The sequence below is a fragment of the Euleptes europaea genome, chromosome 6 (genome assembly GCF_029931775.1).
Source record: "Euleptes europaea isolate rEulEur1 chromosome 6, rEulEur1.hap1, whole genome shotgun sequence".
Taxonomy (NCBI): domain Eukaryota; kingdom Metazoa; phylum Chordata; class Lepidosauria; order Squamata; family Sphaerodactylidae; genus Euleptes; species Euleptes europaea.
Genome location: NC_079317.1, coordinates 89,422,026 through 89,480,420, shown reverse-complemented (window position 1 = coordinate 89,480,420; position 58,395 = coordinate 89,422,026). Strand labels below are relative to the sequence as shown.

Below are 58,395 nucleotides of genomic sequence, written 5' to 3'. Positions count from 1 at the left end.
GGGGAAACACTGGAGTCCAGGGCAAAAGGGTGGCCATATTAGTTTGTTAGAGTGAAGCCAAAGAAAGAGCCTACTGGCTACTGAAAGACTAAAAGATGGATAGTGGCATAAATTCTGTAGACAGTAGCCATTCTCGTCAAAGCAGCATTCCTTAGTAATTCCCACTGCTTTTCAAAAAAAAAGTTTTGATAATTTTCAATTGCAGAGACTTGGTCTCTGTGTCAGTTTACACACACACACACACGCACACACGTAACAGTATGAGATTTTTATATTTGGTGGCTCTGGGCTGAGTTTTGTATGTAGTGATAAGCCTGGTGCTTAAGCATGTTCCCAGCTCTAACCCTCAGCCCAGATTTTTGGGATGGTGAAAGAGTGAGTTCAACGGAAGCATTCACACTTCACCCTTTTACTAGGATTCCATACAAACAACATACATTATAAAGTTAGTTGTATGAACTAGTTTCCTTGCCGTTCATCCCCTAAGCCTGTTCACTCTGAGGATGATCCCATAAAGTTGAATGGATTTACTCCTTTTATATGCGTTTACTATTGAAGTCGAACCTCTGTATATTTGTGGTGGGGAAGGCATTTTTCCTGTGGCCGGACTGACTTGTTGGGGGAGTTTGAGTTGGCTTTCCTGGAAGCTTGTGGTTTAACATATCTGGATCATATGAAGCCATCTGTTCTGCAGCTTCCTGTTTTGTACATTGTTTACTCCTGCTGTTTGCTTGTGAGACACTGTAATTAATGACAGAGATTACCATGGTGAAACTATTTGGGGTGCAAGGTAGTTTGAGCAGATGACCTTTTAACCATGCTGCTGGAAAAGTTGACCCAAATGTCCCATTGCATCCCCCTGGAGAGAATTTGTTGACTCATTAATTGCATTAAGACGGCCGTGATTTAACTAAGCAGGAGAACTACACAGTTGGTCATCACAGAGTTGGCTTATAAAGGGGGTTTGAGGATTCATTAATGTGATCAGAAAAGCATGTGAGATCGCATTCATGTCTACATGTTATTTTTGCAATGGACAATATTCTTTTCTTATTTGAGTACCTTAACCAGTGTGGTGGTCTAGCAAACTTGTGGCCATAATTTGTATATTTCTAGCAAAGAGAACACCCAAATGGATACCTGCCATCATCAGGTATTCATGTAGGAACTAACACTTAACGCAAGATGCCTTTCCATAGTTTTGAATGCTTGATATTAGTTATTAACTTACTATAAGGTGAAATTGTCCACATACAATGCAAATTGATTCCGATACAGCCTACATGAACAGAGCTTTGATCCTGTTTTATCCGCAATAGAAAAATTATACTTGTATAATTAACTCATAGTGTAGAACTGGATAATATAATAACTCTACATTATTATTTGCCTCAGTCAACTTTATTCTGTGAAAATAGGTTGATCACCTTTTTTAGTATGTGGACACAAGCAAACAAGTCATGTAGCTAAAACTCATCAGGCAATAAAGCAAGTGCACAGTACATCTCCATTCAATTTCATGGGGCTTATGAGGGAACAGCTGTAGGCCTGACTTTCCAGCTGTGCTCTTGGCAGCTCAGCAGCTGCCCTCTTTTTAAAAAAATATTTTTATTAAAGATTTAAACATTACAAACACATAAACATCCATACAGTCTAGATCTTCTTCCAAGGAAATCGGTAAATAATTATAAGTAAACCAGTAAACAATCAGAGAACATTTGTTTAAGTCATACAGTGGATTTATCTTAATGGTGAACTACTCTAAATTACATATATCATATAAGCATCTTGCTCTTTAACTATACCAATCTTCTAGTTAACCAAAATTCTAAATTCTAAAATTATAAACAGTTTCTAGTATTATAGAATCATAGAGTTGGAAGGGACCACCAAAGTCATCTAGTCCAACCCCCTGCACAATACAGGAAATTTACACTACCCTCCCCCCACACCCCCAGTGACCCCCACTATGTGCCCAGAAGATGACCAAGATGTGTTCCCTCTCATCATCTGCTTAAGGTTATAGACTACACTTGGTTATACTTGTCAGCCCTACTTTGATTCTACTGTAAATTATTTCTCCACATTTTACAACCTACTTTCCCCATTTATTTCTTGTTCAACTTTCTTCATCTGTCCTCTACACACACTATACTTGGAGTACAAATATCTTATTTTGCACTTTCAGATGTGCATAGTTACAGTAGAACTCCCATTTCTTTTGAAGTTCATCCATCGATCTTCCTTTCAGCAAGTTGGTTAGTTTGGCCATCACAGCATATTCAGATCAGCTGCTTCCCTACTTTCTACCATCGGAAGAATCCTGTGGAAAACTTTTCCTATAGCACAACACCCCGGGGCAGCATGCTGAGGCTGTGTCGGACTGTTCCCCTATTCAAAAGAAACTCCCTGTACATACAAAACCAGCATACGGGAGGGAAAGGTTGAGCTCAGGCTTCGACTTTTTTTGCTGCTTGTATAAAAGCGTCCTCCTCCTAGATTCTATTAACCCTCATGATTTGGAGGGAAGGGAGTATAATCTCTCCTCCTAATAGGTACAGTACTTTAAAAAAAATTAACCTGCATCCAGGCTAATTACCAGATCATATGCAGAGAAGAAGTTCTTCTAACATGTTCCTTAAGAAAAGCTTTCTCTGCTGAGATGTTGGAGTGCTTGCCTGAGTCAAGGTTTTATTACTATTTCTGACCTGAAGTCCCACTAGCAGCTGCAACACTTCTTTACTCTTATAAGGTAAAGTCTTACTCTGGCGATTCGTCCCCGGAGATCTGAGCTGGGGGAAGGATTCCTCAGCAGCTTTTCCTGCTTTGGCCTTCCCGCTTAAACTAACATAAGGAAAATATGCCATAGGAGCTAAAAGAAGACTCCCATCCTGTGGGAGAGATAGCAAATGCCCCCCGAGCAAAGAAAGGAATGTCGCTTCGTTTCTCATGTTCATATTACAGAAAGTAGGGAAGGAAGTTTGTCTTGAATGTATAATCCCCATGTATTGATGCAAGGTACGTTTTGGGAAATCATGGCTGTATCTCTGGAACCAAGGACAGATTAATACAGTCTGAAGAAGAAGAAGAGTTGGTTTTTATATGCCGCCTTGCTCTACCTTTTAAGGAGAATCACTGGCTTACAATCTCTTTCCCTTCCTCTCCCCACAACAGACACCTTGTGAGGTAGGTGGGGCTGAGAGAGTTCAGAGTGAACTGTGACTAGCCCAAGGTAACCCAGCTGGCTTTATGTATAGGAGTGGGGAAACCAACCCAGTTCATCAGATTAGAGTCTGCCGCTCTTATGGAGGAGTGGAGAATCAAATTCAGTTCTCAAGATTAGAGTCCACCACTCTTAATCACTATATCACTACTGAATGATACCAAAACCAGCATCCTCAGGTCAAGCTTGGACTATTCCATCTGAAACTTGGGGAAAATTGAATGTGTGTGTGTGTGAAGTGCCGTCAAGTCACAGCCGACTTATGGCAACCCCTTCTGGGGTTTTCATGGCAAGAGACTAACAGAGGTGGTTTGCCAGTGCCTTCCTCTGCACAGCAACCCTGGTATTCCTTGGTGGTCTCCCATCCAAATACTAACCAGGGCTGACTCTGCTTAGCTTCTGAGATCTGACGAGATCAGGATACTTTTTGTTAAGTCACTAGGTTTTATTTACCTATTCATATGCCAGTGGGCGCTAACAATTTTGAGTAAGGGTGAGAGAATTCAGAATGTCATGATGTTATAACACTGATAAGTAAAGGTAGGCATTACAACAACAACAAAAAAGAATTGAGCACAGCTCTGTAACTTGGATGTAGTGTTTAGAGTTTCAAGCCAGTACTGGGAAAATCTGGGGTCAATCCTCACTCTACCATGGAACTGATTGGCTGACCTTGGGCCAGTCACACTCTCAGGGTTGCCACATGGATAAAATGGAAACGAGAGCTATGTGTGCTTTCCTGAGCACCATAGAGCAAGGATTGGATACAAATGCAACAAATATATAATTTAAATGTTCTGCCTTGAGATCCATGTTCAGAAGTCATGACTTCATATCTCTGCTAGAAGCACACACTGTACTCTTATAATCTACTTCTTTTATCAGAGAGACTGCTATCAGAGTTTGCCTTTGAACATTTCTAGCTTGGTAAGTGGGTTGTGACCAACACTGTGTGATTAAGAGTTGCGTCTTTTAATAATGTCAACTATTCTGCTTTCAGATGTATTTTGTTACAGTTTGCTTTGCTTTGGTCATGAAGAAGGAGGTGTGGCAGTGGCCAGGATAAGGGAGATTGTGAAACGTTTGTCCAACCCCCTCCTCCTCAAAAAAACAAGAGAGGGGAGCAGTAAAATGCATAATGGGATATTCAGAGATGTTGCAGCACTTACAACCACCTTGATGCACAAAAGCCTGCATTTACAGGTTGTTGCCCTCCTGTTGGAACATGAAAATGTTGGTTGCACATCCAATTTATGAATCTTTCCAATGCTGTATCTCTTTTGGGCATTAGAGTGGATGTACAACAACTGGAAGAATGAAAGGGTGGGCAAATATCTGCTACTCTGACTTGCCTATGAAGAAAGCCAGAGCAACACTAAGTAGGACACTTTGTGCAGTGAAGTCTGGACTGCATAGTATGTGGTACTAATCAGAGGGTGGACATGTTCTTATTTATTGGTATCTCATTGTACAGCAGTACCTCACAGTGCCCGGTGTAGTCATGTTTGCTACCCTTCATTGCTATGAAGGGTTGCAAAGTTTTATTATTGCTATTTTTTAGCTGAACTACTTGAAGGAAAGAGATTTTTCACTCATATTTTGGTGAACTGTCTGAAAGTAAGAGCACCTGTCTCATAGTATTGCTTATTTTTCTCAGGACAATCTAGAATATTGTCATTGTGCCCTAAATAGAAAGTCAACCATTAGAAGAGGGACAGTTTAAAGGGATGACGTATACATAATGACAGACATTTGTCAAAGCTTGTACTTCAATAAATAGTATACACCTTGTTCAGCCATCCAGCTAATCCGGCATCAAAATAAGGGTGTTAGATAGGGTTGGCTCCTATGATTTGGAACTTTCCCAACTCTCCCTCCCGCAGTAGTCCCAATGCCTCCCAAACACAGCCCCAGGGGTTTAGGGGACTGGAAGAGTATCGAGAGCAATGTCAGACTCAGATTCATTTATTAATACAGCAAATGCCCTTAAAAACATTCATATCAGTTACGGAATTAATATTGGAGAGTATACAGTAATTAAAACTATAGGATATACATTTCATAAACAGTTTATACCATTTAAACAGACCTCGAATTAATAAAACATTCTCTATTTTAAGTTAAGTTACCAAGCCCTAGCTTTGTCTGATGGATCTTATATATTGCAGCACAGAATTTAGCTACTTGCTTCACCCTCTGGTCTGATCCTTCACATAGAAGACTCTTCAGTCTCCCTTCCTCGGAGCTATCCTTTATTAGATTAAGGAGAGGGGAAATTAGCTTGTATCGGACTTCCTGATAGAACGAGCAGCTGAAAAAAACATGCGCCATGATTCAACTTCACCCAACTTGAGAGCAATGTTGAGATTTGTATTGAGAGTGGGGGGCGAACTAAAAGCGTGCTGCTGCCAGTGGAAACGGCCTAGTACTGGTGGAAATAGACCATAGGATTCAAACCCTGGAGCCAAGCCTGAAGAACCATTTTAATTATCGCTTGATGTGGCTATTGATTCCTGACCCTTGACTAGAGAATTCCCAAAACCGGTTGAACCGAAACCTAATGCTACAAAGCCTTATTGCTCATGAGCAAAGGTAAATCATCCCCCCAAAAAACCCAAACTGGATGTAAATAGAAGTGTTTCTGAGAGTGTCTGACTTCTACAGCTGATGAGACTGATAAAAATATGCCAGGTCTGAAAGCTGCAGTTTTCTTTCTGATCCTGGTTTTGCGTCCCAGTTTGTGTGGAAACAAACAAACTCCGATTTGCCCAGGTGTATCAGGGCAAAGTGCAGTTTGAACACTTGTCAAACCAAGGAATCTTCAATTACATTCTACATTGAGAAGGAGGAGGGAGGGTGTGCAGGAATGTGACAGCAAGCAAACAAAACAGTGAATGATGTCTGAGTATAGCCTATATGTGTGGGTGACATTATTCAAATATAGGACTTTTAGGAATTTGAAACTTATACACAAGTATCCACACAAACCTTTATACCTTAACGTTTGTCGCTGGCTTACGTTGTTTTCACACATGACACCAAGTTTATTAATGTGAGAAGGAAAGTAGGTGAGAATCCTTATAAATTTACGTTTCAGCAAATGTAGATTTTACTGAATTCACATTACGAATAAGGGGAAAAAAACAAAAGCGTTTTTAGTGTTGTATGAATCAAACAGCCTAAAATTGTACACCAGGGCTTCCATGCTTTATTTAAACCTTTCATTAGATGTGGGTTTTGCTGTATGGTCCTCTTTGCCCTTAAGAGTTTGTCGCCTTCGTCTGAGTGCTGAAGATGTAGAAATGGATGTAACCACATAGCCCACTAGGGGCCGGTGTATATTTAAAGCACGAACCACACAGAGCCATATTTGATATAGGCTGAAGGACCCAGCTGTCTTCACGAGAGTGCCAAAACACTTTGGTCGGTTCACACCTGCTACAGGATACGGGACTCCATGGTCCAGAAACTTACTCCCGGTAGCTAGAAGAAAAGGTAAAGTTTATAATTATTCATCTTTCCTTGTTAAATATAACAAGTTTGGGATGTAATATGCTTAGAGTTTTTAAAAAAATGTGTTTTCTTTACGGGTTTTATAAATTTGCAGTATGCCATTTATTCAATATGATATGTGGATAACTGTCGAAATGTCCCGCATTTTGAATAAATAAGAATTCTATTGAGTTATGTAAGGACTGTCCACCAGGACTTCGCAGGACTTCTTCAACAGGACCCAGGACTGATGATCCAGAAACTTATTTTATGTAAGAGACACCCTTGGTAACCAGAAGAAAGGGTACAGTTTACAATAATTCATTATTGCTTGTGATATTTAAGTTTGGGACATAATATGAACAGGGTTTTTAAAAAATATGCTTTCTTCAGGGTGTTTATAATGTTTGGCATAACGCTGATTCTAATAGATGGGTAACAGTGAAAATGGCCAGATAATCAGTATTTTGAATAAATTAACATTCTACTGAGTTATGTTAGGGCTCTCACAAGGCAGAGTTAACTGGGAAATTCCATGCAAAGTTCATTATCTGATAGTGCCGTATCAGTTGCCCATCACATAGTAATAATTCCACCTGCAATAGCGACTCCAGGACCATGGTGTTTTCAAAGCAAGAGAGAAGCAGAGGTGTTTTGCCTTTGCCTTACTCATCCTTGGAGGTCTCCCATCCAAGAACTAACCTTGGCTGACTCTGCTTAGTTTCCAAGCTTTGATGAGATTGGGCTATTCAGGCTGCTATCAAATATTGCTATACTATACTAACATGACCATCAGTGGAAGAATATACTAACATGACCATCAGTGGAAGGAGGCATTGTGTGTTGCAAGGATGCTGTCTAGTTATCTCTTTACACAGAGACACATTGTCCCTTACACATGAAGGATCTCTGTCTATGAAGGCAAGGCTGTCCAATGTTATGCTGTCCTTGTTTAGTGCTCTGCCATCAACTCCTGTAGAGAAAAACTAATAATTTATATGGGAGAAAGTTAGGTAGGTTGAAAGGCATCATTAGGGTAGGGGATAAGCCTGCACCCTGTTCCCGTTGATACCATTAATTCAGAATCAAGCTTGCTCCTGCCAGTTTTGTTCCATCTCTTCATATGCTGCATAGATATATCCTGGGTTCTGGCTCTTGGTCACTCTAGGACGAGTCAAAATGTTGAGAACTGCTTTAAATGTATTCAAATTTAATAGTATAAAAAGTAGAAAGACGGGAATAGAAATTACAGTTCCTCTGACCGTTTAAAATAATTGAGGTTTTTACTTCCACAGATCATAAAGTTACCGCAGAAAGCCACAGGGTGTCATTATGGCGACTGAGGTCATGCAGATGGAAACGAAACGCCAGGAGCATCACTCCTTTGAGATGTCCAGCTCAGTGGAACGCACATCTCACACCACCAAAATCGTAGGAGGCAAGTATCTTGACAGTTGCGAGCTCGGCAGCCAAGGCAGCCACCACCACCCCGTCCAGATCTGGGCTGGCGAGCCCGCTGCGAGCTGCCATTTTCAGCAATAACTTGTGTTTTTAATAAAATGTTCTTTCATTGTCAGTGCACAGATGTAGTGAACTGACCAGAAATGTAGCTCTTCCTAGGAATAATCAAATGTTCAAAGCAATACCGTTATTGATCTCTGGGTGGGGACTGGAGGTCTCCTGGCATTACATCAGATCTCCAACTGGTTTAGTGACCAAGCAGCAGCCCAATGCTGCAGGTCACACACACAGGATAGATTCATGCATCAACCTTTCTCACATTAGAACTGGGACAATCACAAGATTGCATTGGTACATCAGAAATGGTGTAAGGGGGGATATGATAGAGGTTTATAAAATTATTCATGGTATGGAGAGAGTGGAGAGGGAGAAGCTTTTCTCCCTCTCTCATAATACCAGAACGCGGGGTCATCTGCTGAAGCTGGAGGGTGAGAGATTCAAAACGGATCAAAATAAGTATTTCTTCACACAACGCATAGTTATTGTGGAACTCCCTGCCCCAGGATGGGGTGATGGCTTCCAACTTGGCTTCCAACTTTAAGAGGGGAGTGAACATGTTTAAGAGGGGAGTTCCACATAGTATTGATAAAGTTCCACATAGTATTCTTGTTGACAAACTGGGAAAATGTGGTTTAGATCCTATTACTGTTAGGTGGATCTGTAACTGTTTGACAGATTGCACCCAAAGAGTGCTTGTTAATGGTTCATCCATTTGGAGAGAAGTGACTACTGGAGTGCGTCAGGGATCTGTCCTGGGCCCTGTGTTGTTCAACATCTTTATAAATGATTTGGATGAAGGAATAGAGGGGATGCTTATTAAATTTGCAGATGATACTAAATTGGGAGGGGTAGCAAATTCAGTAGAAGACAGAGCCAGGATACAGGATGATCTTGACAGGCTGGAGAATTGGGCTAAAACTAATAAAATGCACTTCAACAAAGATAAATGTAAAGTTCTGCATTTAGGTAGGAAAAATCAAATGCATAATTATAGGATGGGGAGACTTGTCTGAGCAGTAGTGTGTGTGAAAAGGATTTTGGGGTCTTAGTAGAGACCCCAAACACTGAATATGAGTCAGCAGTGTGATGCGGTAGCTAAAAAGGCAAATGCGATCTTGGGCTGTATCAACAGAAGTATAGTGTCCAAATCACGTGAAGTGATGGTATTGCTTTACTCTGCTCTGGTTAGACATCACCTAGAGTATTGTGTTCAGTTTTGGGCACTGCAATTTCAGAAAGATGTAGACAAGCAGGAACATGTCCAGAGGAGGGCAACAAAGATGGTGAGGGGTCTGGAGACCAAGTCCTGTGAGGAAAGGCTGAAGGAGCTGGGTATGTTTAGCCTGAAGAGGAGAAAACTGAGAAGTGATATGATAACTATCGTCAAGTACCGTACTTGAAGGGCTGTCATATAGAAGATGGTGCTGAGTTGTTTTCTGTTGCCCCAGAAGGTCAGACCAGAACCAACGGGTTGAAATTAAATCAAAAGAGTTTCCATCTAGACATTAGGAAGAATTTTCTAACAGTTAGAGGGGTTCCTCAGTGGAACAGGCTTCCTCGGGAGGTGGTAAGCTCTCCTTCCCTGGAGGTTTTTAAGCAGAGGCTAGATAGCCATCTGTCAGCAATGCTGATTCTATTATCTTAAGCAGATGATGAGAGGGAGGGCATCTTGGGCATCTTTTGGGCATGGAGTAGGGGTCACTGGGGGTGTGGGGGGTAGTTGTGAATTTCCTGCATTGTGCATGGGGTTGGACTAGATGACTCTGGTGGTCCTTTCCAACTCTATGATTCATGGAGGATAGGGCTATTCATGGCTACTAATCAAAATGGATACTAGTCGTGATGCATACCTATTCTCTCCAGGATCAGAGGAGCATGCCTATTATATGAGGTGCTGTGGAACATAGGCAGGATGGTGCTGCTGCAGTCGTCTTGTTTGTGGGCTTCCTACAGGCACCTGGTTGGCCACTGTGTGAACAGACTGCTGGACTTGATGGGCCTTGGTCTGATCCAGCATGGCTTTTCTTATGTTCTTATGGTTAATTCCAATCTCATCAGTTCCATGAGGACTAGAGATGGGCTGAGTCACTTGAACGTGTGCATTTGATGGCCCTCTTCAACCCCCTCCCCCAATGGTTTCCTATCTCCTTCTGCATCCAGGCAAAGACCTGGTTCTTGCCATTAAAGTCATCCATGAATGTCTCCTTTTTAAAATCTCTCTGCCTGTATATTAAATATGATCTCCACTCCTCTAGATCTACAGCCTTCAATACATGAACGGCTCTGTTTTCCTTAAGTGTCTTTATCCCTTGTTGTTCTTATGCCTGAAACTCATTACAGAACATGTACACGGTACCTCTCCTTCCTTCAAACCCTAGCCACAATCTTCAGCTCTCACTTTCATTGTAAATAAAACCTGAATACCTGTAGCTGCATTTGTTCACTTTCTCCCCTTGTTCCCATTGCCTGTCCCTCTCCACCCATTCCCCATCCATCATGAATTCCATTTAGATTGTAGCCTCCTCAGAACACAGAACTCTCTGTAGAATACCAAATATCATCAGTACCAAGAGTTTGTTCCACAGCAAGAAGCCAAGGAAGGCATGGATCCAGAGACTATTATGACAGTACTCAAAGGGGGAAATGACACTTGGGAATAGAATTCTCCAAATAATGTAGTGATAAAAGGTAAAGGTAGTCCCCTGTGCAAGCACCGGGTCATTCCTGACGTCACATCCCAACGTTTACTAGGCAGACTTTTTTTGTTTACGGGGTGGTTTGCCAGTGCCGTCCCTAGTCATCTTCCCTTTACCCCCAGCAAGCTGGGTACTCGTTTTACCGACCTCTGAAGGATGGAAGGCTGAGCCAACCTTGAGCCAGCTAACTGAAACCAACTTCTGTTGGGATCAAACTCAGGTCATGAGCAGAGCTTGGACTGCAGTACTGCAGCTTACCACTCTGCGCCACGGGGCTCCTAATGTAGTGAAGTGGTAGTAGTAGTAGTAAAAAATTATTGTGGCGTTTCGCCAATAGAAAGTTAAAACAAACGATACAAAGATATTTCAGAAGGTAACTTAAAAACTATATAGGTTATACCATAGTAGTTTAAAAAGAAACATACATTTAAACTGTTTTGTGGTAAAATAGAATACGATATCCATTTGCGCACTATTTGAGGTTAAATTTAATAATTTCTTTGGGAGTTCACTTAACAAGACTTTGACGAATTTTATAAATTGTAGCACAGAATTTGGCAACCTCACTAGTTAGGTGTGGATTCTTATCCGAAAGAAGCTTTCTGATCCGAAAGAGTATCCTGAAATTTGTCAGAGTATCCTGAAATTTTATCTGCCAGAGGTCGAATTAGTTTGAAACGGGCTACCTTATAAAATGAGCATCGGAAAAACACATGTTCCAGTGTTTCGACTTCGCCACAGTTACATGGGCAAAATCTCTCTAACCTTGGAGTCTTATTAAATCTCCCCTGTAGAACTGCCGAGGGTAAGGCCAAACACCTGGCTAAGGTGAATGCCCTCCTATGGCTATGAACTTCTAAAGAAGAAAGATAGGCAGCTGGGGCAGGAATGTATCTAGTCATAGAGGCAGACATGAATACAGGTGATTTTGACAGATCATACTGCCGTTCAGTATCTTTGACTCTTTGAATTATGATTTTCTTTGCTTGGTCTCTACCCATCTCTAGTAGGGCCTGTGGGGAGAGACCAAGACTCTCCAACTTGCTTCCCACAGTCTTTTGCCACTTACATTCAAAGTTGTCAATTAAGATCAGAGGAAGAAGGCCATGGGGATTAGATATCGTCCTTAGCCATAGAAGGAAAGATGATATGCATACTCTAGCTAGTAAAGTGCTTAACAATACCATATGTACTTTTGAAATTTTTTTTAAAATCTGAACAACAAATTTTATGTGACTAATACATGCTTTTTGGTTACAGAGGAGATGGTTTCTAAGGAATCTTCTTCTGTTGTGGAATCCTTCAGCATGGTCACCCTCTCCTTTGAGATCCCTCCAGGAGAGAGCATCCCAGAATTTTTGGAGAAACCTCGTCCACTAACAGCTCCTGAAGGTAAGAGTCATCCTGATAATCGCTTTATCACCAAGAAAGGATAAATTTTGTCTCAACACCAAAAGTTGAAAAAAAATGATACGTGAATGCGATAAAGCAGCTGTGAGAATGGTTGGCTAAGCAAATGAAATTACTAACTTGGCACACAATAGGTAGTATGTCATTAAATAAAATATTTTTTAAATTCATTTGATAATTCTCCACATTTACTGGCAGGAGACAAAGCTGTATTTCGAGCCAAAGTGCAAGGCAATCCGAAACCTAATGTAACATGGAAAAGAGAAAGTGGGATACCAATCAAAGAAGGATCAAAGATGTTTTTTGACAGCATCAATAAGGAATATGTCCTAAAGGTAATTTGTATCAGTAGCCCTTTAAAATATTTTTAACTTTCTTATCTCCTTCTTAGTGTAATATTGAAGTATTTCTTCAGCAGTGATCTTCAGCAATGCAGCTTGCAATGGTATTATCTAAGTGGTGGCTCAACAAAGGGCCAAATCACTGGTGAGATGAGGTAAACATATGACACATGAAGCTGCCTTAAACTGAATCAGCCCATTGGTCCTTCATGGTCAATATTGTGTATTCAGACTGGCAGCGGTTCTCCAGGATTTCCTGTAGACGTCTTTCACATCACCTACTACCAGGTCTATTTAACTGGAGATGTCAGGGATCGGACCTGGGACCTTCTGCTTGCTGAGTGGATGCTCTATTACTGAGCTACAGGTAAAATGTATGCGGTCTTACTTATAAGACTGAAACTTTAGCTCTAGAGCCACTGTCCATTGATGAATCTCAGCATGTGATGGTACTATGACAGATTATACCGAGTTTATATGTCATAACAAGCAGCAGTTAAAGTGCCATCTGGTGTGAACACAGCTTGTTTGCTGTGTTCACACCTCCCTGCATGTTTTAAACTCAAGATACAAAACTTTCCAATGTGATCAAGCACTAATTCACCATGACGTCCAACTCAAGATGTTTGCATTTGAACATCATAATGAACTGCAACTTGCAATTAAACTGGAAATTTTTGCATTGAGCTCTACACATAGGGAAGAGGGAGTGGGAGTACTTTAGGGAGCATAAGAGTATAACAAATAAGCTGTGTTAGTGCCTGCTTGTAGTTTAATTGCAGCTTGTCATGGCATTAGAGTTCTGCCATCATAAATATCTTATGGCAATGTCAACAGTGCTCAAGACTCTTTGTGTGTGTATTTTGATAAACCTTTAGTGAATGCTTGGGTGGACCTGGGATGTTGCTTGCAAAGTATGTAGTAACTGCTTGGACTTAGCCAGGTGACGTGGGTCTGTTTTTGTCACTAAGAAATTCCTTTCAGGGCCAAAGCAGTTGTTATGATGGGAGATCTACGAATGGATTCCCTGCTTTTAAAAAATTAAATGGCAGCTATGGTACTGATCAAGACTTCACTGGGCAGGGAGGAGGTGAATTCTCTCCAATGCGTTGTTGATGCAATCTGCATCCCCTCCTCAAATGTTTATTTGCCCCACATGGGAGAATATATAGGTGCCTTATCCCTTGACTGTGTCTTTTTTTTGTTCGTGGGGCAAATAATCATCCTGCGGCAATTCTGATTGGGGGGGAAAATGGTGCAGAAGGAAGACTTAACCCCTCTTTCTGCTGTGCCACAGCTCTGATCCAAATTATGCAGCTGCCGCTAGAACTTTAAAAACACCAAGTGGCTCATTGATTCATCACAACAGCTGATTTGACTTTCAGGCAACATAAATTTAATACAAATTGTTTAGAAGGAAAGTTATGTTGGTTGCATGAAGCCTGTAAGAATTTTTTGCTGACCCTTTTGTCTGGGTATTGTTCTTCCTGTACAGTTGGAAAACATCGCCTCAGAGGATGCAGACAATTACAAGTGTGTTGTTTCCAATCCCCATGCTGACATCATCTACACTGTGTCCTTGAATGTAGCTGAAGGTAAGTACCAAACAAGATTTTGGAGAAGTAATCACCTTGCAAAAACAAAAAAGCTCCCTGGGCTGAAGAATAGGGAAGCCCTACAATAACAACGTAATAATGAATTAATTTTTTCTGGCACAACATTGCAACAGAAACAAAAAAGGGGAGTAGATGATCCCGAATAAAAATGTGAAAAAAAGAGAAGACTAATCATGCAATCCACAAGGGGGGGGGGGACGAAACCACACAGGAGCCAGCGTGACCCCTATGCCAGCGTCCAGGCCACTTGCACTGTGCAGACTGGCGCAGCTGGGTGTCACAGCCAGCCCCGGGGAGTAATGAGGCAGCGCAGCACTCGGACAATGGCACAACCTCCCCACTGGAGTTTTCCCAATGAATCGCCCTGTACAGCATCCAGGGGGTGTTGCTAGGGGTGGAACTGCCTTTAGGCAGCTTCTTCTGCCCTTTTTGGCCAGGAACGTCCCCTCTGCCAGTATTCCAGTTTACGCCACTGAAAATGGTGGTGTAGCCCCATGGAATGGAGTAGTTTCATAGGGCTTGGAGGGAAAGGGCAGGTTTTTTATTTCAATACAGGGCTGGAAGCCATTTAGGAGGCAGCACGGCAGCTCTGTCCTCGGGCGTTGCCTAACCCACACACACACACACAAGAATGGGCTGCCCGAAAGAAAAATAAAGTAATAAAAAGTTGTCATAGAACGTATGCAATTGATAACACAAGCAAAAGGCTGCCAGGGGTTCAGACTATGGTTTGCTCTGATTATTTTGAGAGTAATCTGATATATTCATTCATTCATTTAAAACATTAATTAGCTGCGTTTCTACCTTGCAGCAGCCAAGGTGGTTTACAACATAAATAAAACAACGGTTATAACACACATAAAAGACATTAATTTAAAATCTCAATTAGGACTGCCAGTAAATAAAAATGAAATTAGTTTTATTTAGGACTTCACTTGACTATCTTCAGCTGCCTCCTGAAGACTGAAGGTGAGGCGACCAGGCATGCCTACCATAATTCCATAATTGTGCGGCTGCCACTGAAACGGCCCTCTCTCATGTTCCCACCAGACAAGCTTATTTGATTGGTGGAACACTCAGGAGGGCCTCTTCTTACAGTCTTAATTCCAGGGCAGGAATGTATGGAAGAAGATGTTATTTCAGACACCCCAGTCCCAAGCCATTTAGGACTTAAAGGACAAAACCAGCACTTTGAATTGGACTCAGGAGCAGATCAGTAGCCAGTGTAATTGATGTAGAATTGGGCTCACATGCTACCACTAGTTGTCCCTGACCCGCAACCTAGCCTCAGTATTCGGCACTAGCTGCAGCTTCCAAACAGATTCAGATTGTTCCGTATCACCCTGGTGAGGCCTGACTCAGACAAAGGCAAGAAGCCCTGGGCGGCTAGTTAGTTTTCTTATCTCAGAACATTAAGCCTGGCAAGAGGTACACCTAAAAACATTTTTTGTTTGTATCTTGTCTCCATTGTATCTTTTGGTTAAAACATAATTATTTACACTTTTAACACAGACTAATTTAAAAGAATATGATACCATCCATTGATTGATTTTACATAGATCATTAAAGGAGAGCAATTATTTGAGCCCATTAGAAAGGCTTACCAAAAGATAAGTTCAGTTTCTCGTATCTATATTGGTCCTTGTTTTTTTCTTGTTCTTCACACTCCCTTTTACTTTTTACTGCCTTTCGAATTTAGGTGATCTATATTAATTATCTATTACATTTTTTTGTTTTTTTAAGGTCAAGAAAAAATGGACTTCAAAAAAATGTTGAAGAAAAGGTGAGATGCTTCTTTCCGTCACTGCTGTTTTCTTCAAGAAGGTTGCACTTCGGACCTTCCCACTAGCATGTTCCAGTGTAATTGTTAATAGGATGTTGGATTGATACAGAATAAGCAGGAAGCTGTTATTGTTCTTACAGGAGACTCAACAATGCATGGTTAAGACTACAAGTGTTAATCACAGCCATTAACGAGGAATGATAACAGTACAGGAATCAATTTTACCTATTTATTTATTTAAAACGTTTTTCCTATCTCCCAGCCTTCCAAGATGGATTACAGAGTAGAACACTGAAGGCCATACAGCAGCTCTTTATACTTTTCTCCTACAGTTTCTCAGTCTCTGTGAGAAAAGGTGTAGCCCATAAGTACCTATGCATGGCTACCAAAACTGTTGTTGAGATATTTCATCAAATAAATGAGAAAGTACACATGCAGACCCCCAACACTGCAAATAACAACCCCTGGAGCCATTTGGGGTCAGGAATATTGTGCATTGGGAAGGATGAAGCCCCTCTTTCCCTATGCCCTGGTCCCAGTCTGAATCTGTGTCCTGCATACTTGGGAAATGAGCTCCCTCACACCTGATATCTGTCTCAGTCAAAAGCAGGTTAGGGGAACCCAAACACTATGCATTACAAATTGTAACATGTAGTTTGACCCTGAGACAATGGAGTTATAAGCAGACTGTTCCCTACAGAACTCCGTAGGTCAGTTGGGGGACAGAGAGAGGCAAGGACTAAGAGATCCAAGACAAATTCAGCACTGGCCATCTCTCAAACCAAGTGGGCAGGAGCTGGACAGCTCTGCCTGTCTGTAAACCTTGATAGTTGACAGTTTATAAAGTTTATTGTTTGTGGCCAAAGGCCATCACAATCTATCATACAAAACATTAAAATAATATTAAAATAACATTAAAACAACTTTAAAACAGTCTGACCCCCAAGAAGCTAGTAATTAAATATGTTAAACACCCTGATTAAAAACAGCTTTAGCTCGGATTTTCTTGGCTGCTAAAGCAAAGAGTGACACTTTGTAGGAAACATCAGGATTGGTGTCTGATAGGAGAAAGAGCCGCTTCTCTGGATATGAAAAAGATTTAGGCCCTTTAGAAACTCTCCGAGAAATTTAGATCTGAGCTCTGTGTAAAGAGGGCAGAATAAGGTATAATGAACTGGGTCCTCTGGAACGGCTCCACATAGGCGAGAGGCCCATTGTGTTCAGGAGTAAAATCCAGCTAACAAAGCCGTTGGCATAGTTTGAAACCGGAGGGAGGTAAAAGCTATTCTGAGGTTATGGAAGCGGATACTCACCAGGTATTAAGCTCTGATGTGATCCCTTTTAAACTGTTTAAACCATGGTGAGAATTTGGACTGGGAGATTGAGGGCCTGTCTGATGCAGCATCACACTTTAAACACCCAGTCCTGAATGTTGGTTTCTGCTATGGGGATATAAGCCATGAGAAAGCACACTAGTTAGTCAAATCTTGATCCCAAGGAACTGCCAGGAAAATTGGATCCCTGTCTACATGGAGCCCAAAGCCCAGCTAACTGGAACTGGGACACATGCTAATCCACTCAGCTCAGAGCATTCTTAGAGAAAAAGAAGAGAAAGGTGACAAAACACAGAATCATACAGTTTGAAGGGACCACCAGGGTCATCTAGTCCAACCCCCTGCCCAATGCAAGAATTTCACAACTACCTCTCCCACACACACCCAATGATGCTTACTCCATGCCCAGAAGATGGGCAAGATGCCCTCCCTCTCATGAACTGCCTAGGTTCATAGAATCAGCATTGCTGACAGATGGCCATCTAGTCTCTGCTTATAAACCTCCAGGGAAGGAGCACTTACCACCTCTCAAGGAAGCACTTACCACCTCTCAAGGAAGTCTGAGGAACCGCTCTAACTGTTAGAAATTTCTTCCTAATGTCTAGATGGAAATTCTTTTGATTTAATTTCAACCCGTTGGTTCTGGTCCGACCTTCTAGGGCAACAGAAAACAACTCAGCACCCTCCTCTATATGACAGCCCTTCAAGTACTTGAAGATGGTTATCATGTCCCCTCTCAGTCTTCTCCTCTTCAGGCTAAACATACCCAGCTCCTTCAACCTTTCCTCATAGGACTTTGTTGCCCTCCTCTGTACACATTCCAGCTTGTCTACATCTTTCTGAAATTGTGGTGCCCAAAACTGAACACAATACTCTAGGTGAGGTCTAACCAGAGCAGAGTAAAGCAATACCATCACTTCATGTGATCTGGACACTATACTTCTGTTGATAGTGTCTAGAAAGTAAAGCACAATGGACTGGGAATAAGTCATCTTTAGGCATCCAAATGAGTTTAATTATTTATAGTTTCCTCCATTGAACGCAGGAAGTTTTAATTTTTGTGAGGATGCTGAACATTTTCTTAAGAACTCTCCTCAGCTTAGTGAATTCATGGAAACAATCTCACACATGCAGGGGGCCACCAGCGCCAAAGAAAAAAGTGAAGAGGGTAGTTGATGAGAAAGAAATGCTGGAGATCCTCTCCAAGGTGCCCAAGAAGGATTTTGAGAAGGTGTGCATGGAGTATGGGTTCACAGATTTCCGAGGGCTCCTTAAAAAACTAAAGGAGATGAAAAAGAAAGTAGAAGTTGAGGTAAGTGATGCCATCGAACTCTAAAATGCTGGGTCAACATATATCTGTTCATGAGTACATCATAATATATTCCAATATCTCGACTGCATTGCAGTAATTTTCTTCAAATTTCCTGCCTTACATAGTGACAATGGGTTGGATCCAACCAGCTTTTTTGGTGAGTAAAAAGGAAGTAGGTGTCCCCTTTGATCACCAAAAAGATGGGAATTATGTCAGATTAAGTGAAAAAGAAGAGGAGGAAGAGTTGGTTTTTATATGTCGACTTTTTCTACCACTTAAGGGAGACTCAAACCGACTTACAATCACCTTCCCTTCCCCTCCTCACAACAGATACCCTGTGAGGTAGGTGGGGCTGAGAATAGAACTGTTACTAGCCCAAGGTCACCCAGCTGGCTTCGTGTGTAGGAGCAGGGAAACAAATCCAGTTCACCAGATTAGCCTCCGCCGCTCATGTGGAGGAGTGGGGAATCAAATCCAGTTCTCCAGATCAGAGTCCACCGCTCCAAACCACCGCTCTTAACCACTACACTACGCTGGCTGGATTCAACACCAAGTTATCTAGTGTTGCAATGTTATTCACATAGCAAGCAGGAAATGATTGAATCGAATGTACATTGGAATAAATCTGCTACAAAATCTACAGGGACAATGTACTTGTAGCTGGAATGTAGAGCTTGGTTGAAGGGTGGAAATCAATAACAACATTCCAGATATTCCAGTTTAATATAATCTACAACCTGAAAACTTTGAAAAGTTAGGTATAAAGAGCTATGGGTGGGATCTACAGGGCTGGAAACCATGTGTTAGATCTAGATATGCCCTTGTTTCCACTAGCAGTGAAGCCACATTTTGCTGTTTTTTTCTCTCTCTCATGAATAATGAACAAATCAAAAGCAGAGTTTTAAGAAACAACAAAATAAGGTTTGGATGTGGCAAATTATGTAGATTTTTAAAAAATATATATTTAATTGATATTACAGGCTGTACGAATTCTGAAACCTCTGGAGGATGTTTCTGTTAAAGTGGACACCACAGCAATATTTGATACTATCTTGGAACTCAAAGACCCCAATACTAAGCTGATATGGTTAAAGGTAATCTTTATTTCAATTTCAATTAAGTAAACTGATATCTGGGATTTTCAGAGAAAAGAACTAAAGGGTAGCTGCCATAGGTTTTTAACTGGTTGTCTTCATGGCTTCATAGTTGTTCAAGACAGTGGAACTCAATTTGATACTGAAAGAGGAATAATAAAGATAGTTCATGTAGTTGTACAATAATACATACAGAACACAAGAAGAAGAAGAAGAGTTGGTGTTTATATGCCCACTTTCTCTACCACTTAAGGCAGAATCAAACTGGCTTACAATCCCTTTCCTTTCCCCTTCCACAACAGACACCTTGTGAGGTAGGTGGGGCTGAGAGGGTGTGAATAGCTCAAGGTCACCCAGCTGGCTTCATGTGTAAAAGTGGGGAAACAAATCCAGTTCACCAGATTAGCCTCCGCCACTCATGTGGAGGAGTGGGGAATCAAACTCGGTTCTCCAGATCAGACTCCACCGCTCCAAACCACCGCTCTTAACCACGACACCACGCTGGCTCTCAAACATAGAAATAACCAATTTAACACCCATTTCTTTTGCTACTTTTTGGGAGCTTTTCCCAGAGTTTCACTGTCTTTTATTTACTTGACCTTGATGGCACATTTCTCCAATGAATTTGTGCTGTTATCGAAACATTCATTTTTCAAGCAACATTCATTGCTTTGCAGCCCTATACTGCCATCGTTGCCTGGGCCTATGTAATGTATGCATGATTATCACTTGGTGGCTTTCTTATCAAATGATGACTTGCATATCTGAACAAGCTGTCACAAATCTAATGCCACAGAGAGTCATCTCATGTTACCTCTGTGTGTGTGTGTGTGTGTGTGTGTGTGTGTGTTAAGTGCCGTCAAGTCGCTTCCAACTCAAGCCGCCCCTATGAATCAATGTCCTCCAAAATGTCCTATCTTTGACAGCCTTGCTCAGATCTTGCAAATAGCAGGCTGTGGCTTCTTTTATTGAGTCCATCCATCTCTTGTTGGGTCTTCCTCTTTTCCTTCTGCCCTCAACTTTTCCTAGCATGACTGTCTTTTCTAGTTACTCTTGCCTTCTCATAATGTGACCAAAATACGATAGCCTCAGTTTAGTCATTTTAGCTTCTAGGGTCAGTTCAGGCCTGATTTGATCTATAACCCACTGATTTGGTTTTTTTGGCAGTCCATGGTATCCGTAACACTCTCCTCCAACACCACATTTCAAAGGAGTCTACTTTCTTCCTGTCAGCTTTCTTCATTGTCCAGCTTTCACATCATAGTAATAGGAAATACGATGGCATGAATTAACTTAATCTTGGTGGCCAGTGACACATCCTTACACTTCAGAATCTTTTCTAGCTCCTTCGTGGCTGCCCTTCCCAGTCTCAATCTCCTTCTGATTTCTTGGCTGCAGTCTCCCTTTTGGTTGATGATGGAGCCAAGGAATAGAAAGTCTTCAACAATTTGAATTTCATCATTGTCAACCTTAAAGTTGTGTAATTCTCCTGTAGTAATTACTTTTGTCTTCTTGATGTTCAGCTGTAGCCCTGCTTTGGCACTTTCTCTTTTAACTTTCATGTTACCTGAGGCCACTTCAAAAATAATACTTCTAAGTGAAGTCAGTTCATAACATTTGGGTGCCTAGCATTGCATACTGAGCTATCAAATTATGCCTATGCTTGTGGAAATCTGCATTTAGATGCTACTGCTTCCAGTTTCTATGCCCTGGGTATATAACCATCTCCTTGTTCTTGTAAAGATGTCCTTTTTTTTTTTTGCAGGGTGATGAACCTTTGCGCATTCAGTATTCGCTTGGGAAATACGACACGAAACAGATGGGCACTAAGTATATGCTCCACATCACTAATGTGAATGAAAGTGACATGGGAACGTACAGTGTTTTCGTAGGTGACAAGCAGCTCTCAGCACGACTAAAAGTAATAGGTAAATTTGGTTTTTAATTATATATGAAAAAGAAAGATGGGAGCATTATCAGTTAGATCCAATGACTCTCTTTTGTTAGTTGCATCCAGTGACTCTCTTCCTCTCTCTCTTCCTCCAATGAAGGAATAATTCATAATCAATTATTACTTAATTATCCCTTCCCCCACGTTGGATCCAATACCTCTCTTCTGCTAAGTCTTCGTTTGACTCCACTGAAAGCGGAAGGAGGAAGATTTAGCAGAAGGGAGTCGTTAAATCCACTTCCATATCTTCAGCATGTTCAAGTCGTAGTAGTTCTGATTATTTTTGTAGAACTACACTAACGTACAGGAGCTCATGTTCCGGCCCGCTACTATAGAGACTTCTCCACTTTTAAGGACCAATACAAAAAGTGAAGATTGCTGTTTGTTTAATGTTTTAATAGATGAGCCCTTGAGGTTTTTGGCAGACTTGCAGCCTTTGAGAATAACTGAGAGGCAGACTGCTGTATTTGAGATCCGCCTTTCAAAGAAGGTGCCCAATTTCACCTGGAAATTAAATGGGAAGGAGTTGAAGCGGGACGACAAGTATGAGATCATCTCATCAGAAGATGGGTTAACTCACACCTTGAAAATTAAAGATGCACGCACAAGTGACATGGGTGAAGTCAGTGCTGAAGCTGGAGACATTGTAACAAAGACCGAGCTTAACATTCAGCGTGAGTAATGCTCAAGTTGTATGTGTCTCATTGCCTGTGTATGCAACAAACACATTTGTCATATCAAGCATGGAACTGTGATGTAGCTTTCAGTAGATTTTTGCTTGAAAAATATGGTTGTATGCTCTGACTTAATGGGGGAATTCTTGCTGATATCGCACTGTGGGTATTTTTAGACAGCAAATCAATCTGGGATGTCCTGCTTTTTGCAGTGAAAATGTTTTATCCACCTATTCCATGTTTTGAAATCTCTGCATTTTCCCTATGAGCACTGAACCAATAAACTCTTATTAACCTACCAGCCTTATAATTGGCTTTGATTTCCAAAGGTTGTTGGCGACAAACTCCATATAACCAATCTCTGTCTCCTCTCTCAAGGCACTCCAATTAAGTTTGTCAGAAACTTGAAAAATGTCCGAGTCAAGGAAAAGGGCAAAGCTTGCCTGGACTGCGAGCTGACTGCTAAAGGCGTCACCTTGAAATGGATGAAGAACGGGAGGGTGATTGAGAGATCTAGCAAATATCACATGACCCATGAAGGGAAGATGGCAGAGCTAATCATCGATGATGCTGAGCTGAATGACTCGGGAGAATACATGGTAGTTGCCATGCAAGAAAACGACCCCACGGAGTACTACAGCAATTGCAATGTAACCGTAGAGGGTAAGGTTGACCAAAGCAGTGTGCTGAAATATGAAATGGAACCATGGCATTGGAAGGAGGTCTCTGACTCTAAGTGGTTAGGATGCAAGTGGCAGAATGGGGAGGAGACGGGCATCATATTGCTTTTGTTTTCCAGCCACATGTAGCTTCTGTTTACTGAGGAGTGCGTCATTTGGCCGTGGCTGTTACCACACTAATCGATTACCACACATTATCCCCTGTCTGCACTTTCAGGGGGGGAAAGCCTTACGTTCCCAGGGGGAAAGCCTTACATTGCATCACTCGTGACGCTGGGCACGCGCAGGATGTTTCCCCCTCTCCCCCTCCCTTTTTTGACTTTGGGCTTGCGCTCTTTTGCCACCAGCCAGCGTGGTTTTTATTCTGCCTCCTCTCTTCTGTTGGGGCTGCCTGGTGACTCACTCAGCCACTGTAAACATGTAAATTGTGTGGGAAAGCAGAGAAAGCGGACAAGCAGAGCAGAGAGCCACGCGGCCGCATATCTGCACCACGTTTGTCTTAGAGCTCTTGAGATCACAACAAAGCGCACAAGCGAGGACCTCTTTCTCCTGCCATTGCTAAAGTTGATAGTCTGCAAAGCCCAGGACAAAGAGAAATCATAAAGGGAGGGTAGTTGGTCAAACGGTCAAATGCTCCAACGTTTGTTTGGTAGTTTTAGTAGTTCAACGATCCAACATTGCTTTGGTAGTCCAATAGCACTTCAGGGGGAAAAAACTTTAAAAGAGCATAAAATTGTTCGCGAGAGGAGAGGGGAGGGAGAAACACTGTGTGGAAAACAGAGGGCGGAGAAAAGAGTAACATGTCCGCACCTCAGGGGAAGTTGTCCTTGCAACGGATTAAAGGGAAGCATCCTAGTATAAGCGTTTGTTGAGAGCGCGGACATTTGACGCTTTGAAATAATTTCCAAGACCAAGTGGAAGGTATTGGGTGTGAACACACAAAGATAAGACGGTTCTATAAATGTTGTAAATACTTGGTGCAGTAATGGCCCATGATGCATTGAATAGTCTGGAATAAAATGTAACTGTAAGTGTAAAGCTGGAGATAAAATGGATGAGCTGAACACAGTGGTATCCCTCTTCCCATGCAAACCTTGTAAGGGTAAAATGCAGAAGAGAACCACTCTGAATTCCTTGGAGGATGGTGGGGGTGGGGAATGTAATAGACAGGATGAAAACATTTACTAGCCCACTATAATATACTTCGTCCAAATTTTTCAAATCACTTTTTTCAGTTATACTTTACTATGATCTAGAAAGGGGAAAATTGTTGTAGCAGCTATTTAATTGACCTTGCATAACTACCCTTGCCTGAGAAAGCAGCCATGCATAGCCATGCATCCACAAAATACAGGATGCACACTTCCATGCTAGGCCTATGAAGTGGGAGAAGTACTCATCAACCAATAATTAATCATTGCCTAGCTAGATCCATGAAACCAGGTTTTTAAAAAAACCCTCAACCTGAGATTGTATTTGTATTAGAATTTCAGACCCTATTTGCAAGCTGGGGTATATTTTATTCTTCTCAAACCCAATGATACCATACTTGGCATTCCTGTTCAACACCCTTCATCCCCTGCTCTAATGAAGAGTATTTCCACCCTCTCCAGAGAGATTTGCTACAGTGAAGAGCGGCCTGTCAGATGTTCAGTCTCCAACAGGAGAACCAGCAGAGCTTTGTGTTGTCTTGAATGATGAGAAGGTAGAAGGTGTGTGGTTAAAGGATGGTAAAGAGGTAAGCAGTTCATTTTGCCATCAAAGGAACTTACGTGTATGAATCTTGTAACTAGTGGGAGCTACCTTTTGTAGAGTCAATATGTGAAAGACCGAATGGCGGCCATTTTAGCATGAAACTGGGAACTGGTAGCTCAAGGAAGCCCGTGGTTAGTGAAGTGATAAAGCTCATGACTTAGTATTTTCAGACACGGACAATTATAGGCCATTCATTGTATAGAATCATAAAGTTGGAAGGGATTTTCTAGGGCTTTGACCTTTTGCTGAATGCAGGAAATCCAAACAAGCATTCCCAATAGATGGCTGTCCAGTTTTTGCTTGAAAACTTCCCGTGAGGATGCCCCCACAGTACTCCCCTAGGCATGGTTAAGTCAAGCACCAGTGATCATCTGCCTGCAACAACATCCTATCATTTTATGTACCTTTATATTATATTATTGTATTTTTTGAAGACTGTGCATTCTCCTTTCTCATGTTCTTTTTTTTAAAAAAGAGGAAAACAGTAGTATAGCAATCACTGCACAGGAAGGCTGTGTGTACCTATCTGTTACTATTACCCCATTAGGCCAAATCCTTTAAAGTGGCCCCTCGGTAACATGACTCCTTTCCCGTTGTGACCTGAAGGCTCCTGTTTATGATGATATCTTTTGGAACAACTTTGTTTTCAACCTTTCCTTCAGATAACAGATATGAGAGGAATCCAGATTGTCAAACAGGGAGCGGTCCATAAACTGATCGTTGACAAGATGGGAGAACAGTTTGAAGGGAAGTACACTTTCAGAAGTAAAGGAGCTGAAAGCGAGGCTACTATCAGCATTGCAGGTACGGCGCAGAGCTTTCACCTTGGAACTCACTGTGAAGAACCCCTAGTCCGAGGATGTTCATGGGATGGGCAGTTAACACACAAATTACAAAACCATGAGGTGTGAATCCCCACACCTCAGTCTAAGTAGCTGCCACCAGTCCCTTTAACGACCCAAACAGCTAGAAGCCAAGGGGCAACCTTCCAACCGTCCTGGGATTAAAGTAAAGAAAGTCGCCCTTGCAAGGTAGACCACTTGCAGAGTGAGTTTCACAAAATAATTAACCTGGTAGGTGTAGCCACGTGGCCTAGGTACTGTGCAGAATTCACAAAGACCTTGCCAAAACATTTATTCCCAGGAACTTTGGCAAATGGTCCAAGTTTAAATTCAGGCCTGGCTACCCGCCTTCATCTATCTAACTGCACAAAGAGCACCTGTTTCATGTCCTTTATGACTTGTCTATCCTTGTTTTCCCCAAGTTTGTCACTTTCAAAAGTGTAAAGTGCGAATTTGTATATATTGAAGAGAATGAAATCCAAATAAACCCTGAAATTTTCAACCTGCATAAATTAAGCACCTTCGCATCTGTGCTTCATGATATAATCTGCTTCAGTGGACACAGAGGAAGGCAAGGGGCTGTGTGAGGCAATGAAGCAGCATTTTTGGCCCTTGGAAATTCTGCTCAAACATTCCTCTGGCAGCTGAGATTTTACCAGACATGCTTCACTTATTTTCAATCTCTGAATATGTGAATAATGCTAACCTGGGGTGAAGTTCTATTCAGGTTGCAGTATTAATGCATGAAACATCCCAACTCAGTTGAAATTACCTGAACCATATTTTTGCCAACGCCATCTTAAGGACAGGATTCTGCTGGTCATGGAAGATACAATCAAAGGGATTTAAGTTGCCAGAGGTGATGGCCACACAATCAAGCATCCAAATATATGAACAATTCTACTATGTTGGTTCTTGTAGGTTATCCGGGCTGTGTGACCGTGGTCTTGGTATTTTCTTTCCTGACGTTTCACCAGCAGCTCTGGCAGGCATCTTCAGAGGAGTAACATTGAAGGAAAGTGTTTTGTCCTTCAGTGTTACTCCTCTGAAGATGCCTGCCACAGCTGCTGGCGAAACGTCAGGAAAGAAAATACCAAGACCACGGTCACACAGCCCAGATAACCTACCTGAACCAATGAACTCTGACCGTGAAAGCCTTTGACAATTCTACTATGTATTTGGGACTGCAGTTTTCAGACCTTTTTCTGGCTTTTCTCTTAAGACCCCCCTGTTATTGATCCGTCTGTTCTGGAAGCTTTTGCTGCACATCCAGTGACCGTGAAAGCCAAGCAGACGGCCTACATCAAGGTACCTTTCAAGGCCAAGCCATTGCCCAAAGTCACCTGGTTCAAGGATGGTATTGAGGTGACTGAAGAAGAGAAGATAGTGATGGAAAGAACCCATGACCATGCGCTACTCACCATCAAGGACTGTGTGAGGGAAGACAGTGGGAGCATCATGCTGAAACTGAAAAGTGACTGTGGGACAGCTTTTGCTCAGCTGCATCTCAATGTTGTCGGTAGGTCCTGGAATAATCCTTTGCAGTAATTCAGTGTCAACCTAATGAGTGAAAATTTATTTTACTAGTGCTCTGTAAGCAAAAGCTGTCTGCTTAAGCTCGTGTGCTTGGAAATATGTCTGAAAGTGTTCAACAGGACTTAATTCCAGGTAAGTGTCCATAGAACTGCTTATTGAGTGCATGGAAGTGAACAGAAAATGTAATTAATTCTGTAGAGTGATTAATAGTGAAATAAAATGAAACACACCAAATGCAATGCTGCAGACATGGACTCAATAAGCAGTTCTATGGACACTTACCTGGAATTAAGTCCTGTTGAACGTATAATATGTCGGAAAAAAGGGAAGAATCCCTGAGGAGAGATCTTGAAGTAGCTAGTTTCAGAGTCATTGCGTGACCATGTCTGGGGAACATTCTGAAGTAACTAGGCCTTAATTTTATCTAATAGTAAAAGCTAATCAAGAAGAGGAAGAAGAGTTGGTACCTGGAGGTTGGCAACCCTCATAACAATCAATAGCTTAAAAATGGGTCCTAGCAAAATGTTGCATGTTTCTGTTCTTGAGAATCCTACAGACTGTCAGTCAGATTTATCTCTGTGTTCTTCACTGACAAAACTGTGACTCAAATGAGAAGAAGTCAACATGCAATGAAATTAATGCAGCTTTGGTCACCATTAGCACTTGAGGTCCTAAAAAGCCCGATTGTGCCATCTGTCGATTGCATGTGATCCCACCCTTTCTCCAAAGAGCTCAGGGGGGCATATATGATTCACCCCTCTTTCGTAATATCCCTGTGAACTACATCAGACTGAGATACAGTCATGGGCCCTCAGAATGACTAAGCTTGAGGTCTGAGTGGGCTACTTGCCAGGCCCATTTCAGCTCTACTCCACACACTCTCGCTATGATAATTTTCTACTGTTCCCATTTTATCTCCCTGTGCTTCAGACATACCAAAGCCACCACAAGGAAAAGTGGAGTTCCTGGAGAAATCAGGAAAGTGTGTCAAAATGAAATGGAAAGCACCCAAAGATAATGGAGGCAAGCAAGTAACTCACTTTATCATTGAGAGGAGACTATCTGGGAAGAAATCTTGGATCAAAATTGGAGAAATCGATAGCAAGCACACCACATTTGCCACAGATAAGGTAGAAGAAGGGAAGGGCTATCAGTTCCGAATCCTGGCTGTTAACTCTGAGGGCCTGAGTGATCCACTGGAGACAGAAGAAATCTTTGCTGGTGATCCTATTGGTAAGCGTCTGAGCATGTTAGGAAAGGGTGCCGTGTGGTTCTGTTATTATAAACCAAATTGTTATGCTTTCTACGTAAGTCAGGATTTTTTAGCCTCATCTTCAGGCGAGTTAATGTATGGGGCAGATTTCCTAAAACTCCTGTTAATAATGCCCCTTGATGGCGTTTTGAGTAGAAAAAACTAATACCTTCCTCCTACTGTGTGAAAAAATGTGATAAAACATTTAGATATGGCAATATTTTTTGAGGGGGAAAAATTGGGCTTTCCAGAATACATCCTGGGAGAATCTAGTCACTTGTTCAGAGTGTGGAGTGTTGTCATTGAGAGAAAACCAAAACAGTCAAAGACAAAGTTGTGTAACAACTCAGACTTTGTTGAACTGCAAATCCTAAAGAGGTCTGTTGAATCAAGTTTCCAGCTCTCTGGGCCCATGGTGAGACAGGCCGAGCTGCCTCTGGTGCAGCATGCTTCTGAGTGAGGCATAGGGTGGAAAGCTGCCCAAGGTAGAACATTGCAGGGCTGGATCCAGAGCCTGGGCAGAGAGGTGGGGAACAGTCATAGTCATGCACCCCTGTCTCCTTGTCGAATCACCACCTTCATGAAAGCAAAACAGAGACATGTGCAGCAATGGCAAACAGCAGAGTTACTGTGCTGGGCACAGCCACGTCTGTGGCAACCTGGCTGGGTCCACAGTCCCAGCCCCAAGGGGAAGGAATTAATCTCAAATTCCCCCCCCCCCGAGGCAGATGCTGGTGCCGTCCGAAGTATATTCATCTGTCCTGTGTAGAAGCGCTCATCGATGGCAAATGATCTATCCTCTGCAGCTCTGATCCTGCAAGGGAATAAGTCTAAGGGTCGCCTGGAAAGCTAATTCACCAAGTAAAGTGTGGCGGCTCCCCCCAAACCATTGTTAAGCCGCATCCTCCACTGTGGGGAGGATCCTGGCAAAGGAATGAGCTAACAGCCCAGTGCAGGGCTAAAGACACACACACACCCCTTTGGCAGTTCTCCTGGGGAACTTTCCTGGGATCCTTCCCCATTGTACGGTAAGGGCCATGGTGCTGAGAGGCAGGGGCTCGGGCTGCTCCCACATGAATGCAGTGGTGGACTTGGATGTGGGAAGCAGCATGGTCGAGGTGGAACACAGCCACACGCGAGGGAATGGGAAAGCAGGTGTGGCTTTTGCTTACTTGTCAATGTGTTGTTGCCCCTTTGAGCTCAGCCAACAAAGAGGGTGTACCTGTTAGGGATTTCCAATGCAACACGGAAGAAGAGTTAGTTTTTATATTCCGACTTTCTCTACCACTTAAGGGAGAATCAAACCAGCTTACAATCTACTTCCCCTCCCCTCCCCACAACAGACACCCTGTAAGGTAGGTGGGGCTGAGAGAGCTCTAAGAGAACTGTGATTAGCCCAAGGTCACCCAGCTGGCTTCATGTGCAGGAGTGAGGAAACCAACTTGGTTCGCCAGATTAGTGTCTGCCACTCATGTGGAGGAATGGGGAATCCAACCCAATTCTCAGATTAGAGGCCATCAAACCGCCGTTCTTAACCACTACACCATTCTGGTGTGGTGGTTTGGAGCAGTGGAGTCTGACCTGGAGAACTGGGTTTGATCCCCCACTCCTCCACTTGAGCAGCGGAGGCTAACCTGGTGAACTGGATTTGTTTCCCCGATCCTACACACGAAGCCAGCTGGGTGACCTTGGGCTAACCACACTCTCTCATCCCCACCTCACGGGGTGTCTGTTGTGGAGAGAGGAAGGGAAAGGTGATTGTAAGCCGGTTTGAGTCTCCCTTAAGTGGTAGAGAAAGTCGCCATATAAAAACCAACTCTTCTTCTCTCAGCTACACAGTTTGGGCTTCTCTCTCCTCTTGGGTGTTCTCACTAAGTGCTCACCCAGTAGTGCCCACTCTGTGCTTTTCCCGTCACCAAAGTGCCAGGCAGCTCACTCTAAGTCTGCACAGCAGGAAGCTCTGCAACAGACCTGTGCCTCGGACCCTACCTAATGAGTTATGGAGCATCCTGGCCACAGTTCTGTAGGGCTGGGGTGGGGGTTTGCCTGCTGCATGTGGGGGAGATGATTGGTTGCGCCAATAATCATCTGCAGATCTTTTGGGTGGGGGCGCCTCAGTAAGGGGGCACTCATATTTTCGGTTTGCATGGGTGCTTGTGGCTACACCCTGTTTTTTGCTGGCATAAATTTCTGCCCCTGACAGGGATGTTCCCAGGCTAAATCAGCTTAGGAAGCCAACTAACTCCCACAACCACCACCTGGCCCTCCCGCTTCCATGTTGGTGCAGAGCCTGCACCACCAGTCCACCGAAGGGCAGCTGCTTAAGGACTGAGACAGCAGACAGGAGCAGCAGGGCACAACTCCTACTTACACTGGTGTGTGTCTGAGATAAGCTAGCATAACAACTAATCAGCTCCCTTAGGATTGCATTTCAAGAATGCCAAACAGTAAATTAATCAATCCATCCATCAGTAAATTATTATGGTCATGGACCAAATGAATAAAACATATATTAGCAGAGTGGTTATAAAAATATATGCACAATCTTCTATTAAATTAGATTAAAAAAACCAAATGTGTGTCACTAATTCAATACTACCTCTGCAGACTGGCAGCTGCACAGAATCTGGTAACTCTGTGGTTTCAGATTAAAGGTCTGCTAGAAGGAAGGAGGTATACCATTCCTCTGATCTTCCTGGGATTTTTCGGAGGATAGGTATAATAAATACATATTTAAGATCATTATATAAGAGGCTGTGCAGCAGCGCATATCCAGTGATATCAATTTTCCCGGTAGCTCAAGGGCATAAATATTCATGAAACAGCACACCATGGTATCTCTCTCCCTTCTAATAAAATGGCAGAAAGAACACTCTGACGGGCCAGAGTGAAAGCTATCCTGTGTTGGGGGATCAGTAAATTAGTGAAAGACTGCCAATGTTATATTACTTAATTCATGCCAAAACACTTTTCAGATCCTCCAGGGCAAGCCTCTCAACCTCAAGTTTCTGATGTCACCAAAGAAGCTGTCACTATTACCTGGAATCCTCCAGCACAAGATGGTGGCTCCCCAATAATGGGGTACATCGTGGAAAGAAGGAAGAAAGGCAGCAACCTTTGGGTCCCAGTGTCCAAAGAACTAATTCAAGGTCAGCTCTTTGTTTCACCTCTTCCCTTATATATGAACAAAATGACAGATGAAGAAAAGTGAGAAATAGAATTTTATCAACATGAGAGCCTTGTAAGTTCTGTCTTTTTATCAAGATCCATATGACGGGAATTTCTGACATGGTAGTTCTGCCTTTTTTCTTCCTGCTCTGTGTCTAGGCTAGAGACATGCTAAGATCTACTTAAATTCATACTGAATGTTAAATAATTGGCCTGTGCTGAATGCTGTTTTTAAGGAGAGTAATCCTTCTTACATCCATTGAATTCTACAAGTTTAGAAGGGTGTAACTCTGTTTAGGATTGTATTGGAAGTACATTAACTCAGCAGGATCAGCCTTTGGTTTCATGGCAAGGAACTAGATAATTTCCCCTTTAAAAGCATCCAGATTTATTTAACCTCCTTTGAAATGCACAAAACACTCCTTTTAATCATTATTGGTTTGCTTTAACCAAACACACACACAAGGATTGGGTAACCAGCTTATTACCCCTCAAAAAGGTCATCTTTTTGGTTACAATACTGAATGTTTATAAGGAAGTAGAGAAACATGGTAGCTTAAATCTAAGAATTAACACTCGCACAAGAACTAAACTAAACTAAAATACCTGATAGCGTAAGGGAGGGTATCAAATGTATCAGAGGATTCATCCACAGCTGGTTCAAAATACTAGCATCTGTGATTAATGCCATCACATCTGCGGTCATAGGTCATATAAGTACAGTTAAGTCGCTGAGCATGCTCCTGATTTTTCTTGGGAAATGGCCATCTGTATCTAGTCACTTAGTTGTACCATCATCCTCTTTATTTCTTTCCCCTGTCATTCTGCAAGCCGACTTAATGGGGTGAAAGTGCACAGATATTCCCGAGTATGGCAGATTTCTCTGTGTGAAGCAGTTTTGTGGCCACCAGGGGGGAGCAAAAAGCTGCAATGTGCTACTATTACGAGAAAACACTTTGTCATGATTGAGTCGATTTTGAAGGGTATGATCACTGGAAGGAGGGAAGGTGGCATGGCATAGCCTGATCTTATCAGATCTTGGGAAATTAGTATGGTCAGAACTTGGATGGGAGATCACCAACGAAGGCTCTGTAGAGGAAGGCCGTGGCAAACCTACCTCTGCTTCTCACTTGCCTTGAAAACCCCTTGCTGGGGTCACCATAAGTCAGTGGTGACTTGACCTCACTTGCATGCATACTTATGACCACTTGAATATTATTCTCTGCCAGAAACATCTTTTCCTACTAACTATTAAAATAGTATACTCTTATAACCTCTGTGCCGTTTTAGGTACAAAGCACAAAGTAGATGGCTTGTTGGAAGATACAGAGTATGAGTTCCGCGTTATAGCTGTGAATCGCGCAGGGCCTGGACATCCCAGCGGTGCTTCTACCTCAGTTGTGGCAAGAGATCCCATCAGTATGTCTCTAATCTATTGCATTTTCTTACAAAACATTTTTCAGCCATAACAGCTGCCTAGGTCAGTGCTTCCCAACTTGGTGCCGATAGGAGCTATGACACCTGCTGATGTGTTTTCAGATGCCCACTTGCTTCTTCCCCAAAGCATCTCTTCCCTAAAGCTAAGAGCCAATATTGTGACTTTTCTCTACTTCATTGGAATAGAAGGTGATTCAGAAAAGCCCATGAGACATTCCTTCAGTGTCTCTTCATCCCAAAGCATCTTTGCCTGGCTCTGACACACTGAGGTAAAATACCTGGCCGCAGTTTCACTCATAAGGAAAAGAAACACACAAGTTGTAAAGAAATATATTCACTGCTTAATGATGTGTCTCTTCTTCTGTATGCTCAAACATGCTCAAACATACCTAAGCTCAATTGTTTCATGTACAGACCTTAGGTTGGAATTTGGAACACTCTCAGAGAGAACACCTCTGGTCCCTGGTCTGCAGTCAAAGGCATATAATAACCCCAAGACTGCAAAAGCTGGATATCCTTCACGGTCTAAGAAAAACACTTATCTTTTTGATTTTCAGTTGTGCCCAAAGCAGCTTACAAGTTCACCAAAAATAAAGGGGAATAAACCAAAATGCAAAAGTGAAGCTCTGAAAGCATTAATGCTATTGTTGTTGTTATTGTTATTGTTGTTGTTATGTAACATTGTCACAAAGGGCTGTTTAAGGTTAGGATGAGGCAAAGAGATATGCAAGTCTTTTCTATGCCTTGGCTCAATAGCATATGCAAATGATTACCTGATGCATCGGACTGAGAAACATGCATGTAGCATGCAGGCCAGGGATTGCATTCACATCCATGCTTTTTGGGGAGTAAGCCCCACTGAGCAGTATAGGAGTAATTCCCAAGGTAAACATGCTCTGGGTTGGCTCTGGTAAGCCTCCAAAGAATGTTCCAGTGTGAGCTGTCCTTGAAGTTGTCCCACTATTTTATGCACCCCAAAACTGAAGCATTTATAGCATCACTTACCACAAAGCATAGGCCCGACTGCTATGCTGATATAGTGCAAATGGGCTTGCGATAGTAGATGACATTGTGTTCGTCACTGATGTTTTGCTATGTTTTCAGAGCCTCCTGGACTAGTGAAGGGCTTACATGTCGCTGATTCTTCCAACTCAAGCATTTCATTGGCATGGCAACAGCCTGATGAAGGTGATCTGCCTTCAGGATACATACTAGAAATGCGAGCTGAAGACACCAAGGAATGGTCCAAGTGCACCAAGATCCCAATTTCTGGCACCAGCTATACTGTCGGGGGCCTTCAGGAGAGGCAGAAATATTTCTTCCGGATTCGAGCAGTGAATGAAGCCGGTGTTGGAGAACCTATTGAGTTAAAGGAAGGAGTTCTGGCCATGCCCCCTCCAGGTAATGGTTCAGTACACGTTACCTTCAGTGTCACTGTAACTATGACTGCCCCTACAGAGCTATATTCTCCCTTTGGGCAAGATGAGAGACATGCTGGCAAGACAGCTCAGTGCTGAATGAAGCTGTCTACAGCCACCTTGTGCTTGCATCCTGCCTGCTGGGCTGATGCCCTGCCTGACCCTGAGGCAACACAGATGAATACAGGATGGGTGCATATCAAAAAGCAAATTCTGCAAGGTGGAAGCACACTGATATGCACCTTAGCGGAATACCCTGAGGCATTCCTTTTGTTATCAGGTGACATGAATGCCCTTATAGGCAGAAACAATTAGTCTATCTTACTTTCTTTATATGGGGCGGAAGCTGACACTCTTGACCTTTTAATCATAGATAGGCGTTCTAAAGACTCTAAAATAAACCCCAGGGGTAAGATTTTCTTCCATTCTGTTCTTAAAGTGGGATTTATTATACTGAATGGTTTTAGAGACTGAGGGACTTGGGAGAACTCACCTGTATAAATGAGAACAGAGAGCCAACATGGTGTAGTGGTTAAGAGCTGTGGTTTGGAGCGGTGGAGTCTGATCTGGAGAACCGGGTTTGATTCCCCACTCTTCCACATGAGTGGTGGAGGCTAATCTGGTGAACTGGATTGGTTTCCCCTCTCCTACACATGAAGCCAGCTGGGTGACCTTGCGCAAGTCACTCTCTCTCAGCCTCACCTACCTCACAGGGTGTCTGTTGTGGGGAGGGGAAGGGAAGGTGATTGTAAGCTGGTGGTTGCCAAGATAAAGAGTACATTGACTGGAGCAAAAACATGTACACAACCAATGTGGACAAGGAAGGAAATCATTCCCAAAAGACAAACCAGTGATACACTATCAGTCATACCCTAAAATGTTTTGTCCTTGTTTTATATTAAATCACACCTCTTTCCTTTGCCCTATTCTGTATCAGAAGCAGTTTCACACACATGGTGGGATTTCGTGAACACATGAAACTGTCTTATACTGAATCAGACCCTTGGTCCATCAAAGTCAGTATTGTCCAGACTGGCATTGGCTCTCCAGGGTCTCTGGCAGGGGTCTTTAACATCACCTACTTACCTAGTCCCTTTAACTGGAGATGCCGGGGATTGTACCTGGGACCTGCATGCCAAGCAGATGCTCTACCACTGAGCGAAGTAGTAAAAGTTCCTTTGCATTGGCACTTCTCCCCTCCTGCTCCTGAAGATCTTAGGCCTTTCCCAGATGAAAATATTAGGTACAATTCTACCAGAAAACTGCTTTTCTCTCTGCAAGGGAAAAGATTTGGACTTGGTATTTCTTCCCCCTGGGGGCAAGAAAGCAGTCTTGTGATGTGAATTTTACCCAACAGAGCAGTCTGCAAGGACATGATGTTTCCCTGCATCGTTCTGCCCGCAGTGCACCACTACTTCAATCAAATCCGAAGCTCCCTCCCTCTCAGCTGCATTCAAGTGTAAATAAACTGACAGGAGAAACTTAATGTCTCAGATTTCGTCTGCCTCTTTGCTACCTGTACAGTTACCAGGCTTCCGTGTCGACTCGTGGATTATATGTAGGGTCTGAGCACTCTTCTTCTTTGGTGCAACTAATACATATTAAGTACCTTGAAATAGCTACTGAACACGAATAATCCGTTTTTGGATGGAATAATCCATCCAAATGAACACTAATAATCCATCTTTAAGAAAGATGTTCCAAATACACATCCTATGTTTTAAACCATAGTTGACTATTCCTCAAGAGCACCTGCATCTTGTCAGCACCTCTTGCCAGCTCGAATATTCTTCAATACTTCGGTCATCTCTTTGTTTTCATAGTGATTGCGGCCACCTGTCATAATAGGCTCAGATAACGCATTACTGCTAGCCTAAAGTAATGCTATTTGATACTGGAGAAATGTACTTTTTATCTATTGCTGCTTTCCTGCTGTATTTTCTGATGTTTAACTACTTCTCCTTTGGAGCTGAGCGGATACAACAGTTAGGGCAAATGTTTGGTTACCTTCTGTGTGTGCGTAAAGTGCCGTCAAGTCGCATCCGACTTATGGCGACCCCTTTTGGGGTTTTCATGGCAAGAGGTGGTTTGCCAGTGCCTTCCTCTGCACAGCAACTCTGGTATTCCTTGGTGGTCTCCCATCCAAGTATTAACCAGGGCTGATCCTGTTTAGCTTCTGAGATCTGACAAGATCAGGCTAGCCTTGGCCATCCAGGTCAGGGCTGATTACCTTTTAGCAGATGGTTTTGATTTTTCTCTCTCTCTCTCTCTCTCTCTCTTTGTTGTTGTGCCGGTTTATCTTTTAGCTTCTCCGAAGTTTGATCTGATGGCCAGACTGAAGAGCCACATGGTAGTTCGTGCGGGGACTGCCCTCTGTATTCATGCCTCTTTTACCGTAAGCTGTCCTTTAATCCTTAGTGGGTGGGCCCCTTCATCATGAAAATCAAGCTTTATAAGTTTGCTTTGCAGTTTTGTAACCTTCCCTTTCCTCTGTGACTTTAATTTCACTGTGTTGAGGGTTACAGGCAAACACATGTTCGTATGAGATCCTCATTCCTCTCAATACTGGTCCAGTTAGCCTAGCAGAACTGACATAAGAGGATGCCCTCATCCAGAGCTGGGTTTATGCAGAAGCTAAATAAACTTCAATTTAGGACTTCAGATTATGAGGGGCATACAATTTCTAAATTTTAAGTTTTGCCCATTATTTTGGACTTTTAAACTTGACATAGCTTAGGGCCTCAGTGTCTATAAATTTGGCCCAGCTTCATCTTCAACAAACCTAAGGATATGTACTACTGTTTGCTCACGTTCATCCCTTGTTACTTTCCTGCACACATTCATCCCTTGTTACTTTCCTGCACATCTCCACACATGTACATCTCTACTGTCAATGTTAAATAGATTTTGATTGTAAGTTTGGGGGGGCAAAACCCTGTATTTTTGAGTCACCGTGGCGTAGTGGTTAAGAGCAACGGACTCTAATCTGGAGAGCCGGGTTTGATTACCCACTCCTCCACATGAGCGGTGAACTCTAATCTGGAGAACTGGATTCGATTCCCCACCCCTCCACTTGAAGCCTGATGGGTGACCTTGGGCAAGTCGCAGTTCTCTCAGAACTGTCTCAGCCCCACCTACCTCATAAGGTGTCTGTTGTGGGGAGGGAAAGGGAAGGCGGTTGTAAGCCAGTTTGAGACTCCTTAAAGGTAGAGAAAAGTGAGGTATTAAAAAACAATTCTTCTTCTATTTCGCTTATACTGTTCCATAAAGCATGGCACACTAATGTTGCTGTATCAGTAATAATGCCAAATAATTTATTATTAATTATTGGCCATGCCAAATGATTTTTTGGTAGTTTTGGAACTGAAACTGGCTTCTCAGTAAGGTTCTTCCTGTCATGCTACTTTTGTTCATCACCTCATCTCTGGATGTCAGGAACTACCCTAAGCATGGTTGTGATGCGTAGCTATGGAAGCAAAAAATGCTACACAAGGTTAACAATATTGAGCCTAGTGAGTGGAAAAGGGGCTGAGGCTGGACAGGGAACCGAGATTACTCGCAAGACTTCACCAGTATGTGGATAGATTGCATATTAAAGTATTATGTACTGAGTACATAGGCAGAATTAGAACCTTCATAGGCATACGAAAAACTACCCAGACTTGAAATAATCACTGGGAGAAATACAGCATTTTGCACGTGTAGGATTAAAGTAATCACAATAATGCAGAGTAATACTGATTGGGATGCCAGACTAATCAGGGCTTTATGAGCCCTGTAATCTCTTCTCTCCTCAAATCCATGCCATGGAGCTTTATCAGTGGGATCAAGCAGTGCCATTAATAGGATCATGCTTGCTGGGGATTCATTAAGATTCTCCAGGCTACCTTGGGCATATTTTTTGCGATCATCAGAGTTATCAGGGATTCACCGTATGTGATTCTGCTATCCCTGATGATCCCAGAAGCATTGAGTTCAGAGGAAAAGCTGGACAAATGGCTGTTTTTCTTGCTGTGGTCTCAAAAGTCACCCTCCTCCTTACAGCTTTACAGCCGCCAGGTCACAATTCCCTATAAAACAGCTGTTTGCATAAGAGACACCTCAGCCGTGGCTCCTCCCATCCGTTGCTTTTGTCCACCCCTTCCCCTGCCAGCTGTGGCAAGCATGATTCCAAGTATGATGCACAGAGCAGGTGGAGGGAGAGGCAGATGAAAGAACCAGGAGAAGAACAGGTGGGGTGAGTTACATTTTCTGCTTTTGGCAATGTTTGTTTCTGGCAGGGCTCCCCTCCACCAACTGTGGTGTGGCAAAAGGATGGAGTTCCCACAAGGGGAAGGGAGAGCATCACCAAAGGCAAGAACCACTCCCAGTTCCTCATCCACAGCACCAAACGCTTTGATACTGGACTCTACCGTATTGTGCTCAGCAACGACTATGGGGAAGCCTCCTATGACATCCACGTGCGAGTGGCAGGTACAGGAGGGTGCCCTAAGGGCTTGGGATTAGATGAAATTGTGAAACTGACACTGCGATCCCCCTCTACCTACCCCTCTACCTACGGCAGTGTTTCCCAAACTCTTCGGGCCGCCGCCCCCTTGGTTCCACAAACTCAACCCCAGCGCCCCCTACCCTATAAAAAGCGTTATTTAATATAGGGGGTTGCATGACTCACTAAAGAAGATAATAACAATAAAATTTCAAAACAGTAACAATTAATTGCACATCTATTCAAAATCAAATAAAAACTTTTTAGTTGAAATTTGTTCAACAGAACTGATTAACTTGATCCAGTGGTACCAGCTCTTCAAAGTTTGGGAGAAAGTTCTGATAGTTTCCACCAAATTTGCCAGCATGGTGCCATAGCTTGATCTATTGTAAATTATGCTGGCCAGATTAAATGCCTTCCCATCGGCAGTGACTCATGGCAGGTTTCTTCGCACTCCACACAATGCCCGATTATGCGCCTGCGACGCTGGAGTCCCAGACTCGGTGGATCATATCCTATTGGACTGCGCATTCCACAGCAGATCTCGCCATTTAATGTTTAGCCACCTGCCAGATTCTCGAAGTACAAGTACAAGAAGTGATCTAACTCACTTCCTCCTAGCAGGCCAGGCCAGGAATCTCACTGCTTCAGTAGCCTCCTTTTTAGCTACAACCCTCATTGAGAGAATCTCCAAAGATCATTCAATTCAAGAAAGCTCAAACACACCACAAACTTTTAACTCCAATTGATAAACCATCTTTTTTTAATGAATAATAATGATGATTTTATCCTATTCTTTTATGCCGGCTGTGTTTTACTATTTTAAGATGCCAATAAAGGTATTGTATTGTATTATTGTATTGTAAATTAGGGAACAACACGGTTGAAGGGGCCCAACTCTAGCGCCCCCCTGCTGTTCTCTTGCCTCTTAGTGCCCCCTAAGTAATCCCACCGCCCCCCAGGGGGTGGTACTTCCCACTTTGGGAACCACTGCCATACAGCATAGGAAGCTCAGTATTGTCTACTTTGGCTGCAGCTCCCCAAAACTCAGGCAGAGATGGTTCTTTCCCAACACCTGCTACCTGCAATCCTTTAACTGGAGAGGCCAGGGATTGAACTTGGGATCTTCTGCATGTACAGCAGGTGCTCTGCCACTAAGGTATGGCCCCACCCTATTTGTTGGCGGTTCCTCAATAGGAATTTGCAATGTCACATAGTATCATTAGTATGGCCTGCCCCAGAAATATATCGGAAATAACGTGGACCAGTTCATCCTAGTGAGAGATACTGCAAAAATGAAGGATGGATGGCCACAAACAGAGACGCGCACTGGCTCACACTTGGTATTTCTGCCTTAGATTTCCCAAGGCCTCCTACTAACCTGAACCTTTATGAGGAGGTGCCAAACACTGTATCTCTGACATGGGACCACTCTCCGGATATCAAAGAGGATGGAGGCGCTCATTATGTCATCCTGAAACGTGACACCAGTACTGCCACTTGGTTCACAGCAGCTGAGAAAGTTTACAGTAACAAGTACACCGTCACAAGTTTGCTTCCTGGCAGAAAATATTTCTTCCGAGTCTTTGCCCGCAATGATATCGGGGATAGCGACCCTCTGGATTCAAGGGATTCCTGGCATATCAATAAAGACAAAGGTAATCGTGCATTTTTATATATTTTAGTTTGTGACACAAAGGGTGGTTTTTGTTGAAACAATAGCCTGAATTTCCCAGATTTATGTGCCGCTCGCAAGTCTACCATGGGCTCTCTCTACCTGGAAATCACAGCCTTTTTAATTGACTGGTTGTGTTTTTACCCTGTTTTTCAGTCAGAAACCTTCAAAAGATCTTGCAGAGTTTAAATGTCAAAACAAATACAAAGTAGAGCACAATTAAAAAAGCTTAGTAGAAGGTTGCCCAGCTGCTGTCTCTCCCTATATATGTGTCCTGGCCTCTCTATACTCCCTATAGCATCATTGATAGTATCTGAGCTCACTTGGCATGATGGAAGAGCTCTTGGCTGTTGTCTCTTCTCCCTCTGGTCTCGCTGCTGGTAGCTATGAGGGAGAGACTGAGGGCTGGGGACATTATCTGGGAGTCATGGAGGAGGCACATGCATTTGCCAAGATAATAGGAATAGGGGGGTTAGGAGAGGCTCTTACACAGGATGCCTGGTGATTTTTCCTCACAGGGTGACCCTGAGACTCCTTTTCTTCCCATTGGGTTTTCTTCTGTCTTTGGAGAGTGGCTGGAGGGGGGAATAAGAATTTAAAACAACCTGGGGTGGCATGTCCTGGATGGCCCAAGCTAGCCTGATGTCTTCAGATCTCAGAAGCTAAGCAGGGTTGGCCCTGGTTAGTATTTGAATGAGAGACCACCAAAGGATGCCAGAGTTGTTGTGCAGAGGACGGCACTGACAAACCACCTCTACTAGTCTCCTGCCTTGAAAACCCTACAGGGTTGCCATAAGTTGGCTGCGACTTGACTGGCAGGGGTGGCATGCGCTGGGGAAAATTGGCACCAGTTTTCCTCTGCAATGGAAAGCCTTGCATTAGAATTATGAGAGAACCACATTGTTATATACCTCCCACTTGGTTCTCAGTGAAATAGAGCATACTGTAGACCAGTGGCATTTTTGCAGTATTTGCTTTATTTGCAAATGTACAAATAGAGCACAGGTGGAAGCAAAGATGCACCCCTACAGATCCGCAGATCTAACTCACATCAGATCCCCAGGGATATCATGCCCCTCAAAGTGCTTCGCCAGACTGCTAAGTTTGTTCACTAGCTGTTACTGAGAAACTTCTAAAAAATTTTGGATGTCTAAGCACATATTATTGGCTAGATTACTCCTGTCTACATGCTTGTTGACATTCTCAAAGGATACCAAAAGGTTGTGACACAAAATATACCTTTGCAGAAGTCACACTGATTCTTCCTCAGCAAAGATTGTTCTTCTGTATGGTTAATAATTTCATCTTTCATAATGCTTTCCACACATTAACCCTGGACAGACATGAGGCTAAGGGACTGGTGAATTTTTCTTTATAGAGCATTTCCAGTTCACAAAGTACTTTATAATGTGTGTTTTCCCATTTGCAACAGCCATAACAACTAGGTCATTATCCCCACTTTCAAGTGCAAAATGGAGACGGAGAGAGTTTTGATTGTATGTGGCTACATAATGCACCCATAAGAGGGAACTTTCCACGGAACTGAACTGGTTTTCTCTGGATGTTACTACGATGCTTACTGCACTCAGTCAAACTTGACCTAAAATTACTGTATTTAAGTTGAAAACTCAGCACTTATAAGTCACTAAGAGCCCAAGGCAAACAGTTGTTTGTTTTCTTTTTATATCTAATCTGAACTTCAAGAGTGAAGAACAGAAGTTCTGGAACGTATCCTCCTACATAGTCACGTAAATAAAAATTTGAAAAACAAAATGCAAACCTTGACTTAGCCCAGCGCAATTTAAATCTATCAGAGCATCTGGGGGAAAGTTCATTGAACTCATAGCTCTACATTCTGGCTTTTCAAAAGTAGGGTTTGTGCATTCAAGAGTAAGTTACCACAGAAAGGACAGAGTAAAGCGTCACAAGTCCGCTTTTTTTGCCATCAAGTCACAGGTGACTTATAACCATCTCGTAGGGTTTTCAAGGCAAGAGATGTTCATTCAGAGGTGGTTTTGCTATTGCCTATTTCCATGTCACGACCCTGGTATTCCTTGGTAGTCTCCCATTCAAATACTAGCCAGGGCCAACCCTGCTTAGCTTCTGAGATCTGACGAGATTAGGCTAGCCTGGGGTTATCCAGGTCAAGGCCAAGACCGCTGGCCTCATCTTGAAATTCAAATATTTGTAGTTCTGGAATTAGTGTAACTCTGTTTTGAATTACACCCATGATTCTACTTCCTAAAAACAAACCCTCCATTATTAAAAGAGGAGCTTTTGGCATAGAATTGAGGCGCACAAAACCAAACTCATACGGTGTAAATGTTTATTGATACAGCACCAGCCAGACAACAATAAATATACTCTTATAAAATACAAAGTTATAAGGCACCTGGCATACTCATAATAACAATATAAAATTCCTTACATAACGAGAAGTTAAAAGATTAATATTCATTTAAGTTTCCGAGGCCCACTCTATGAGCGAGTCTTACAAATGAATGCACAAAATTTAGCAGCCTGCTTTGTGACGGAGGCATCCCCCTCCCAAAGTAAGTACTTGGTTTTTCCCTCTTCAGAGCTAGCAGTAGTTTTTTAAAGTGAGGGAACTATGAACTTTAGTCTAGCTTCCTCATTAAAGGGACACTTAAGGAAAGCATGTTCGACTGTGCCTGTTTCTCCCAACTTGCAGGGGCAGAGTCTCTCTGATCTCGGTACCTTCTTATATCTACCTTCTAAAATCGCTGAAGGTAGGGCTGCACATCTTGCCAGCATAAAGGCCCTCCTATACTTATTCACCTCTAGCAGGGATAAATACTCCTCTGGTGCTAGGACAAATCTAGACCTGTCGGGTGCCTTAAATGCTGGGGAGTTCAAGAGGTCTATCTGGTGTTCAGAAACCAAACTCATAGTTGCCTGGACTGAATAGTTGTAGAATCCATGTTGATCACTTTGTATCCTTCAACAGAACTGTTCAATGCCAAGATAAAGGAATACCATGAGCGGGACTGGCGCCATGCCCCTCGATTCATCACCCCGCTGAAGAACCATGCAGTGCGCCGGGGCCATGACTGTACCATGAGCTGTGCTTTCTTGGGAAACCCCCGTCCTGTGGTTACGTTATACAAGAGCAATGTCAACATCACGGCCAGTTCCAAATTCTGGTACAACTCAACCAGTGGCGTCTGCACACTGATGATCCCCGCCTGCACTGCCAAGGACAGTGGAGACTACTCCATCCTAATTGAGAATGACCTTGGGCAGGCAAAATGCAATTGCACATTGACAGTATATGGTAAGTTGAATTCTTCCTTGGTGGGGATTATTGATATTGATACCAGACCATTTGTGTAACCACATCGAGCTAGATACAACATGCTAAGTCAAGCAAGCTGGGCATCTACATTATAGCCAAAGAACTAATTCAACCCAAGATGGCACTTTTTCATATTAAAGGTAAAGGTCCCCTGTGCAAGCACCGGGTCATTCCTGACCCATGGGGTGACGTCACATCCTGACGTTTCCAAGGCAGACTTTGTTTACGGGGTGGTTTGCCAGTGCCTTCCCCAGTCATCTTCCCTTTACCCCCAGCAAGCTGCGTACTCATTTGGCCAACCTCAGAAGGATGGAAGGCTGAGTCAACCTTGAGCCGGCTACCTGAAACCGACTTCCGTTGGGATCGAACTCAGGTCATGAGCAGAGCTTGGACTACAGTACTGCAGCTTACCACTCTGCGCCACGGGGCTCATACCCTTTTTCATATTAGCCCAAAGAAAAATAGGGAGTAACTGTTATTGCTTCCTACTATAACAAGACAGTTCCAATGACACTGAGAAATTTGCTTTCAGTTTGTCTTATGATTGGTCTCCTCTACCAACTGGCAGGAGAAGAGGGCCATACGGAAGACAGCAAAAAAACAAAACAAAATAGCCATGGTGTAGTGGGAAGAAAAATTATTTTGTTCAGTTATACTTTGCCTTTCACATATGCCTCTTCAGGGAGATAGATAAGAATGCAAAAACAAAAACAAAAAACCAAGAAAAAATAAATTGCCATTTAAAAGTAGAATTAAGAAACTTAGTACAAAATATAATAAACACTCATCATGTGAAAAATACCTGGGCAGCTCATTCCTGAGACTTTCGGCGGCCAGGGACGGTGTAGCCAAGGTGCTGCTGCGGCACCTCCAAAGAGTTTCCCTGGGCCCCGAAAGGCTTAAAAAAAGCCTTTTAAAAAATTTAAAATAAAAAATGGGGAATTTTCCCCCATTGATGAACAGTGAGGCTGTTGCTACAGGGGGCGTTCCTGGGCTGGAGGGGCTTAGGAAGCTGACTAATGTCAGCTCCGCCCCCAGAAATGCCCCCCACCCCACACCGGCACCACACGTCTCTTCTGGGATTTACGTCTCAGAGAGACTGCGCCGCTGGGGGAGCAGCGTGCAGTTCCACGGCTCCCAGGCGCTTACGCTGTCAGCGGGGTCACACCGCCTCCTGAACCCAATTGGCCCCCGGCTCAGGAATGAGCTCAGACGGATCCAAAACCACAAATCCATGAGCACGTTTCAGATATATCTCAATAAACTTGAGGAAACTTAGACTACAAATGATAGAACACAAAAGTAATATCTGTCTTTTAAAAACAACAACCAGGTGCCCCGTTGGTTCAGCACTTTCTAGAGCATAACCATGGTCCAATGGACTTTACAATGATAAAATGTTATTGAAAAAAGAGGCAGAGGGGATTTTGAGACTGATAGTTCCAGTCCCTCATGAGTTAAATGGTAGCCTCCAATTGTTATCTCTTATATGAGATAAAAACTGAGTCAGACCATCACACTTCTCTTTGTGAAGTTCTGTTCTGTGGGAACTGCTTTGGCTGTACAGTTTTACAGTTTAGTTATTTATTTTTCTAACTTGTGAAAGTTTTAGAGTGATCCATAAAATTTTTGCATTTCCATTTTGTTTTTGTTCGTTACCAATTGAGGCAGTTTTAATTCTTATAACTACTCCCAAAAGGAACCAGTGTCACTGCTTTATAGTATTATTTAAAATTTAACACTGACAATATATTAATCCTTGCACATGCACAGACACACACATGCCATCCAATAGGGGCACAATGTTGTTTAGTATCTGAGTGCTATGATGTAATAGACATGGGATTTTATGCTTGCTTTAGCAGGCTGCTTCTACGGAGCATCCACAAGAACCACAGAAACATTTCTATTCCATGACTTATAATCGGTGGCAACTCTTCTAACAGCGCATTCCTGAAAGGAATGTTTGCGCCAGTTTTAGGAGGCAACCCAGCGGCGTTGCCTCCTAAAGAGGTTTCGGCACCGCCGAAACCTCTACCTGGCGCCAACCCTCATAGGGTTGCACGGGAGATACGGCAGCAAAAAGCTGGCGTATCTTTGCTAAAACAAAAGAGGGCATTCCCGACCTGAAATGGCTCAGGAGGCCAACTGACTTCGGCCCTGCCCCCCGCCCGGCGCCAGAACACCCGGGAATGCCTCCTGGGGTGCCAGAATGCCTCCCGGCTTGCCGCTGCTGCCTGTGCCAGAGGCCGGCGGGAGGCTGCAGCGGCGTCCGGGCCCAGTGCTGCCGTGGTCAGGGACTGGCATCCGGGCCTGCACGCCGGCGCTGGGGCCACTCACGCCGGCGCTGGGGCCACTTACGCCGGCATGCGCCATCTGGGCACCGGCGGTGTGGGCCCCTGCACCGGCGGAGGCCTTCGTCGGCCTCCTAAGGCCTTTCGCCGCGGCCACCAACGCATTTCAGGAATGTGCTGTCAGAGTTGCAGGTTGGGAGTTTATATGGACATGTAAGCAGTCAGATCAAACTTCAAAATCCTGATGAAACACATTTTAACCAAGCTCGTCAACCAGAAAGAAGCCATTCTCCCGATTATTCTTGGAGGCACTGCATGTGTCGCACATTTCCTTCACAGGAAGCGTGGACTTCCATGCAAGGAACAGCATACAAGCTACATATAGTTTATTATATATGATGACAGCCTGCAAAAATGTGAAAGGCCATGCTGGGAAGACATGACTGGCTACTGCTTCCCAGCACATGTGCCTTCTAGTGTACATCAGCAGCTGACCACTGTTACTTATGATATTTATGCACCTATTTATTCCACTATTGGTGTGTGTGGCTGTGCCGAGGGGGGGACATCTCTCCCTCGTCTCCTGTTTCGTTTTACCTCAGATAATTGAGATGCCAGAGGCAATATTCAGTTCAACAACAAAATAACAGAGTTTCATTATACTTCTCAGGAAAAGGTATTGGAGGAAAAAATAGTATTAAGAAAAGGTACAAATTTTCTGTATAAATAATGAATTGTTCAACAAGTACAGCACAGATATTATTTTACTTAACTCGGGTTTTCAACTCTTTAAGGTAGCTTAATCCCAGACCTGCACACAGCGGTTCATGTGTATACTCTGCTGCCTAAAAATAGGGAAGTATGGAGATTCTCCCTTCCTGTTTCTCACCATGGAAACACTTCACAGCTCTTAAAGTAATTGTCTCACAATACTTGGGCCAGGAATAATTTTTTCCTCAGAGACTATCCCTCCCCCTGTGACTAGAGTAGGGACCTTTTTCCCCCAAACTCTCTCTCATCACGGTTCAGGTTTTTCCCCCAGTCATATGAGGCACAACCCATCGCACCGGAACCCAGAGTAAAAAAACCCTTTTCTTCAGCAGCTCAGACCCTCCTCTCTTAAGCTCTGCCCACTCCCTGTATGTTCCTCTTACATACAGTCGCTGATAGAAATTAACCCTTAGTCCGTCACAGTGGCCTTTTGACAAAGTGGCATAGGCAATAAAGACAGATCCCTGACCCAAGGAGTTTAAGGTAAAGGTAAAGGTCCCCTGTGCAAGCACCGGGTCATTCCTGACCCATGGGGTGACGTCACATCCCGACGTTTACCAGGCAGACTTTGTTCACGGGGTGGTTTGCCAGTCCCTTCCCCAGTCATCTTCCCTTTACCCCCAGCAAGCTGGGTACTCATTTGACCGACCTCGGAAGGATGGAAGGATGAGTCAACCTCGAGCCGGCTCCCTGAAACCGACTTTCGTCGGGATCGAACTCAGGTCGTGAGCAGAGCTTTTGACTGCAGTACTGCAGCTTACCACTCTGCACCACGGGGCTCCAAGGAGTTTACAGGCTTAAATTTCAACATTGGAGGAGGCCACAGAGGCAGGGAAGGAAGAGGGAAGCCAGATACCAAGGGATGGCTCTGAGCAATCCTAGTCAGAGTTGCACCCTCCTAAACCCATTGACTTCAGTGGGCTTAGAAGGGTGTAACTGCATGGAATTGCATTGCTAGCTTTTGTTTCAGTTGCATATAAAGATTAAGGGCTTTACAGAAAAGGTGTGGCTTGGAAGAAGAGACAAGTGGTGCAGCATAGGTGTTCTTGGAGGGAGTCTTGCAAGCTGCCTGCAGCCCTCTCCTACTCTCTGTTTTATCCTGGTGATTTGTATTCTTCTGCCCTGTCCCTCCCATTCACCAGATGCTTGGCATCAAGGCATGCATTTGTCCTTTTTAAAGTGAAAGCTGAGAACAATGTTTCTAGGCCCAGCTTGAAAACTGATACAGCCCCAACAATAAGAGTCGGTATTTGGCAGGATCCTTTAACTTTATTTTTGTAATTTGCAACCAGTGCTTCAGCACAGCAGGCTGACAAAAGCCAAAGCCATCTTGCAGGTTCAGTTCTGTGCCCTGCCCACTACAAAATGGAAAAGCAGAAACAACTTCAGCTCTTAGACGCCAGTTTTCAAACTCCAGGGGACAGAAGAGCACAGATCATACCCAAGGAAATTATTTATTTATTTTATTTTACCCTGCCTTTCCTCCGAAGAAGGGCTGTCACATAGAGGATGGTGCCGAGTTGTTTTCTGTTGCCCCAGAAGGTTGGACCAGAACCAATGGGTTAAAATTAAATCGGAAGAGTTTCCATCTAGACATTAGGAAGAATTTTCTAACAGTTAGATCGGTTCCTCAGTGGAACAGGCTTCCTCGGGAGGTGGTGAGTGCTCCTTCTCTAAAGGTTTTTAAGCAGAGGCTAGATGGCCAACTGTTAGCAATGCTGATTCTATGAACTTAGGCAGTTCATGAGAGGGAGGGCATCTTGGCCATCTTCTGGGCACTTGGAGTGTGTGGGGGAGGTAGTTGTGAATTTCCTGCATTGTGCAGGGGGTTGGACTAGATGACCCTGGTGGTCCCTTCCAACTCTATGATTCTATGATAAGAGCTTAAGGCATCATACATGATGCTTTTTGCTCCTCTGTTTTACCCTCATAACAACCCTGTGAGGTAGTTTAGGCCAAGGTCACCCAGTGGTTACATGGCGAGTGGGGATTTGGACCTGAATCTCCCAGGTTCTAGCCCAACAATTTAACCACTATACCATAAGAACATATGAAAAGCCATGCTGGATCAGACCAAGGCTCATCAAGTCCAGCAGTCTGTTCACACAGTGGCCAACCAGGTGCCTCTAGAAAGCCCACAAACAAGACTGCAGCAGCATTATCCTGCCTGTGTTCCACAGCATGCCCCTCTGATCCTGGAGAGAATAGGTGTGCATCATGACTAGTATCCATTTTGACTAGTAGCCATGGATAGCCCTATCCTTCATGAACATGTCCACTCCCCTCTGAAAGCCTTCCAAGTTGGCAGCCATCATCGCATCCTGGGGCAGGGAGTCCCACACTGGCTCTCAACTGTTTCTCTCTAACCCATTGCATTTCTGGAGGAAAGAGGTATCCTATTAACATTATCTATTACATTTATACCCCACCTTTCCTCCATTATGGAGGTCAAGGTGGCATCCATGGGGTTCCCAGAAAGTCTTTGGCTCAGGCATGAACCAGAGATGGCTCTGTCTCGTACTTTCCAACCGTAGCCTGGGACCTGTTTGCCTGGTGATAATCTTGCTGTGCCAGAGCTATTAATCCCTGTAACGCCTGCTGGTTTTAAGAGACTAAAGGATGACCTCATGGTGAGTCACTATATAATAACAGCTTCGATCAACCAACATAGCCTGAAATAATTGCAATCATTTGAAGCACATGCTGCGATGTGGGTGTTTCTGTGTTGCTCAATGGTATGTTCGATTTGGAAATGGGTGTGACTAAAACTCCCGCATATTTACAAGTTTACATTGGTTTTCAATCTGTCTTCTGACTTCACATATGTTTAATGAGACAACTCTGCCACTCAGAGCCCAAATGGTCATCAGCACATTGTTCACAATGTAGGCCCACCAAGTCTTTCATCACTGGGGAAGGAAAACCCACGCTTGGTAAAATGTAGGCTTCTTTTCAGATCTTAACACACATACCCTGCCTTAGCAACCCAATCTAGTCCTAGCAACCCTAGGTAGAATCTTCCGAGAGCTCAATAACAAACACCAGTATCATATATTAATATTTTATTATCTTTCTCCTGTAGATAAAGATGATAAGAGCCTTCTGGATTCAGTGACTGAGAGCCTGCAGAAGTCAAAGCACATCATGTGAGCAGAAGCGCGGCTGAATCCAGCGAAGCACCCGGAAGAATTCAGATTCTTTCTTTTTGCTTAAGCGCTATAACTGTTGCGCCACTTGTCGCGATTGTATTACATAAGATGATGGTGTGTAATACCTTGTGTCTTTCTTAGGGATAGCTGTTGTGTAGTTTGCCTCCAAAGCTTTGAGATGACTAAGGGGTAAGAAGCAGAATTTTGTCAATCCCAGCAGAACCTTCGAAATAAAGAAGCGCTGTATCTGAGTTTTCTGTTGGTCTTTTTTTTTAATTTTCGCGCTGTCCTTTCTCTTCCACCAAAATCCTGTAATTTATAACCCATTCTGTGAAAATCTTGGAAGTAATGTCAGCACCAGTGTGCCAAGACCAGAATAAATGGCAAACCCCCACCATAGCCCTTTGCTCAGGAGCAAACTCCCCTTTCAACGCCATCCTGTTGCTCTCATTCATAGTGGAGAGAGGCTGGAGACGCCGGCTGCATCTAAATAAGGAACTGTTGAATAGTGTCCCAAAAGCACATCGGGCAATGGATGCGAGGTTTCATGTGACTTTTTTTTTCTTTTTGAAATGGTCACACAAACACATGAAGCTGCCTTATACTGAATCAGACCTTTGGTGCATCATAGTCAGTACTGTCTACTCAGACCGGCAGCGGCTCTCCAGGGTCTCAGGCGAAGGTCTTTCACATCACCTCCTTGCCTAGTCCCTTTAACTGGAGATACTGGGGATTGAACCTGGGACCTTCTGCATGCCAAGCAGATGCTCTACCACTGAGCTATGGCCCTTAAACAGTTGTAGGAAACAGTCTTCTATGGTTGTAGGAAATACCAGCCTTCAATAACCCAAACGCTTGATTTGCCCGGCTGCTTTTTTCTGGTTATTCACCCATGTATTTTAATGAGATACTGGCTTCTTACAAATTTATACAGCCATGTAAATCCATTCCCGGTACTGTTATGATTTTTTTGAAAAAATCTAGCAATTTAAATCAATTTAGAGATCTCTTTTGGCCTCCAGTTCCCCATCTGCCAGTGTCCTAATGGCTTTTTTTCACATTTCCTTTAGCCCCCCCCCCCTCCTATACCGGGGGTTGAATCTTATTATTCTGTTCCTCTAATGGCAGAGTTTTCCCCTGATGTGGGGAGGTTTTCTCCAGTGGAGTATACCCCTTGTGATGTGGGGGGGGGGGGGACTCTGCCATTAGCTGGATGAAATCATAACATCCAGCACCAAAGCTTTTAGGCTGTGCTGTCTCTGTGGCTTTTTGCCCAACTTGGAACTTGATCCATGAAAGTACGACAGGCTCAACTACCATACCTATACTGTTAAATACTAGTGTAGACCAGCATGAAGCTTCTGGTACTCAGAGAGCCAGCGTGGTGGTGTGGTCAAGAGCAGTGGTTTGGAGCGGTGGACTGTGATCTGGAGAACCAGGGTTGATTCCCCACTCCTCCACATGAGCGGCGGAGGCTAATCTGGTGAATTAGATTTGTTTCCCCTCTCCTACACACAAAGCCAGCTGGGTGACCTTGGGCTAGTCACAGCTCTCTTAGAGCTCTCTCAGCCCCGCCCTACCTCACAGGCTGTCTGGTGTGGGGAAGGGAAGGGAAGGTGATTGTAAGCCGGTTTGAGTCTCCCTTAAGTAGTAGAGAAAGTCGGCATATAAAAACCAACTCTTCTTCTTCTTCTGAGAATGGTATTGCAGACACACTTATCTGCTTGACTCACAAAAAGGTCGGCTGGAGAAACTCGAGCATACATGGTTTGTGGACTGAGTTCGGTGAAATTCTTGGCATCATTACTTTTACCAGGTTTTGGCTCTTTGATTTTCAAGTAAATTCTCTGAGAATTATGGCCACAGCTTTGAAGACCGTAAGGTTGCAATCTTACCCATTTATCACATAGTTAATCCCACTAAAACCCCAATGGAGATGAAGGTCATACCAACCAGTGAATTGCTTTTGAAATGTTTAGTACTTGTCCGGTGGAAGGTCCAGGGGCTGAACTTGCCTCTCGTGTACCCTATTTACCATTTTGTGCCCACCTGGAAAGCTCATTCAGCACAGGGCCAGGGAAAAGGTTGTCAAGGAAACATATGAGCTGGAAACATCAGAGCAATTGCACATCTTGTTTACTTCATGCTTTTCATAAAGGCAGAATGAACCCTGGGCCATAGTTAATAGACTGCTGCACTATTATTATCACATCATTGGCCCAGTCTTCAGTATTCACGTCTCAGGGCTGATTTTCAGTTCAGTGTGATAGGTATATGCAGTGGAGCAGGGGTCTGAACCCAAAGCAGCTTATATAATTCTCTCCTCCAAATTATCCACCCAACGACCCTGTGAGGTAGGTTAGGCTGAGAATAGGTCATAAAATTTATTGCGGTCTTTGACCAGTATAACAAAAGTTATAACAAGATTCAACAAAAGTTCCAGGTTTAAAACAATGATTCAATTCAATGGGAGAATAAAAGTCTACAGCTTTACAACGGCTTTACTATCATTTCCCCCGAGTCTTGCATATCCTGAGGCAAAATTTAGCAGCTTGTCTGGATGCCCAGTGATTTTTATCGGACAATAAGTTTTCCAATTTAATTTCATCGGATTCGCCCAGAAAGCCATCAAGCACAGGCTGAAGATATTTTAATCCGGCCTCCTTGTGATGTGGACATCTCAGAATAATAGGCTCGGTTGTTTCCACCTCCCCCAACGAGCATGAACATAATCTTTCGGAGAATGGAATCTTTTTAAATCTCCCCACCAACACAGCATAAGGAAGTGCCGGGCATCTTGCTGGAGAAAATGCTCTTGTTAGATTCAATTTTAGTTAGATAGGCTGCTGGAACGACCATTTATTTTATTCTTGGCTGGCATTTAAAATTTGGGACTCTGGAAAGGTCTGCTTGGCGCTCAATGTCTTCAACTCTCTGACGAATAATGTCTTTCAAGTGGGGATTTGATCCCGAATCTTCCCGATCCTAGTCTAACCACTACACCACTCCGGCTCTACTGGATCCTAAGAGTGGTACTTGAATGCACAGGGGGATACTCACAGCCCTGTTCACATTAAAAATTATGTGGTAGAGGGACTCCTCTGAGCCAAGTAAAGGGGCAAGAATAGTTATGATTGCTCAGAATATCTTGAACATCCATTGGAAATGGAAATGGATGCCCCACTAAAAGTATAGAAATATGCTGTCATAGCTTTCTTCAAGCAGCCAAACTCTGCAGCAGAAGGGTTTGAATTAGGATTTAGATAACAAAAGCCTCTGGAGTTTCTGCTTGCCACATTCATCAATGCCAGCTCTGACCTAGCAAAGAAATACAGTTCCGCAGTAAATGTTGTGAATATGCTGCAATACTTGCAGAAGAATACACAAGAAATAAATACCCCTCACAGAATATAACGAGAGCTTTATTTCATCGGCTGCTGTTAGAAATCTCCAAGCAGAGAATTATGAATCCCTGAGTTAGATGTCTGAATATGTCTGAAATATGTTTCCCTGCTGTTATTGCCTCCGTCTTCATACAAAAGAGAAAACGTATTCATGCTTACAAGAGGGCAGCAGAACCTTTTTGTTTACTTGGTACTCGTATACTGAAGAAGAATCCCTCAGAAGAGGACTACATCTGGATTCCTGTCTTGAACTTAAACTGCATTAGAATCATAGAATCATAGAGTTGGAAGGGACCACCAGGGCCATCAAGTCCAACCCCCTGCATAATGCAGGAGATTCACAACTACCTCCCCCCTCCACACCCCTAGTGACCAGAAGATGGCCAAGATGCCCTCCCTCTCATCACCTGCCTAAAGTCACAGAATCAGCATTGCTGACAGATGGCCATCTAACCTCTGCTTAAAAACCTCCAGGGAAGGAGAGCTTACCACCTCCCGAGGAAGCCTGCTCCACTGAGGAACCGCTCTAACCGTTAGAAACAGCATTTGAATGGGAATTGCCGTTCCTCAGTCATTCCATTCTTTGAACTGTCTTTATTTCTTGTATATTGTTCTGCAAGATTGCAGTATATTCACAGTGTTTGCTGAGGCACCATTTTTCTTTGTTTATCAACACTATGGTTCCTCATCTGTTTGTTAGCCCCGATCTAGCAGCGATATCCTATATTTGTAGAGAATGGATAACAGAATAAGAGATTGTTTAGCTATGTAAAGATAGGGTGTCCTTAAATAAACATTTATTTAGATATGATACCCTGCTTTTTTCTCTAAAGTGGGGACCCTGCTGTCAATGACATTCTCCCCCTCCCTCTTTTATATTCACAGCAATGACACTTGTTAGGTAGGCTAGGTTGAGAGTCACAAGAAAAATCCATACAAAGGTGAGTAATTTATAACTTGTTCATCTTTACTGTTGTTGTTTTTTTTTAAGAAAAAGAAGAGTTGGTTTTTACATGCCGACTTTCTCCACTACTTAAGGAAGACTCAAACCGGCTTACAATCACCTTCCCTTCCCCTCTCCACAACAGACAACTTGTGAGGTAGGTGGGGCTGAGAGAGCTCTAAGAGAGCTGTGACTAGCTCAAGGTCACCCAGATGGCTTCATATGTAGGAGTGGGAAAACAAATCTAGTTCACCAGATTAGCATCCACCGCTCCTGGGGAGGAGTGGGGAATCAACCCTGGTTCTCCAGATCAGAGTCCACTGCTCCAAACCACCACTCTTAACCACTACACCACGCTGGCTCTTTTAAGGGCCTATACAAGTCATCCTATGCTTGAGCGGTAATGTGAATGAGCATTCCCCTCTTAAAAACTTCTATAGCTTTTACAAGTATCAGAAAATGTAACAAGAAGGTGGACAGTTATATTACTCATTAGTAATGTTCACTCCTTGTATGATACAGGTCTGTTGCTGGGTACCCAAGGTTGGGTAGAAAGAATATATAAATAAATAAATACATACATACATACATACATACATATACAAACAGTTCAAACCCAACCAGGCATGTGTGTAGGTTGTAAAATCTATTACCAGTTAAAACATCTGGTCAGATTGGTTCTAGTTGTAATACTGGTTAGTATATGTCTCTCCTATACTATGTGTGCAGGTATCAACCTAGTAGAGCAGTGAACTGGATTTGTTTTCCCTAGGAAATGCCATTGTGCTATTTTAATGTTTTTAAATATGTTAACCTTTACTTAGCTCTTCTAATAAATTATATTTTAATATTTATCAGCTTCTGTTTTCAGGTTGGGTTTTATCCCCCTCTTTTTTCTTCCACTATGATAAAGGTCTGTGACATAATCACATTCATCGCTCACGATTGAAACGGGGGGCCTTGCTGAGAGGAGGGGCAATTGCATCTTACCAGTTCCAGTGCAAAAAGAGGGCCTGTATGCAAATGAGCATTTAGGCAAAACTTGGCTATATCTTTCGGCATATCTTCAAAGCGGCTGTTAAGTAATAAACTACTGATAAGAGTAGCAGCCTTATAATTACCAGACAGCAGATAGATTAAGTGGTAGTCATCAGAACATACAGGAAAGTGTGAAATCAATGGAGTAATCAAGTAAGACCTTACAGAAGAATATAAATCACGACTGAATAAAAAATGAGTAAGGGTTTCTGTCTTTGCCTTTCCATGCGGGCAGACTCTGTTCAATTGGGGTTTTCAAAAATTCATTGAGGGGTAGGTTAATTCATTGAGGGGTAAGGCGTTACATCTGGCCAAGAAGAAAAGTTTCTGAAAAATTGGAATGGTTAAGAATTTGAGATAATCTGGGAGCACTGGAAAAGATGGGGTGCTCTGTCCCCAGAAGGAGGGGTCTCACCATTGACAAATACTAGTGTTGGGTATTGGGAGAATGTGGTGCCAAAATTTGAATCATGTGTGGGAGCTTTTGCACATAACTGGGGGCCAATGCTTGTGCCCTTACTTTTTAGTGGAAGCAGTTTGTGTTCTCTGCTGGTCCTACGGAGCTCCAGCTCCCCCAAAGAGTGTTTTCAATGAGGTTGCTAGGAGAACTAAAAGTCTAACACAATCATTTTCTTATTGCTCTCTGTTTTGCTTCAAGAGACCAAGCTCCTGGCCTAGACAAATTAAAGTTGAAGCAACATTCACACTGCGAAATGTCACAGTTTTTGCTGGGAAAATATGTAACCACCTCAATGTTACGGTGGACTTGCATAACCGTTGGACTTCCTCTGCCATTGGTTTTAGCCACAGCATGGTATGACTGAGTAATAAGAAAACCCACCAAATATATTAGCCTTTTGGACAGTGAGCTTTTATTATGATGATGATGATGTACATCTGTCTGCATTTTTGGTTTTTTTCATTACAGAGAAGAAACATACACACCAAACATTAACCAAAATGTCAGTTTAAGTAAAAAACTGAACATTAGAAGAAAGGATACAACATTTGCACTGTATTTGCCTCTGAGCTCCTGTTGCAGCTACTTGAGTTCTGTGGTCCACATATACATTATTTTTGTTTGTTTTTAGTATATGCTGCTTGGAGCTCATACAAAGGGTTTATTTCATAGTAATACAGTACAGAAAGCTTTGGAAGTTAGTAAAAAATATCAATTTGCTACTTCCAGGATGAATTTAGTATCAGTAACGTTGCCAATTTACATCTTAAGTCAACATTTTAATGGGAGTAGTGCTCTGGAAAAAATGTTATATTGTACACAAAGAACCTTACATACCATCACCATAAATGGCAAAGATTAGCAGAATCTCTATTATCCAAAAACTGCTAATTATTCCCTTTGCTGTCCCCCATCACATGCAGCTCTGTCGTCATCGTAATCCTATGCTCCACAATTGTCTTTTAAAAAAAAAATTAAGACTGACAATTTAAAGATTGCAGAAATTTTAGAGCCATTGAGATGAGAAGAATGTACCAATGGTTCCAGTGGTCCTTTATGATGTCCTAAGGCAGTGTTTCTCAAACCCAGCCCCCACTCTAAACTTACACTACTTCGCATCCCACCACCCCCTACAAATCAACTTGTTGCCGTCTTTCCAGCTGGTGCCTACACAGAACCCTCTCTACACACATAGCAGTAAGGATCTGTGGAATAGAGTACTAATACAACACTAGCATTAGAACTAGTGCCAGGACACAGAAGGAAAGGGGGGAGATGCTCTGGCTAGAAGGACCCACAGGGTAGGGGCTGTGGCTCAGTGGTAGAGCCTCTGCTTGGCATGCAGAAGGTCCCAGGTTCAATCCCTGACATCTCCAGTTAAAGGGACTTTGGAAGTAGATGATGTGAAAGACCCCTGCTGGTCTGAGCAGACAATACTGACTTTGATGGACCAAGGGTCTGGTTCAGTATAAGGCAGCTTGAAGTATTCATGTATTCACAAGGACCCTACCATTCTGTGGTTTCCATAGTTAGCATACCAGGTTTGCTGCCTGCTACTGAATCGGATCTACCTTGCAAACCTGTTCCACAGTTTGAGAACCGTTATCAAAAAGCAATTCCTCTTTATAAGACTTAATAGTCAAGCGGAGAAGCATCATCCTTTATAACTTGTTTTCTGGAAACAACCCGTTTCTTTCCCAAACATTCCCCACAGTGTTTCTGTGTTATCGTGAAAACAATTGAATCAATCAACAATTTCTTTGTGAAGGTTTGCTGCAGGTCAGTGCTGCTGCTGAGTTAAAATTAATATGACCAGTACCTAATTTGCAGAGTCTGTACAGAGATATCTGTGAAATGACCCGAGTATCAGCATAAATTGTGTTGCACTGCCACGGAAGATAATATTGCTGCTAAACGTATCTTGCTGCTACGCTTTGACCAATGGATTAAGTGCATGAAGATGTAAGCGAGCTTATGTGGTATTTGGCTACCATGACTGCCAAGTGCTGGTTCAGCCGGTTTGCCCCTTCCCTTGCACCTGCTACTTTTGGGCACAAGCCAACGAAGTTTAACTGTAAGGTTTATTCAGATGTTATATTTCCATGTGTATATGCAAGATATTTAAAATGTTTCACATGGAGGAATGAAGCGTGAATGCAACAAATACGTTTTTGCATGAACACTTCTCAACGTCAAGACATGCTCCCTGACAGATGCACACTTACTGAGAAACCTGGGCTTGTTGCTGTATACAAGAGCCCTGAGTCACTTGGATATCAGCAGATCTACAGTATGTTGTTCTTTTCTTGATTGGACTTTTGTCT

General features: G+C 43.1%; 1 protein-coding gene across 1 annotated transcript; it reads left to right on the top strand.

Moving 5' to 3' along the window:
• Positions 1-12,196: 12,196 nt before the first annotated feature.
• On the top strand, positions 12,197-50,227 carry IGSF22 (immunoglobulin superfamily member 22). Its single transcript, XM_056850756.1, has 21 exons — positions 12,197-12,324; positions 12,541-12,677; positions 14,179-14,278; positions 16,043-16,082; positions 18,551-18,728; positions 19,709-19,822; positions 21,588-21,750; positions 22,175-22,447; positions 22,826-23,110; positions 24,741-24,865; positions 25,545-25,686; positions 26,947-27,243; positions 28,191-28,493; positions 31,488-31,661; positions 32,971-33,099; positions 34,222-34,518; positions 36,842-36,930; positions 38,816-39,008; positions 40,380-40,679; positions 43,665-43,991; positions 50,160-50,227. Exons 1-21 carry the CDS (start codon positions 12,198-12,200, stop codon positions 50,225-50,227), a joined length of 3,861 nt encoding a protein of 1,286 aa, XP_056706734.1. The 5' UTR covers position 12,197.
• Positions 50,228-58,395: the final 8,168 nt, after the last annotated feature.

What these genes read in the sequence shown, in the direction of transcription:
- IGSF22 (XM_056850756.1), top strand. Translation starts at nt 12,198, where the DNA reads ATGGTTTCTAAGGAATCTTCTTCTGTTGTGGAATCCTTCAGCATGGTC. An exon ending in TTGCAATGTAACCGTAGAGG is followed by an intron (nt 23,111 to 24,740) that starts GTAAGGTTGACC and finishes CACCCTCTCCAG; the next exon opens with AGAGATTTGCTACAGTGAAG. An exon ending in GGTTAAAGGATGGTAAAGAG is followed by an intron (nt 24,866 to 25,544) that starts GTAAGCAGTTCA and finishes CCTTTCCTTCAG; the next exon opens with ATAACAGATATGAGAGGAAT.